General features: G+C 41.2%; 8 protein-coding genes across 9 annotated transcripts in view; 3 read left to right on the forward strand and 5 right to left on the reverse strand.

Annotated features, from left to right (window-relative positions):
* Positions 1-9,367: 9,367 nt before the first annotated feature.
* LOC131281671 (uncharacterized) lies at positions 9,368-18,330 on the reverse strand. The gene is made up of 5 exons (XM_058311019.1): positions 18,310-18,330; positions 13,281-13,348; positions 13,018-13,218; positions 12,809-12,937; positions 9,368-10,151 (listed from the first exon to the last, which is right to left on the reverse strand). The coding sequence occupies exons 1-5, from the start codon at positions 18,328-18,330 to the stop codon at positions 9,368-9,370; spliced, it is 1,203 nt and encodes a 400-aa protein (XP_058167002.1).
* A 14,574-nt stretch (positions 18,331-32,904) lies between these two features.
* LOC131292167 (RNA-binding protein spenito) lies at positions 32,905-36,738 on the reverse strand. Of its 2 annotated transcripts, none has more exons than XM_058320788.1 (2): positions 36,613-36,738; positions 32,905-35,746 (listed from the first exon to the last, which is right to left on the reverse strand). In XM_058320788.1, exon 2 carries the CDS (start codon positions 35,597-35,599, stop codon positions 33,185-33,187), a length of 2,415 nt encoding a protein of 804 aa, XP_058176771.1. In that variant the 5' UTR covers positions 35,600-35,746; positions 36,613-36,738; the 3' UTR covers positions 32,905-33,184. The 2 variants fall into 2 exon arrangements, with proteins under 2 accessions (XP_058176771.1, XP_058176770.1); XM_058320787.1 differs by lacking the exon at positions 36,613-36,738 and adding an exon at positions 36,178-36,564.
* Positions 36,739-37,016: 278 nt separating this feature from the next.
* LOC131286721 (elongation factor Tu) lies at positions 37,017-38,569 on the forward strand. Its single transcript, XM_058315715.1, has 2 exons — positions 37,017-37,408; positions 37,495-38,569. Exons 1-2 carry the CDS (start codon positions 37,060-37,062, stop codon positions 38,547-38,549), a joined length of 1,404 nt encoding a protein of 467 aa, XP_058171698.1. The 5' UTR covers positions 37,017-37,059; the 3' UTR covers positions 38,550-38,569.
* A 273-nt stretch (positions 38,570-38,842) lies between these two features.
* On the reverse strand, positions 38,843-40,101 carry LOC131286750 (S-methyl-5'-thioadenosine phosphorylase). Its single transcript, XM_058315751.1, has 2 exons — positions 39,876-40,101; positions 38,843-39,799 (listed from the first exon to the last, which is right to left on the reverse strand). The coding sequence occupies exons 1-2, from the start codon at positions 39,891-39,893 to the stop codon at positions 38,981-38,983; spliced, it is 837 nt and encodes a 278-aa protein (XP_058171734.1). The 5' UTR covers positions 39,894-40,101; the 3' UTR covers positions 38,843-38,980.
* A 338-nt stretch (positions 40,102-40,439) lies between these two features.
* On the forward strand, positions 40,440-41,574 carry LOC131286772 (transmembrane protein 18). Its single transcript, XM_058315773.1, has 4 exons — positions 40,440-40,733; positions 40,815-40,932; positions 41,028-41,176; positions 41,247-41,574. The coding sequence occupies exons 1-4, from the start codon at positions 40,671-40,673 to the stop codon at positions 41,361-41,363; spliced, it is 447 nt and encodes a 148-aa protein (XP_058171756.1). The 5' UTR covers positions 40,440-40,670; the 3' UTR covers positions 41,364-41,574.
* A 2,513-nt stretch (positions 41,575-44,087) lies between these two features.
* Positions 44,088-52,092, reverse strand: part of LOC131286731 (uncharacterized) — a 23,792-nt gene continuing 15,787 nt past the window's right edge. Inside the window, exon 14 of the mRNA XM_058315728.1 lies at positions 44,088-46,227. Within this exon, the coding sequence (XP_058171711.1) occupies positions 44,252-46,227 (1,976 nt within the window). The 3' untranslated portion in view covers positions 44,088-44,251. The remainder of the gene's footprint in view (positions 46,228-52,092) is intronic.
* LOC131286761 (protein tamozhennic) lies at positions 48,202-50,353 on the reverse strand. The gene is made up of 6 exons (XM_058315762.1): positions 49,663-50,353; positions 49,001-49,079; positions 48,811-48,931; positions 48,551-48,730; positions 48,382-48,469; positions 48,202-48,314 (listed from the first exon to the last, which is right to left on the reverse strand). Exons 1-6 carry the CDS (start codon positions 49,781-49,783, stop codon positions 48,202-48,204), a joined length of 702 nt encoding a protein of 233 aa, XP_058171745.1. The 5' UTR covers positions 49,784-50,353.
* LOC131286740 (ATP synthase subunit alpha, mitochondrial) overlaps positions 51,754-52,092 on the forward strand; it is a 2,901-nt gene continuing 2,562 nt past the window's right edge. The window contains exon 1 of the mRNA XM_058315739.1: positions 51,754-51,926. Within this exon, the coding sequence (XP_058171722.1) occupies positions 51,861-51,926 (66 nt within the window). The 5' untranslated portion in view covers positions 51,754-51,860. The remainder of the gene's footprint in view (positions 51,927-52,092) is intronic.

Here is a 52,092-nt window from a genome sequence, read left to right on the forward strand (position 1 = left end):
CATTCCGCTATCTTTCTTCTTCCTTCTCCTAGCCTCTACCTGTAATGCACACTTGATTCGATATTCTTTCGTTTTTTTACTGTCGCGATCGTGGTTAACAGTGGTAGTGATTACATTGGTGGTAGCTGTTGAAGAGAAATTTTTATTGTTTGGTTAGTGAGGATTGAACACTTATCGATATACATACCATACGAAGCGCAGACCGGTTGATCTATCGGCGATGTTGGAAAGTGTCTTGTTGATTGTCGGTTTTATTTTACGTAACGATGGATACATTTTCTCAAAATTGCACTCGCGCGAAATAAGGTGCGTAGTATAAAATCATGAAACTAGAGGTTGGAGTTGAAAAATTCGACGAAGTTTGAGCAATTTAATAATGTGTTTGATTTTTCTGTAGTGCTGTTTTTTAGATTTTAACACTCAATTGACGGTGACTGCAACATGTTTTGATCAGAAAGCACCCGCCAATAAAGTGTTAAGTGTGGAAGTATTCATGCTACGACATCCACCGGGACAATCAATGAGAAACCCACCGAAACAACTGAAAACCGGCTCAGGACATTCCATCGTCACTGTGTACCTTTTCAAATTCCACCAGCATCGACAAATCACGGTAATTATTGAAATCATGTTACAAAGATATAACTTTTTATTTGTGCCATTTATAAGATAAATACTGTGTATCATTTATTTTTAGAAGGAGCTTTCAAACGCAACCTTCACAACCATTAATATCATACCAGCATCTAAGCCATCGATTTCTGGCAAGTGAATCAGAGAACAACTCTTCTTTCATTAGTTGCATGAGTTTTGTCGTCTGCAAGGCTTGCTTTACATTGAGTTTGAGTCCCATTTTATCTTTCCCAGTGTTTCGTTTCGCCAGCCAGCAGTCGCTTCATGATGCTAAGATCGATAAGATGCAAACGATCCGCTACCACGACATCCTGGAGTTGTATGTAAAAAAATTTAAATCTTAAAGAGGTGTCATCGTTCTTTGGTGTTCTGGACAGGCACCTTGCCTGAATCCTCCATCAGTTCATTGTGTTGCTTGTGTCCCAGAAAATACAATGGTGCGAGCAACGCTGCCTTATTGACCTACGACGGTACATTTCTGGCAACTGTTACAACGAGCATGTCCTACTACACCTGTGAAAATTAAATGAAAGAAAAATTAAATACATGTGAAATTGTCTGCCGATAAGTTTTGTAGTCAACCTGTTATGAATGCTCTTGCTGAAGTGTCTGCAATAATGGCCCTTAGATGTATCGACACATGTTTCCAGTTGATGTTTACTCCATATTCCACGAGGTTGTTCATCTCCGTGACCATGAGACGTAAAGATTCCTCAACGTTCGTCGGCTTCCTCCTACAATAGAAAATAGTTCTCGTCATCACTGGTACTTTCGGCATCTCACGGATATTACATAATATTGGGCAAAACTCCATGATGCCAATTTTATGCAATGGTAATCCATCCATTGATATATGTTGCCATGAATAAGTGTAGCATTACTAAAAAACAAAAAAAAAATTAGTTATTTACACCCACAATTATAATGCTTCAAAAATGCATCCGATATGGTACCAATACTGGCCGCCACTTATTTCCAATATCTCGATCGATGGCTTACGGTTGGTTCCCAATAATGTTCTTGCACTTTTAGGTAAGCTTACTGCCTTAGCTTTTTCATAAGGTCCAAGGTCATATCCACGCTCCAGAGCGTTTCGTTGTTATCGATATTCGATTCGCCACACTTTCGCAAACATTTTAATTCTGGTTTCCGCCACATTTTCAAGAGATTTCTTGTACAAAATAGACACCAAGCTTTTACAACACACTGCACGACCGTTTGTTTCAAAATGTAAACAATTCCTCAACGGGCTGTTGCTCACACACACAAGTCTATGCTGTTGGCAACATAACGCGAGAGAAAAGGACGGAACGACAGAGCAGACCCCAGGTAACCACGAGCTGTCATCTTTGGAACATTCAATGTTTATACCATGTGCGAGAGCGAGAGCGCACGACTAAGGAAGCAATTCCACTGTGCCTCTCCCTTTCCACCGCATCACACAAATTTGTAAACAAAATCGGAAGCAACGTTGCAAGCTTCCAGCACTTCGGAAATTTTGATTTTATCAAAAGTGGTGTCCATAACTAGTGAAAATGGCATACAAAAACAACTTTCTAGGGCAGCTTAAGCGTTCAGGTAATTTGTACAAAGTGAATGGGAAAAGATTTGATCAGGAGAGCCAACATTCTTGTGGAATGGAACGTAAGTGTTTGTGCTTGTGCTGCTCAATATTTGAATCCGAAATTTAAATAAATAATTATTTATTTTAGAAGCTCCTAGTACCAGTGTGGGTCAGCTAGAGATTAATGATGATTCTTTGATCGTCTACGATCTAGTTGTCGAAGAAGACCTCAGAAGAAAAAACGCGTTCTGGAGACGATCACGGTCAAGACAAAGTCTCAAGAATCGATGGTGTACCGGATAACGTGAGCAGTGTAGATAGCTTTGGTGGAAGTACTTTGAAGTAAGGCAACACGACGATGGAGGAATGTATAAGGTTTTTGGCAGTTGTTCAAAATCTGTTTCGTTCGATTGTGAACAAGATGTTAGATATTTTACGAGAGAATCAGCTGCCGAAGAACGATTGTACTCTTTTGAAAACTAATAGGACCGTCGCGAACATTATTGCAGTGAATGGTGGTCGATATTGGCACAAATCCATCCTATGTAGTTTGTCCAAACGATTCAGGTAAGATGATTGAAATACTAGTCGAATGCGCTAACACGTATCGTGATGTTGAATTATTATTTATTTCTAGCAATGTGAAATGTCGATATCTCTAAATTTATCTATCGATGGGTTGCCACTACACAGACGTGGCCTGGACACGTTTTGGCTGATTCTTATGAACATCCATGAGCTACCACAAGTGGCTCGGTGGCAATCTTCAGCGGCTCGTCAAAGCCGCTAAGGGTCGAAGAGTTCCTAAGACATGTGTGCAGGAGCTTAACGACTTTGATTACGGAGCCATCATCAACGAAGTGCAACATGAGATAAAAGTTCGTGCAATTATAGCTGATGCAGCGGCACGAGCATTTATTAAAGGTAAGACTTTCATTATCTCTAATTGTTACTTTACTCATCTTTGTTACGTCCGTTTTCAGGTGTGACAAACTTCAATGAAAAACATGGTTGTTTAAAGTGTACTGCCGAAGGCGAATATAATTTGAATTCCCACACATTAGTTTTGAAGGGCGTTTGTTAATCTATGTGAACCTACTGGCCTAAATGTTTGGCTAGGTTTGTTTACCTCACTGAGTGGAACCAATGCCAGGGAAATAAAATACAAGCTTGCGGCCATTCAAGTAGATGAGGAGGGTCAACATCTATTTATACGTTTATCTCATTCATTAGTGGAGTAAGTTAAGAAACGACTAATCAATCGAAAGAATAATATAAACATGTTACATATATGGGCATCCAACATAAACAATAAATACAAAATATTGGTTTTTCGTTCCATAACGACATCGATTCATTTTAATTAGAATTTGACTTTAAAACAATTCTACACATAAAAGAAATATCGATTATTAGTATACATAAACACTAGAGAAACCAATAAACAAAATGGAAATCACAATAGTGTAGTTAAAAAAACCCAATAGCAAATCACTTTTCAGTTTTCAATCCACAATCATTCCATGGAATTATGAAAAGCACCATTCGGTTGGAAAAGTAGCCAAATCAATGAAACACACAATGAAAATGATGCTCCACCAAGTGATGCGCCGACATTCATCTCCACGGAATTACCCAAAGCAAGCAACCAAATGTTGATCCACAAGACGCACCTGCAAAAACATGATCAAAAAGAAAGATTTAATCGTTTGGCGGCAGCATATAATGAATCAAAGCAAAAGCAGTGCATCAGCATACAGATGCATACTGATATATTGCGGCTACTTTTACAGACTGCCCGGTTGACGACAAATGTCAGTTCACCCTGATTTTGGGTCCCCGCATCCAAAAATCTGTACTTCTCCCCCCCTTAACTCTATGATTAGAAATGAGAATGTGTGCGTTGGTCGTTTTCTTAGGGAGAGAAAAGGTGCGAATGCGTCCTATGTATATTCTATCCTTTGCAACCATGCAACACCAAACTATCGCCAAATGCTTACTGTGTCGTTATACGCGTATAGGCACGTACTTACGTACGAATAGTATTTGAGATATGTGAGTGTGTTTCTTGTTGGAGCAACCACAGCATCATGTATTTGCGCATTCTGGTCATAGCAATCACAGAGTGCAGGCGCAAGTGCATTGAGCATCAAGTGTTATGATCGTGCCATTAATACTGCTGAGGTAAGAACAAACTAATAAACGTATGAAAATGATGGAAATCTAGGTACTTTAAATCAGTAACATTCTAACTTTTTTTTACTTTTAGGAATAAAACCAAAGCTAAAGAATGCGTCGAATGGTGCATGAGCTGGATCGCATATGCAGTTAAGAATTGGATCTTTCTGGGACGGCAAGTCCACTGCAGAGGCCGGAACTCTACACTGGTAAGTCAGAAAACAGTGTGATCGCAAATATCCGAATAATAAACATCCGATGACTTAATTCTCAAAAAACAAATGTTTTGATTTCACCGCAGCATTCTGCGGGTAGAAGAAAATATCACATTCGTAGAATATACCATACACACACACACACCTACACGCGAGCTAGTCTCACCCACACCACCAAGCAAACCAATGCAAATGTGTGCGGCAATACATGGGCGATCCGTCAAATTTTGACTTGCTGGGAGGTTGCTGGGACTCTTGCTGGAAGTACATGACAGCAGCAGAAAATTTGAATTTCTGTCAACCGGGTGGTGCTTTTCGTTGTGCCAAGGAATAACTGTGGTCATCACCTGTTGAAAATGTTTGTTGATAGATATTGTCAATTAAGCTACCAATCGTCGAAGCGGAGCGTGGCTCATGTGATTTGGTGAGCCGACAACAACATACCATTTCTTGTCCCAAGCAGTTCGAGCCTCAGAAGCAGCAAACACCAACACAAGTAAGTAACAATACTAGTTATAAAAAGATTTGAACCAAATGATCCATATTCCCCTCTAATAGGTTGGACAATAATAGTTGCAACTAAATGACAAGCGAGACCGGTGGAAATACAGCGGCTGATCCCAAAGAGTGGGAGATGCAAGATCGTCAAGTGAAACTACCAACTATTTTAAATTCACCGTTTTTTTTATTTCATATCGCTATACTTTTTCACCGGGTTTGACCGTCGGTAAAAATGGCCGCCTCCATGAGTTGTCAAAACTCAAATGGCTGGGTTACAGTTCCTAATGTAGCGGTTTATTGGAAGGTGGAAAAACGTTCTAAAGATCAGACAGAATGTTCCAAAGATGCTTGTCAATTGTTAGTTGGGACAGCATTTGGATTGTCATTAGGAAGTGAGGGGTATGTCAAACGGTGGCGGAGTGGTTGCGGGGTAGCTCTCCCGTCGTGGAGGGGTTTTTTTGTATGGAACTTTCATGGGTTCGGGTCGAAACGTCAATTTGGCGCTCCTTGGGTAGTACCAGCAACAATGTCAATTTCTGTCAACCGGGCTCTGTTTTTCTGCCAAAATAGCTTGCCTTGGCATTGCTCATGTGTAAAGTACCACCGCAAGTTGTCGACAAGTTGTCGACGACAACATTGTTGTAAATTTCATTCTATACTCGTTTTTACATTAAAAATAAACAACACCCGTTGTGTTTGAATGCGAATGGTTGTTTACGCTTGGTATACTGGTTTGTTTACCATTTCTGTACTAGGTAATATTGAATTGTCAAACATTGGCGAGGTTGAAACCACAATTTTTTGGTTGAGCAAGATTTGGTTGCATTTTTTTCCGACAGATGGCGATACCATAGAATCTGCGTATTGGCAGTGAAAGTTGGCGCCAACATTGGCAATGTGTGCAAGGACTTGGTATTTTCTGCTGAAATAACTAATTTGTGAATAACTTTACAATTGCTGAACCGATTTGAACATGTGACCCCTTAAATGAAAGTTCTGTTCAAGACACACAACTTTGTCTTACAATAGATCTATTCATATTTTCTAGTTTTTGAGAAAACTAATTGTGTGGAAAAGAGATAGCATTCTACCGGGAACAAGGTTGACAAACCTCGAATACTGAAACGCAAAAAATTGCCAATTTGTTAATGACTATTGATTCTTTCAACCGATTTTCACGATTGACCCCTTAAATGAAAGGTCTTTTCAAGACGCGTATTTGTGTTGAAAGTAGATGTTACCGTACTTTCTTGTTTTTGATAAAAACCACTGCCGGGAATGTGTTCGCCCGAGGGGGCGAAAAGGTAAATCAGGTCGATTGGCAATTTAGATAAAAAAGCCAATTCTCGCATAACTTGTTAGTTCCTTGACCGATTTCCACAAATGACCCCTCAAACGAAAGGTCTTTGCAAGACGCGTAATTTTGTCTCTAGGAACATATTACATTTAATACATCTTTTCTAGTTTTTCCAGTAGTTCTCTCGAAGCCACAAACACATTAGAATGAACACCAAACATCGATTCCGTGTATTCAATACATCGTATCGGGAACAATAGTTTTACCGTTTCAATGACCGCACTGCTTGCCGCTGAAGGTCGTTTAACCGTTTGAAACAAAGAGCGCATTTCGCCGGAATTTTGGGGCCAAAAAGATAGGCGAAAATAATGAGCTAGGGGTGGGAATTCAAACATGAACCCATGAATAAAACAGCTTTGCGCGCTACAATCGCCTTGTGAATAATGGTAGAAAACCATTTGCTAAAAGAGTAAATGAGGCCCCGGGCTTCGTTTTTTCGGTCGTGGCTACACCTCTTGTGCGACGATATACCTAAACGTATGCAATTGGTGATACATTAATTCGGAGTCGCAGTCGAGGTCGCAGTCGAGTACATCACCATATTAGTGATGTAGAGCAAGAAAAGACTTCCATGAAGTATGGTGTTGTTTGAATTTACTGAGATAAAAATTGTCTAAGTTCTGTTTTTCTTACGTAAATCACTCAATGAATTCAACAAATAATAGAAATAATCGAGATGTTAGATGCGGAGGCATAATATGACGGATTGGAACTCGGATTTTTAGATCCTGATCTCAGACCGGATTTGAATCGCATGATCGAAGAAAAGCTACAGTGTTTTACTTGCCATTTCACAAATGTTACCACTAAACTCAACCTCTTGTAAAATACCGTTTGACCGAACTCTTATAACTTATTAATTCAAACCATTTTTTGTGGTTTTTGGTAAAACAAATTAATCCAATTGTTTTGTTTCAATTCTAATTTTGTTTAATCAGGGTTAATTCAACAGTTCTATAGTTAGAGAAAAATCAATTCAACAGAGACTAGTAATTTTATTTCATTTTATTTCTTTTTATTTCAAACAATGCTAATAAGTGCCCAAATAGCTTCCAATTAGTTTCGCATTAGTTGATGAATAATGTTATGATGCTCACTACGCAATATATATTTGCGGGATTACATTTACTTTATTTACTTTTATTATTATATTTATTTATTTAATTTATATGTATTTACATTTTATTTCATTAAACACGTTTTGTTGTTGATCTGAATATTGTATACATAGATTTACATGGGGGTCCGCGACAGCCGAGCGGTAGCGCCGGTTAGAAAATCGGCCCATGAGCGCCGGGGCTCACCACCTCGACGGCGTGGGTTCGAATCCCAACCGAGACCGGACCCTCCCCTGTACGAGAGGACTGACTATCCACGTACAACAGGGAATCAAGTCTCGTAAGTCCTTAACGGACAGGCATGACCAAGAGGTCGTTACGCCAAGAAGAAGAAGAAGAAGATTTACATGTTTAGAACATCAATCAAATCAAATGCTATTCCTATTGGAAGCCATTGCAATTTTAGTATGATATTAATGATAAACAGATAGTCTACAAGGATTTTAACATATCGAATGGTTTGGTTTGTCTACTATAGTTTATCTTCAAGACCGTCAGAACGGGTCTACTATATTTAGGCATTTTTCCTCCCAGTCATCGTTTTTAGATCTCGTTTTGAAAATTTTAATCCTGACTGAATTGAAATGCCTGCATTAACCCCTTCACAGTATTGCCCGCCTTGCTCAAGCAGTTTTTGTCACCCGTTTTGATTCGATTTTCGTTTTGCAGCGTTAATTAAAAGTGGGCCATTTTTACATGTTTATACATGTTTATTCATTTATGTGACAATAATCGATGTAATTGAACTAAATTTGAAACAGTATTGATCTAAATCACAAAAAAAAAAACTTAAAAAACGCTGAGATTGTGAAGGGGTTAAAGTCTAACTGTTGATAAGGAGGTCTAATAATTGAAAAAGGTTTCTTTTTTATTAAAAAGTCTTGTCCGCCCGTCGGTCATACCATTATTGTTGAAAATTGTGTTTCCTATTGGTGGACAGTTCACGAACTTTCGGCATAAAAGATAGTGATTAGTTGACGATGATGATTTGGCACAAAAGATGAAAATATGAATGAACTTTATGGGCTTGGATGTGATACACGCGTACTGTAAGGAAACACCCAACAACATTTATTATTTGTCAGTACTTCATAAACCGTTTATTTAAAAAAATAAATCACGATCATATTTTTAAAAAGGTTTACTTCTTATTTACACAGTAAAAAAGTAATGCTAGAGCGTTGTGTTGTAAGAATTGCTGAGCGCTGAATGGGTCCGCAAGGTTGACAATACCCTTTTTCCAAATGCGGCAGGACATAAACCAGACTCTGGTCTGTTAATCCACTGTTTGCAAACCTTGCGAAACGAGGCTCGTGTGTGACCGCAGCGTCCTACCATTACCACCCAAAGGACCCTCTGCTGTCGATTCCCCCGAGAGTAATTATAAAAAAGAAGAATAGTAGTAGTATTGTTACACCGCAACCGATCGTCTTGCTAGTCATAGGGTTGTTTTTTACTGCACTGTTTTCAATAAATATAACGCCTTGCAAATTATTTTCCTACTTCTCCCTTGTTGAGGGCGTTCCGTAAGGACAGTCTTGCAATTGTAAGCCGTAGCCAGATGCTGCACGGGAGCCCTTCTTGAGAGAAACCTTCAGTGAACCCTGGGTACGCAATTTCCGGTTCGTAGTCGTGAAATAAATATAATAAATAATTGCAACCTTGCTTGCTTGCCAGTCGATTCCGTCAATTTAGTGTTTGTGAGACACCTTCGGGTGCGTGTTTGAGTTTGTGCATTTGCTCGCCTGGGAAGGCGCACAATGTTTACCTAAGTTCGTACACGGGAGGTCGTCGATGCGATCTATAGATCTGGCGATGGTCGCTTTCGTACGTATTTAGCAAAGTAATCCGGCCGCCAGCACTTGCATGAGCCCGGTATCAGGAACCAATCGTAGTACAGGCGCACCTGGAAGCAACCAATCTCGTCGTGGCCATCGCAGTGCTGATTTTGTTTCGTCGTTGCCGCTGCACCAACTGGTGCTTGCTGCTGCTGCTGTTGCTGCTGTTGTTGCTGGCTCTGTCCGCTGAGAGAGCTGTCGTACACATTGTCGGTCGGGAGACCGGCCCGCTTCTGCAGGTACTGCTGGTATGCCTGGAAATCCTGAATCGATGGTGCCGTGGTGGTGGTTGGCGGTGCCGTTGTCGATTCCTCCGCGTTCGGGTAGAAGATTTCGGCCACCAGCAAGCTGACCCAGCGCGGCGACGAAAGACAGCCACCGTCCAAATAGTGACAGCGGGCCTGAAGGCACCGGGTCACCTCGACGGTTTGCGTGAAATAGCCCTCGTACGGAATCTGCACCACGTAGCGCCAGGATCCCTGGTAATTCTTCGCGAACACGGGTGTCGCATACTCGACCTTGGCCGGGCAGGGTGTTGGTGGTCCCTCGTACCGTGGGGGAGGTGGGTAGGCAGCCGCTTCCTCGCGCCTCTCGGCCACCAGCTTGCTGGTGATTGGTTCTCCCTGAATGGCGCGGTACAGGGCACAGAACACGCCACCGCCGTCACAAAACTTGCGTGGCGCTCGGGCATCCTCCTCGTGGCGATCCTCATCCACCCGCATCGCTTTGCCCATGCGGCGTCCAATGCTGTAAATAATATGGATTTAAAGATAAAATTATTTACCGCCACAACATATTGAAGATAAATACTTCTACATTGCTTCATCGATCGACACACGTTCGGCTAGGTTTGATTTGTAAGTTGGAACCTCTAAATAGACGAGTTAAAATCAAGTAGCTTCGATAATACAATGCTGTTGTCCAACTGGTTATAGCAGGCATCGACAACATCTGGGCCCATAGGAAAATTTTAGTTTATTTATTGTGGTATGACGGACACTGCCGTATTGTTAGAGCCAACATGCTCTAACAGACTTTTTTGTTCTTAGGGCATTTCCTCCCTACGGTTAGGCCTTATCCCGGGCTTTCTCGGTTGAAAATTTTAGTGTAACTTACAAAACTAATTTCAAGTCTTGACGGCTTTACAATCGACAATTTACATTTAACCTTGTAACCTTAACAAGGCGACTTTTTCATGTGCTTTTTTTCTATACTTCATATACTTTTTTCATTTACTTTTTATATTGACGTTTGGAGAATCTGGTCCGCGGTCGAACTCTTTTCTATGGTATTGTTTAGTGTAACGGTTCTTTTTAAAGATTAGAATCATCATGTATCAAATCTTATCTTAAAGTAATTTTTTTAAAAAGCAGGAATTTGAATTCCAATCCAAGTCCAATGATAATTTAAAGCAGGGGTCGGCAAAGTCCGGCCAGCCAACTGATTTTATCCGGCCCGTAAGAAAATTTTAGTGGTTCATTCAAAAAACCCATCTCAATTTTTATCGGATTTGTCAGGTTCGTTTTCTTGGCAAACATGAAGATTTCACTGAGGTGTTCCTGTTATATGTTGGGATCCAAAATCAAAATTTAGCAAAAACAAGTATGAAAATGTTTTAAAAAGTGTAACGCAAAAATTTCAAATATTTTATCGTTTACCACTTTTTATATAACTTTATTATTTAGAAAGATGAAACTCCATTGAAAAGGTTACTACTTTGAAAAAATTCAGTCATCCTTTAACCGTCACCCGTTCAACCAAATCTACATACGTAGACGTTCAACCGGACTACCCGGGTAGTCCATACATTTTGTATGGGAGACTCCGTTTTCCTGTACTTAAAACTTAATAACTTTTTATCTAGACGTCGGATCGATTTGAAATTTTCAGTGAAGATACTTGAGGGTGTTTCCCACAATATTGTGTAACTTTTATAATTTTAATAATTCATTAATTATGTTAATTTGAGGTTCCAAAAAATTTCACCCTTCCATCTATTACCCAAACCTGTGCAACTTGAACATTTTAGATAGGACTTTGCATTTTTTGTATTTCAGTATACGTATCTTTGATCATTGAATCTCAATTACTTGAAATTTTCAGAAATTTATTCAATTTTGTTTCCAAAAGTGTTATAGAAATATTAAATGTTCAAATAGGATTCTTTCATTCGAAAACACGAATTCGATAATTTAAACATTTATGCCTTACGTTTAGGTATTAAAATCTTAACCTAATATTAAATACAAGTATGCTACACATCATTTTGTTCAGAAAATTTGCGCCACAAACACGTTTATTAATCCGTTTCTAGTCGACTATGCGTGTGATTCAAAGTACAACAAAAGCTAAGTAAAAGTGAACGTTATGGAAAAACTCAATCCTTTGAATAGACAAAACCGAACAGACTAATAGAAGAATTACTAGAAACAGCATTTCTGACGAAAAAAGCATTAAATAACGGACAAAACTCTGTTCCCAGTTGAAGCATGAAGATAACATGAAACGGCTGAGAGTTTATTAATTTTTACAATATTTTATGCAATTTTCCAAAACATTTCAAGTAGTTAAGTATCTACGAGCAAATATATCAGTACTAAAATACAGAAAAAGCAAAGTTCTATGTAAAATATATGAACTACACAGACAAATTGTTATAGATATGAATGGTGAAATTTTTTGGAACCTCAAATAAACATACTGAATGAATTTTTAAAATTATACAAATTTTACAATATTTTGGGAAACACCCTCAAGTATCTTCACTGAAAATTTGAAATCGATCCGACGTCTAGATAAAAAGTTATTAAGTCTTAAGCGCAGGAAAACGGAATCTCCCATACAAAATGTATGGACTACCCGGGTAGTCCGGTTGAACGTTTGAGGGGTATCAACCGAAAAACGCAAATAAAAATTATTTAAATTCCTTAGCAATTTTTTTTCTTTAGTAAAACGATAGAAAATGAATTTTTCTAGGCATTCTAAAAATTTCATGCCGATACGTCAATCCAATCAAAAGTAAGAACAAAATAAAACTCCAAAAACTACCCGGGTAGGCGGTTGAAGGGGTGACGGTTAAGGTATCCGGCCCGCGGTTTCAGTTTCCTTTTAATCATCTGGCCCTTTAGGGAAATGTATGCCGACCCCTGATTTAAAGAATAATTTTATCGGCTACTTGCACTCCTGCTTTAAAGTGTCCCGGCCCGGTGTAACTCACAATTTCTTGGGTTTGAATTTTGATCCAATCAAATCATCGAAATGAATACAACTTCAAGATAGGACAGCGTTCAGAACCGATCAGACACTTAGACAGCTTATAGCTTAGACCAAGACATTTGGAATACCTAGACATTATGTATGCAAGATTGCATCGCTTCACATACATGTTGCACAATGTTCCTTACCCATTATCGTCGAATTGGTCCACCGGCTCGTCGGGAACGATCTGTGTCACCTTCGGTAACGTATCGTCCGCCTTCAGCACCGGTAGCGTTTTCGATAGGAATTTGAGCGTTTGGTTGCGGATCAGCTCGCTGCAAAAGGTAAGACCGTATGGACAGATAAGATGATAACGTTCTTCTCCACCTTCTTCGAATGCTTGCAGAACACTTACAATGGATACGGTTCCCCGAGCACGTTCTGCTTCATCGGGTTGCGCGGGATCTTGCCCTTATTCAGATCGCCGCACAGGTTGTTGGCGGACACGTACGGTTTCGGATTGGTGGCCTCTTTGCATTCGATGTTGATGTGCGTGTAGGGCGGCGAGCGTACCTTCGGCGGAACGGCTGACGGGGATTCTATGAAGGCATAGTATCTGTATGGAGCGACACACAAAGAATCGTTATCAAGCCTTCTGACAAATGCATCCATCCTTACCCTTCAGGGGGCTCCTCCGAGTCCAGCAGGTCGTCGCCTCTGATCAGCACCTGACATCCGAAGAGTAGCTGTGGCATGAAAGTGAATTGGAAAATCTCCGTTAATTATGTATTGATATCTCCATTGGAATTGTTGGATAGAAATTTCGGAAAAGAAAACCAGATCCCATCATCGCTAGGACATCGGATGGCCTAGTGCGGCGTTAAGAGTGCAAGTAATTGGCTCGTTGTGGGCACCATTTTACGAACTCTCCATTTCCGTGACCCAGTTGGAGTCTTCACTAGTGTCTGCCAGAGACGAAAGTTTGCAGCTCCGTGGAACTAGTAGAAGTTCGCTCATCATCAGCAAACATCGGACACGTATCGATAGGCGTTCAGTTTTTCAACCCTCTAATAAAACCGGCCTCATTTGCATCCATAAATCCAATCCAATAACATCGATGCAGATAAGTGAGTGAGAAAACGATAAAATCGACAACAAAAATCGGCACTTTATTCACACCCGCTGGTCATTCATCTGAATTCGTTCGTCGCTTTTTGGGAAATTTACGTTATCGCGAACGCAAAGTAGCATCGAAATTGATCAACCACTTTCTACCCAAGAGCAGCTGCGTGGCTCACTGCAAGATTGGGGGTGAAATTTTGCACTTTTATCTTATGCCGTTTTGCTTTGTTTCATTTTGCTCTCGCGAAAGAAAACAAAACCGAAGGAAAACACGTTGTTTGAATGGACGGGAACGATGGACAGGTTTGTTTCGAGACATATTCGATTTCTGCTTAAATGCAAAGATTTGCAGAAAAAGCTACAAATGCAAACTTTAATAAACCTTTCTCCAGCGGGGTGAAGGTTCTTTCTCTTTTCTTTTTTGCAAAGAGAAAATCGCAATACTTAAATTTGGGAAGCAAGCAATGATTCGTTTTTGATTTCATTTCTATCATCTTTAGAAGTGTAAGATCTAAAACAAAATGCAAACTAATTGTTCTAATTTCGTAGAGTATTTAAACCTAAAGTGTTGTCTTGGATAGTACCTTTAAAATTCATTTGTAAGGAAAATAGTAAAATGCAATGAAGGGTTACAAAGCAGCCTCTGGTGTGTTATTTTCTATTTTGCAACTAATTTACAGCAAATTGCTACCGATATTACTCAATTTTCGTATACGTACACTACACTAAGCTATACTAAACTTAGTATGTTTGATCTGAAACAGATCTTCCTCTTTCGTTCAAATCATTTCCCAAACCGGTGTCTCCGGTAAGTTGTGCAAATGGTTATTTCCATTGGAGCAAAAATCGTAGAAAGAAAATGCAAATCCACAAAGACTCAGCCATTCCAAATGCGCCGTTACCTGGGCGTGTAGAAAGTGGTCACTCGGTGACGGGTCGGTTTTGTGGTAGGAAAGAAGTAGTTTAATTTAATACCCCCGCGTCACCTGGACTTGGCTTAGGGATGGGGTTTTCGCCTCTCAATTTTGTCTCGATTTCATCGAATGCAACGGTGGGCAAATTCCTAGATGGCGAAGAGCCAGAAGAAGAGGCACGGCGAAATAAATCTAATTTTTCCTACTCAAATCGTGTTTCGCCCGTAACGAAGAAGCCCACAAATCGATTTGTGCTTGTAATCGGCGAGTGTCTTCCTGCGTTGATGGGGATTTTGTCCACCACTTCCCAGGGGTACACTCGTTTAGCAGCGTGATAACTAACTTGAATGGACGCAACATCGATGTTAAACCAGCTTCCAGAACCCGATCCGGGTGAAAGAGGGGTATCGTTCAATTACCGGTTACCATTAGCATTACGGATGGTAGGAAGGGCACTGTATATCAACCTTGATTTCTGTGGCCTATTTCGCAGGCTTCGGGCAAAAACCAAAGCGGGGCTCTAATCTGGCCGCTCTTGGCTACGTTCATTCTCAGCCCAGTTTGAGTTTGACGTTGGCGATGGCAAAGTTCCTAATTTGAGAGTCTCCGAGCTACGATACGTTGTTTGTGAAGGAGGCTAAAACTGTGCGGTGGGGACGGAAAATCCATTCAGATTTTCTTTCCAACCGATTGCACGCCTTCTCCCTTATTCGGACACCAGCAAGTAGCCACGAAATGGGCACAGAACGGACGCACGCTCTCGATTCCACTTCGGACCGTCCATGGCCCGTTTTTCTGCACTTGATGAAAACGCCAGCGATGGTGGCGTTGAGCGGTGGAAAAACACTTGGTAGGCACAGGAGAATCCAACTTGACGCCACGAAAGCCGAAGCAGTTGTCGATTGGCCGAGATCGAGCACGAGCTGGCTGTTAAGAGTTTCCTGAGTGTTTGCTTGGAGGAATCCTCTTCACAGCTCATGATCGATGCAATCATAATGCTGAGTGTTACTTTCGGGTGCAGGTGTCGTTAAACTAAAAAAAACAAACAGTACTTCTATGCGAAGAAACAATCTAACGTGTCATTTTTCGAGATGGATCTCATTATTCAATACAGTACGTATAACCATTTTATTAGAAAGCCATATTTTTGGAGTGCTTAGCAGAACAAAGGTGAGATTATTGTCGCACTCAAGAGAAATCATTACATTTCATAACAAACTTCGATCTTGTTTCAGTAGTTTACTCACTTAAACAATGTGCAACTAACGTTAATCACACAAACAGCTAAATTAAATGGCCTGTAATGAAATCCAGCTAGCCATAAGTAGATGAAAAATTAAAGCAATACCTTGCCGTGATTAAGTTGGAGAGGAAAAAAAGAACCGGAATAGATCTCATGCTGCTGGAATCAAAGCACCGTTGTGCGTAATCTGATTTCCCTTCCCGAAGCTTTTCCGCTGATAAGCGTGAACCGAAGAAGAAATTAGGAAGCAGAAGCTTAAGCTACGATGATCGATTAACACATTTCCCACGAACGAAGGTGAGGTATTTTCTTTTTTTTTGCAGACTCATTCTGTATTGACTTCGCTCATGGTTCAATTTAAATCATTTTGATTTTAAACTTATCTTTTTGTAAGAAGAATATTGCTAGTATGTTTTTGCGACCGGTTTGAATAATGCAAAACTTACTTCTAACGGATCAACCCCTTAATTTCGTACCTAAAAACATCTGAAAAAGCATCATGACATTGTTTCTCTATGCATTGATACGAAAGACTTCAACACCTTCGTAGAAGAAAGCATTAGGCGACGAACCTCGGCTCAAAACAATAGGTGAAATCGCACCCGGAATCTGCCGCGATCAAACTGCCGTCTATCGTTTATTTTTGTTGAATTAAATTCATTTATCAATCGTTTGCCTCAAAATGAACTAAAAAAAAAAACAATCACAACAGACGAACCAGGACAATACAGAAATACCAGGTTAATGGAAATTGGCGTTCGTTGTTCCCACCGGGTTCTAGTTGTTCCAGACACTGGTGCCACTTGACGGAAGCATTACTTCTCCCTTTGGCACCTCTGGGCCGAAGCCGTTGAGAGATTTTTGGGAATCTTCTAGGAGGAAGAATTTGACACGCCAACCGGGAACCACCAACCGCCGTTCGTTTTCGACGCGCTTGGTGGTTCAGAGGTTGGGCTGGTGATGATTGATCGACTGTCCGGTGAGTCGTTATTTTAGATTAATGGCTACCTAATTCCGCACTATAGGGCCACCCCGGGAATCATCCAGTGACGCTCGAGGGTATCGAATTTAAGTATATTTTCTGTAATTTTTCGTTTCCTCTTCCTCAACCGTGTTCGTATGGAGAGTGTGCGGTTTGGCATGGCAGTAGTTCGGCGTGCGATACGCTGGCCACGCTCCATCAGCCTAATGGGCTAGCGAAGTGTAAAGTGTAAAGAAATAAGAAGCTACGCGCGCACCTAACAGTGCTTCTTCGGGCAGACCTCTCTGACCTACAAACACATTTCAGTCGGAACCGCGGCTGAACCGGAACGCGCCATCCTCGCCAACCGGAATGGCCGGCAAGAAAAGGGGAGGGGACACAAAACGGTCAATCGGCTGCAACCGGGAATGGTTCGGACCGGCTGTGAGGGTCCGTTACAAGATATCCATAGGATTGGCGACGACGATTCGGTTTTCTTGTCCATATTTGATGGTTTGTTCTTCCATTACCGTTAGAGAACCCTAGAGAAGTGGATAAGACAATTAGTTCTTATTCACTGGGCCCAATGGGGATTCTGTAACGGTCTTTCCATGGTTTTAAGATATGATCATACGTAAATTCTCTTATTCTCTACCATTAAAATAAAACATCTTGATCTCTTTTATAATCTTCCCATCAAATGCGAGTAGTTTCAGTTTCCTGAATGTACTAACCGCTTGCTACACATTAAAAAACTATCGTTCAAAAATGACCCGATGACGCATTCATCCGCGCCGTCGGCCGGGATGACGACGATGACGATTTCACCCCATTTCGCCGTCCCTTTTCTCACCTGCCACCGCCGTCGCATCTCAAATCCCACCACCACTTGCTGCATGCTTTACCGTTCATTTTCGCACTGTTCTCAAGAATTCCAATTCCACAGCCAACCAAGACAACTTTCTCCCGAGCGGATCCCGATCGAAATGGGACACCGAGCGAGCGAGTGCTCAAAAAGGCCGAACAAAAAAGCAAAGTTGAAAACAAAAATCCCAGTCCGACATTTTCTTCCTTCTCCGCCTGAAGACGAGATCGGGGGTTCGTCGTTCGCGACGGAAAGTAGAACAGCATTTGCATAATTATTAGGTACATAACACTGAGGAGCTTCCACCCTCGCGCACACTTTGTGTGTGAGTGTTTGCATAGATAAGTATGAACTTGAGGAATAAATTCCTTTGATGACGCTGTTTTTTTGTTCGCTGCGTACACCTGATCGTGTTTTTTTTTAATAAAATCGATCATTTATTTATTGGTTCGTTATTGATGTACTAAAACAATATCTATGCATAAAGTCGTATGTCTTAATAAATTCAATGTTTCATTTATGCCCAAATTTAAAAGCATACTTTTACGACGTACACTTGGCAAGCTATTTCCGTACAAAACTAATCCACCAATCATGCTTACCAAAAACACTAAGTACTTCATTGTGATAATTCCTTTTACACACGCTTTGTGAGATGTTGGGTTTCTCTTCCGATCACTAGTGTTTTTTGTGCACAATTATTGTCCGTTTTTGTTCAACTTATGTTCAACGGCAAACACACTACCCATCAATCCGGGACACAATTTCTTCAAGAATTTCTTTCTTTAAATAACGAATCACAAGCTCAAGCACAGCACCACCGGAAGTGGCCTACTACGAAGGGCGGCTGCACCGGGATTGAAGTTGGTCCGCACTGGTTCGGGTCTGCAATGGAACTGTCGAAGGAAACGACCGCCGGATCTTCGCCAAAGCCCCTCCGAAGCGATGCTTCCTACATGGATGCGCCGCTGTATTGGTGCGAGCATTTCTTGGCTGCCCCGGTAGTTTCCGTTCCCAACTGATGATAGGCAAAGAAAAAAAGCTTCGCCATAGTCCGCTCTGCCCCAACCACCACCACTCCATCGTCCTCGCATGTTCGTTCACCCCTTTTTCCCCCGCAGGAGTGTATCGTTTTTCTCCCCCAACCCCATACGCATCGTAGCTCGCGTCCGCTTCAGGTCGGATGCCACAACAAGGGCAGCAATTTGAATTTTTCTATTTCTGTCGCCTACCCCCTCGGGATCACCCGGCCAAAGAGAGGGAGCCCTTTTTCCTCGGTTATACAACCCATCATTTGCCAACGTCAGCATCAGCGGGCTATGATGATGATTGGAAGAAAATGGAGGAAGCGAAGAACATCTCTTCGACGATATGTGTGTGCATCTACACTGCGACTCCCGCCGGCGGTAACCCGTTTCATTCCAAGGTATTTTTCTTGACTTTACCCTTTTCCTTAGGGGGTCGAATCGGAACGCCCGGCTTGGATGATGGCTGCTTTCACTGTCCTTGTGGGTTGTTCTGTGTTACATCTGGTTTTGTTTTTTTACCTGTTGAGGTTCCTCCTCCTGTTCGTTTCGTCACTCGGTTTCGAATCCTACGGTTTGGTTTGGACAGGTTTACACCTTTGAGACACTTTTAGCATTACCCTTACTTCCCACCGACATAATAACTCTGACCTAATGTATGGTCAAGGTCAAGCCTCTTGGGATGTATCATCGCTGATGAACTCTACAGCCTCTGACACGGAGCAAGCCCCCATAAAGCCTCTGCAGCGTCATAGCACCAGTTTACTTCGCTAAGAACAAGTACAATATAAATATTAAACTTAATAACGAATAACCAAGAAGATCAAAGTCTCTCCAATAAAGATGAAAAGAAATAAGTAAATTCAGTCACTCAGAATTGCTAACTAAAGTCAAATAAAAGTAAAAAGGTTTCGAAGTTTAATTGATCATAAAAACAGAAAATAAATATTCAGAAATTATATAAGAAGATTTGTCCGCTTGGCTTAATGTCATTTACTGGATAACATTAGCGTATACCGTTAGTCTTTTCAAAAATTGAAATATATTATTTTTTAGTTTTCCAATTTAATATTATACGTGAGTTCTATGTTTTTCCCTGTAAGTCAAACGACGTCTTGCATTTTAAAAGGACACAAAATACAGTAAAAAGTTATGCACATGGTGCAGCTAATTCCATTGTGTAAGAATATTTATTCGCATCTACAAATGGGTATTTTATTCCATATTTATAAATTATGTAGATTTTTATTGATCTACAAGCTGACCCAACGAACTTCGCCTCGTCCTATATTAACAATACGCTAATATTGGAATAACCATGGTTATACTTGCAAGTATTGAAACTCAAGGGGGGCTTTATAGATTCGGTGCATGAAGATGTCGACACATAACAATAACAGATCCATCTTTAAGTCGCGGCATATCCGACAAATCCAAAGAATGTTTTAAAAAAATTCCAGTTTTTCCATTTTTTTGTTCAAAAGCGATGTGAAACATCTTCGGCGATGTCATTTTTATACGTATCTCACAATCAACGGGACTTTTTATGGCTTCATCGAAATAATCTTTCTATTAAGTATAGACACTTTAGTCCTCTCCTTCAATGCCAAAAAACGCCATATCCCATCAGGCGACGTACTTGCAAACTTGTTTGATAGATTTCCCTGAACTTAAATACTCAAAATTCATAAGTGTTTAGCAAGAAAGCTCTTTCTGTCACTCAACAAAATACATTCAACGTCTATCTGAACCAAATATACGTGATCTAGGCGATCGCTTGTTGATTATCCGAGATGAAATTATTCGATGATCCGCGAATTCGGACTAATTATTTGTCTCAATTGTAATCGGTATGGGTAAGAAGGAAAAAATCCCAGAACTTCTTTAAGATTGGCCAAGCGGTTTTCTTAGTTTAAAATATACATCGTATATTTGGTTTGATTTTATGGAAAATGCAATTTTCATAAATCTTTACATTATCCGGCTTTTCCTTAGACAATATTAAAGTTGTCTTTTTTTAAACCTTCCATGAATAAAAACTAACAAATAATCAAATTACAACGTCAAGATTTGCTCAGCCGATTTTGAGTTTTAGCGTTAAAAACAAACAAACACTCATTTTTATAAGTTTCAATTTTTTTATGGAAAAAAGCATTTTTCGGGTTTTCTGGGTTTCTGGCTTTTCTTAAGGATTTTTCTAACTTGTATTGTTTTTATTGGGCTAAAAGAAACAAATCATCAGAAGACTTTGTTGGGATAAGTTCAACCACACTCGTCAGAGAAGGTTATTTTTTTTATATGGAAAAAAGCCGTTTTTACTGAATTTTCCCATTTTCCGGCTTTTCCTTGGGAATTTTCAAATTCTCTTTTTTTCTAAACCTTCCTTGGGTAAAAAGGAACAAATCATACGAAGACGTCATCAAGATTGGCCCAGCCGATTTTGAGTTTTAGCATCACGAACATACAAACATTCATTTTTATAGATATAGAGAAGAGAAGAAGAGAATAGAGATACAATTTAAATTTCTGTACTTAAAAAAAAACATTGAAAATGCTTCAGTGTTTTAGATTAGTTTTAATTATAGATATTGGTGACTTTACCTTTGTACTAAGAGCAGCTGAAACTATACACGCTGTTGGTTAGCCAAATAATTAATGCGAAAATCTATAAAAATGCAAACTTGGGTGTTGCATTTAATGGCTTGTAGTATTCTATCATAACTTGTTATTGTGCTTTTAAAAATTGTCTTATCCTTCTGCCACCCATTCTTTTCTCCATTCTTGTGTTCCATATCAACCGCGACCCGGTTAGAACATTCTGTTCTAACCTGTTGCCCAATGTTGTGCGTTGATTTATGATGTGCTTTGCTAATTATCACATCTTCTAGAGAAAAAGTAGATCATCGATGTGAATTCAGAAGAGGAACAAAAAAAATGCACACAAACACACGCGCCAGATAGTAAAGACCTCCCCACAGCCGCTACTCTTTTCCAGCTCCACTCCTTTCGTTCCTCTATACAAGGTTCGTGCGTACTTAGAGCGTGTCGAACTGTCGGAACACATATGTTTTACAGTTATATCGTGGCGTGGAACCGAACCACCATTCCCGACCGTTATCGGGTACAGCCAGTCAGGGCTGTAATTCCATTTTCCAGCCGGTCGACCCGTTTTTCTCCGCGCGACGGAAATGATTTTGAAGAGGAAAAACAAAAATCTCCATGAGATGAGCAATGAATCCGTCAATGGATGTTAATGATCGTTTCCGATCGGTCGTTTAATTGCTCGAATCATTAAACCCGGCGCGTCCTCTAGAGGCTATCCAAAGATTTTAGTTTCCCCGTAATTCAAATCCATCAGAAGAGTTTTTAAAGACTTTTGCTGAGTTCTCAGTCGTTTGTATTCCGTAATACTTAATTGCTCCAATCAGATCCAACCGTTTAGATGTTTAGCCGCATCTGGCAGTGTCTTACTGCAGTAGCCTTCCGGAGCCCAATTATTCTTTCACACAAACGTATTTAGCAAGCGGCTCTAATTGGCATGCAATTTTTCGTGCGCCTCAAAGACTCCTCGCACGCAGGAAAAACGTTTCCCAGCACACGCTCGCCATTTTTCCAGCACCGGAAAACCCTCTTCATCCGCCGAAACGGGAAATACGATACGATGATTAAGATAGATGAGTCTGCTTCATTAGCTGACTTCGGTTTGGTAACAGGTGCTTTTTTCTTTTTTCATTGGACTGGAACAGCGAGAGAAAAAGAATGAGCAAAAATGCATTCTTAAACGCTCATATGAACGTTTCGTAATTGGAATCGCAATTCGTTTATTCTTCCTGGACACGAATCGATGTGTTGTGGTGAGGAACAGGAACAGTCAAGAAGGCGAGAAAATATAAAAATCAAAGCATTAAGCTCAGCTCAGGACAGAATAGATTAATTTGTAGTTTGCTATATTTTTATTGTATCATATGTTTCTTCAACCACCAGACCCATGAATTAACAACAGCGTTGAAACAACGTTTTAATTCATTTACATGCTTTTTCGAAATGACACGATGGTAAGCCATTCGTTAAAACATCTCAGAGATCCAAAATTGACATTCTGTTTTTCACCATTTTACCAAAATTATTAGAATTTTCAAATATTTATTACTATCCTTATTGTTATCAAAATGTCTATTCCTAAAAACTTTGAAATACAGTCTGTTGAATTTATTGGTTAGATTTTGTAAGTTATAACTATTACGAGAAAAACTATTCAATTATTCATACACAACAAATTAGTTTTTATGATTTTTGAACACTGATGGAAATGTTTGAGGAACGAAACACGATACAAACGTTTGCATCCCATCATGCGTTGCCGCATGCCGTCATGTTTTTTTTCTATTTGTTTACCTAATTGATGTCGAATTGAGAATTTTGGAATTTCGAAAAATACTTCCAGAAAGAGTAGACGCCATAGTGGAAATGTCTGGGTGACTAAGAAGATATTATTAGCTGGTCAATATGTTGTCTGCGTGGGCGGCATCACCCCGGTACGGTATTCCAGTTATGTAACAAAGCTCCTAGTCCAAGTCCAAGAAGGTCCAAGTTTGTTTTTTTCCGGCGCGCATACTCCGGAGAGGGGCGTTCGTGAGATTTTTCAGCGTGCGCAATTTTTCCCTCGTTCCGCTTCACATTCCATTGCACAGCGAACGCAACGGATCGTGGTCGATGGGAAGGGGTTTTTCCCTTAACTTCCTCAGTGCTTTTCCTCGGCTCAACTAGGAGCTAGCTCGATTCGCAAAGGGGCTGAATAATCATTTTCGCCAGTGTCAATGTCCGCGGCAGCAGTAGCTGGTAAGGGCACATAAAGTTCGACTGAAAATGGGGCCACCAACACTCCGGGACCGGGGGAGTGGTGCCATGAAAAAGATAGACCGGTGAGATTCCTTGACTTACGAGTGGCACAGAAGAAAAAGGTGGAAACAAAGAAAAAATACTTAAGATCCCCGACACCCTAAAAGTATGGGGTTGATCTTATCTGGATCATCCGTCCCGTAGATTGAGGTTAAAACATTCAACTACTCCTCTACTACTAACCTCGATCGACATTACGGCTGCGCGGAAACATGAGGCCGTAGGAATCCATTCCCTATTCACGAGACGCGGAGGTCGAGGAAGGCATAATGGCTCATTGGGCCATTTTTGGCGGACGAGTTTAAGAGCACCGGCAAGATGTATTTCGTACTCGGTCGCCCCGAAAAGTGTTGGACGGAGAAGAAAGCTATTTCAGAACAGACTTCCGTCAATCCCGCACCAATGATGACACTGCTCTCTATTCCCCGGCCAAGCGAAGCAACTGCAATTTCCTACGCCCGCTACGACTAATATGCACCTACCTTTTCCCAACGTACAGTTAGTTAGTCCACCTCTTCCAGTCGTACCCTTTCAGAGTTTGGTAAACAATGGCCTCTGCTGACACAGTGCTTCGTCACGCGCCTATCTCGTGGCACAATGGGGATAGTGTCTGCTCCAGACAGTGTTTACCAGCAGTCAATCACATATATTGTTAACAAAAGAACACATTACTGTGAGGCCATGCGAGCACGATTTGGAGTAGTCGTTTGGTTCGTTCGTATTTAAACGACTTAAACGCTACAACTTTTTTCGAAATACATTAAAGTTGAAAACATCAAGAACACAAAAAACATAAAAAGTCAAAAGATTATAAACAAATATATTACAAAGCAACCATTGATAGATTAGAAAAAATAAAATAGATTGAGTGAAAAAGTAGAGTCATATTAATTAATTTACAGTTTAAAATAATCAGAGTACCAAATTACAAAACGTAAAATTCTAAATATGGACGCAAATTAAAAAATAGTGAATATTAAAGTAAACGAGTTACTAGTCGCAACGGAGACTGGAATACTGAACAGGGATTGGATACCAAACAATGAACGAGCATGTAGAATAGTGATTTAAATTGAACAAATTAGGAAGGAGTTTTTAGTGACCTGTCTCTCATGCCGAATCATTGGCATAAAAGGCCCCATAAGCCAAGCGATATGTAGAGATCCTCGATTAAGTTAAGCCATATGAATCAGTCTTTTTAACATTAATTTTCAAACGTAAGATAAAATTTTGAAAATCCACCTTACATTTCAAGCACTGCACTTTAAAATAAATCTATTAAAATACCTAATTTTAACTAGTTCAAATTGCTAGCCAAGAATGCATGGTAGTCTGTGCTATTCTAGATGTTACAAATCGGTCACTCGGTTGGCTGGCGGACCGAATTCCGTTAGCCACATCGTGGTAGCCGAATGGTAACGCATAACACGCACGCTTGAGCGAGCCATAATGGAAGCAACAGCAAGCATGCTGGGATCTTGCCCGTATGCTACTGTATTGCGCTGACTACTATTGCACTTCTAACGGAAAATACTTGTCGGGTGTAGTGATTCTGCAGTCCATTTCTAGTTGCAATTTTACTAGAGTGCTTACGGTACTCTTTCTAACGTTATGCTACAGGAACGTTCCCCATTGCTGGTTCTATGCATTTTAATGTGGTAACTTTATTTTTGTCAAAATTGGTTATAGAAATAAAAGCGAATGCTAATGCAAAAGCTAAAAGTGTAAGATACCACGGGAAGGTACCGATCCTATTAATCTTAATGTTTTCTACGACAAGTACTCTCCAAGTAACTTGTCCAATAACAAGTACTCTCCAAGTAACAAATTTGGTTGACAATTGCCGGGAAGTAATGTTAGTCTATGCAGTCGGATCAATATCAATCAATGCGTGTACACTATCAGCGAACAAAAATCACTAATCGACTTTTTACATTCCTTAACGAGCTTTGGGATTCGAGTAAACCTGTAGTTTTTTTGTTTTCATTTACTTGTTAATAATGTTAAATTAAGTGATGCACGGTTTTGTCAAACAATTACAAAATATTTTATGCACACGACTTGCATTCAATGTTCACCCCGCAATCAATTAAATTTGATACAATGTTTGTAGCGATTGCTTGCTGAACTCAACATTCGGAATAAAAAAGTAGTAGTAAATGCAGTAATATAAAACAGTAAATTTTATCTTAATAGCTATTTACAGACATTATATATTTGGCAATAGGAAAACATCAATAATATTTTTAAACATAGAAACTTGTTATGTTTCACTTTTCTGTTTCGTATCGATGGATACTTTTATGATACGTTGAAAATGTACATTATAAAATAGCTTATACAGTTTGTGTCACCGTTTGCATCCCCATGGGGAGAGAGAAAACAGTCTATTCGCAAACATAAATATTCAATTTAGGAAGTAACCTGAGACGATCATTCTGTAAAGAGTAAATTCATCCCAAAAATAGGTTAAACGGAATGGGAAAAGATTAACTAACCCAGCCAAATAATTCGGCTACAGCGCGCTATTGAAGTCCATCCCATTCGCGTAGATTTTCTCCAAACTTTCAAGAAAAAACCTGCCTTTTCCATTCTTAAATCATCCAACCCTCAAAATAGTTACCTCTGACCATCACCAAAACTACGCAAACACTCCACTCCTTATTTGGGTTAGACATTCTTCTGCATACATTGACACCTGTCGGTGGCCCACAAATCGACTGAAGTGCGCAGATAAGAATATGCCGAAATGTGAGTAACGTGATGCCGACTGCGAAGAAGAGAGGAAGGAGCACTAACCTCTAACTTTCTACCGCCGAATATGGGCGCACATGGCGCACAGAATAGAAAGTTTCTCTGCATGAAGAAATCTTAATGCTGTATGCTGAGCTGACGATGAACTTGCGATCAGGAGAAGGTAAACTACAAGAAAAAAACAAACGGGGTGAAGGACGATCATCTCAGATCGCTGTTCTTAGAAGAAGCTGTAGAAAACGAATGACAAAAAATACTGTGTTGAACCTAAGTTTTCAACAACTTGGTCTAACAATGTTTCTTTGTCGCCCTTGCACAAGTTGTTTATCAACAACAATATATTTTAAATCTTATAGTTATTTTAATCATACCTGTTTCTTTACCTATATTTTTTTTTTGTTTTATCTGCAATACGGAAATATTTGGTTAAGTTTAATAGTCGTAAAATTAAATGATTACTCAAACCGCTATCAATTGATTACAGTTTTATTTGAAAGCTGGAATTATTTTCCCAAAACTACGACAGCCTTGTTACACCTGAAATTCAAAGATTAACGTCAACACTTAACAAGTTGTAGTAGTGTTTACATGTTCGATAAAAGTAGTATTTTAGGTGGCAAAATTAACGCAAAGAGCTCCAAAATAGCATGTGGCAGTGGTGAACCTTGTGAACTAGATTGAAAAAATATGACTATTTCAGATTCGAGCGCCATTAATATCTGAATATCTTCTTCTTTCCTACCTTTAATTCCAGTATTCTTAGTTTTCTGAACGTGAGAGAAATCTTTCATCGAAAATGAAGAAACCGGTTTCGAACGAAAGAATACAACACGAGCACCATGGGATAAGGAAATTCTACTCAATTTCGTTAACTTCGGGGAAACATTTTTTGGTTAGAATCTTTCAAGCAAAATGCAATTAAATTAGTATATTTTAGCGTCGTTTAATGATGATGAAAAACAAGTTTTTTTTTATTTTACTAATTGACAGTTTAATTATTTCGGTTCATAATTACAACCACAATTCATGGTATTGTTCCATTTCATCCTCAGTGGTGTTATTTGGTTAACACATTATCAATGATGCAGTCGTCAATGTTGTCGACTTGCCATTACTATAATGACAGTTATGAACTAAAAGGATCGTTATACACTTTTAAGTTCAGTACAAAACCGTAACAGTTTCAATTTTTTGTAAGATATTATAGCTGATTTAACCTCCGGACTTTATAAAAACTCAGGCGGGACGAGGTTACGCTCAAATGTGTTATCGAAAAAACGCAACAATCGGCAAATTGAGAATAAATTTATGCCCAATCTAATCCATTCCCGGTAGGAATTTTTACCTGAAGAATAAAGATCTATCTTGGGGGTCCGCGACAGCCGAGCGGTAGCGCCGGTTAGAAAATCGGCCCATGAGCGCCGGGGCTCACCACCTCGACGGCGTGGGTTCGAATCCCAACCGAGACCGGACCCTCCCCTGTACGAGAGGACTGACTATCCACGTACAACAGGGAAACAAGTCTCGTAAGCCCTTAACGGGCAGGCATGACCAAGAGGTCGTTACGCCAAGAAGAAGAAGAAGAAGATAAAGATCTAATAGGATCACTGTCAGATGCACCACTTTGGTGAAAATTATGGTCCAGGAGTGAAATTTGACATTTTGGCAAAAATGAATTTTCTTTAATTGTATCGACGGCAAATAAAAAGCCGTTGCGGTCGTCTAGTTTCAAATCAAAACACGTGGTGGTAGCATACTGACCGCTAGAGAGCGCTGAAGCGGAAAATTTGACATTGTATGTGGGCTCACTGGCGTCATCTGGTGGTCGGTGATTTACGATTTTGAAAGAATGACCTTGAAGAACCGTTTCGACCGGTTCGGGGACCAATCAGAAGACGGGGCCGGGTCGTGGCTTCCGAAGGATGAGGAGGGGGCTTCCACGATCAGCTTTTTTCAAAAAGTAGAAGAGTTGGAAAGATCTTGCTCGGAACAAAGTTGTTTGTTTTGAAAAGACCATTCTTTTGAGGGTTCATTTGTCAAAATCAAAACAAATCAAGTAATTTTTTGATAATTCTTAAAAATACTCAAAATTTAAGACAAATATTACTTCCGATTGTTTTAGGCAGTGTGGTTGCTTACATTTCAATGTGGGTGGACTTATTGAAGGGTTGCAGCATTATGGAGTGAAAAAGGGCAACTTCGTAGATTTTAAAGATTTTCTCGAAAAATCACTCACAATCACTTCCAAATTTGGTATTTAACTAGAATAAATCGATTTTTATTTGAAAACAGTGTGATAATTGATCTCCTTTCTAGTGGGCCCAAACTCATGCAATAACCCTATTGTTTTAAATTGATTGAAGAGGTTCCGCGCAGCTGAACACACCAAATATACACTTATGCAGTTACCTGTCAATTCAAATTCTTCCATGCAGTACTAGAGCGCAGTTGTCACTTTTATCTGTTTCTTTCCTTTTCGCACGAAACGAATCAAAACAATGCCACCTTATAATGTAAACATCACAAGTCCAACGCACTCCAACTAAACATGTGCACGTTATACGATAAGCGTACCGAGTTCGTTGCTTAGGTCGATTTCGAAAGATAGAAAAAAAAAACAAATAGACACTGCCACTTCACTGAGCATACAACTGGAATGAAACATGTCCCCCGTTGGGAGTTCACAATGCAATTCAAAACATAAACTATCTCTTCCATTAGACACCATCAACATCCACTTCACCACGAAAACGATTGGAAAACCCCTCACTCCTCTGCCACTTTAAAAGCAAAAACGAATCGATGGAAGTTAAGGCGTGGGAACATACGCCCGTCAGCAAAAGGTAACGTTTGTAAAACCAATTTGAATTGCAATTTTTACAACAAACGCTACATTCTACTTTAGGTACGCAATCCTCGACAGGAAAGTGTAAAGTGTTTTTTCGATAATCTGTGCTAACAAAAGAGCACATATACACACACACATGCCTATCACTTTTCGCAATGGCAGAGGTACACTGCTTCAAAAATGATGGCTAGTTTGGGTTGGGATGCATAACATATCCTAAAAACCTTCCAGTCGGTGTTGCTCTAACGTTTGTAAATTATCTGGTAGCTAACTACCTGTAAACACACGCATACGTAATTCCCAGCGAATTCCACCAACACACCACTAAACACGATTCAAACTCTCCAAAAGATCCTATGAAGCTCACAGCACATCTTGGACAATGTATCGTTCGATACACATTTTCTTCCTTCCTTGGGGAACACCACAAGCACAAATATATAGTTTTTTTAACGGTCGATGAACTATTAACATCGACAAAGCCTCGAGTATTATGCCTGACTGAATAATAGCGTTGGTCCGTTAGAAGTAATCAGTAAGTATATGAAATTACAATGTCTGTATGCATAGAATGCAGTAATCAATCAATTACTTCAATAGAATCTGTTTAAACAAATAATCCACGGTACGAGTCTCCGTAATTATTATATTGAACGAAAATCATACAGGCGACAATTTAACACGGCTTTGGTCATAAATAAAGACTAATTAAGTATGTTATTTATCTTTCCCACTCATTTCAAAATCTGACATAAAAACTGTTGAAGAGCTTCAATATTCAGCTCCATTATTTTTTGCATTTAGGTAAAAGCTTTTGATATTCTGAGGCAACGGGCAAGCAAAACAATTGACTAGAAGAATAAATAACTTTCCCTACTCCACCAATATTAAAACTAGGGCACATTCACGGAGCACTGCACCATTGGTGGAATCGAATGTTCGTATCACAATTCTAAACAAAACAAGATAACTTATCACAACAGCACCTTTCAAACTGAACAGCTTAATTAAAACACTCAAAAACGCAACTTTACCACAATACTGCACGTGGGACAAATAGAAATAATTGTGAGCTCCGGTTAATAATTAATCATGGAAGAACTTTACGCTACGGAACGCTAAATTTACATCAGAATATTGGACAAAATTGAACTCGCGAACTTCACTTACGGTACAAATTTAAAAAGATGACAAAAGCAACGGCAACCTAAACTCGACACTCCAAACAAAACGATAATTGCACAAAACTTTATGCATAATAAACAATTTTAAAGATTTTTTCATATTTCACTGTTCGTGGGGGGCACATTGTTAAAAAATAGATAGCATAAAACAACGATTTCGGATGTATTGAATGTTAAAGATCCCACTGAAAGATATTTGTTCGTGAATAATTTCTGCTGCCACAACTCACATAAACTTCCAGCCGATTTAGACACAGTTTAATCTCAGGACAAAGGAGTCGTTTATGCACAAAAAAGAAATTGCGTAGTTCCCGAATCCAAAACTAATGAACCACTTAACAAACGACTCTAGTCAACAAAACAGGGGCAACTAACTGGTGCTAACGTATAAAAACACCGTCCAGACCGAACTAAAGCACAACTGCACACCGCAAAACATCATAACGCTTTCCGCACAAGCTCACCTCACCAAGTAAACGTATTAGATATTTCTATCTGCCACAAAAGTATCCAACTGAAAGGAATCACGTTGTGAACTAAACCCACACATCGATTAAATCACGACGAACCACACTGCGAAAATGTTTGCCTGGCTTTAACAAATCAAAGGACATGCTTGCTGCTATACGAAATGCATACAATTAGAACATTCGACTGGGCTCACTAAACTACGCAACTCTTTGCCACCAATCGCACATGTTTGATCTTATTTTCTATATTACTATATGTTTACTTTTATTTTCGGTTTATTTCTATGCAGTTACACAACACAATCTAATCGATTGAAATATTAATCTCGCTTGCTATGTTTCTAGCCTTATTTCCATTGCGTGCACACGATCATTTGCCTTCTTTCTACTGATTAAACACTGTTGCATCTTATTTGGATAAATTATTCTTCTCTTATAGTTTGCGTTATTTATTAGTACCATCAATTCGCGACGTATTCTCATATGGATGCATCTTTGTTGCATGTGTAGCAATTGTTGAAACATGTCTTAATGATTTGCAAATAATCACTGATCGTGAGAAGATGAAGAGATAACCACGATTGTTTGCACATAGAGTTACTTTGAATCCATAGATCATAAACACCGTGTTGTTTTCTGTGATGAAGTTCTGGGTAAATTCTTCGATAGAACTGACAAGTTTTCTCTTATTTCGTTTTAGCGCTGCAGATACAATATTGATTTTGATGCTATAAATGTATCCACATGTGTTTCATATATCGTCATAAAAATATTAAATCATTAATTTAAGAACGTTACAGCAGCTTTTCAATTCAATTTCTTTATGGTATGTATTTGCCGTACTTGGTTACGTTTTCCAGTAGTCAGTAGCAGAAAAGTCTATTTATAAATTTTAGAACTTGTAAACATTACGGCATATCAATTGGCCCACCATACACGGTCAAAGTTATTGGTACATTTTCCTCAAGCGATTCGCACACTTCCGCTGAGATATAACTTGTGACTTTTTTATTTAAAAAAAAACTAACTGGTTACAGAATATAATAGTCGAACAGTATACATCATTCAAAATCTGCTTAAAAAGGAATACTGCCCCCTTTGAACTTCCAATGACACATTGACAGAGCTCTGCTAATATTACACACACACACAAGAGCACAAACGCACATACACAATCACGAACGATAGTTGCACCAGCAAATCCTTTTCATGTTTCATGTGTGTTGTTTTTTGTTCTCTCTCTTCTTGATGCACAAGCTAATCGGGCTGCCCGCGAAGGACACACGCACAATACAATGTTGTCATAAAAACACTACAAGAGAACGCCCTAAGTGGATGAAGAAGGAAAAACAATACAGCAGCCAGGGAGAAATGTACTACTAACATTGGTCCTCGTCCTCAAATTCGTTTTACTTTCCGTTAGAATGCGCCATCGCCCTTCTAAACAACCGTTCGTTTTGTTATTACATTTCGTCACAGGCCGGAGGCAAACGGGTACTAGAACTTTCTAGCCTGACGGGTTGTTTTGAAGGACGGTACATTGCACGCCGTGGTTGTATGCTGTGTTTATATGAGGATGATTTTGCCGGTACAGGTCGACGAAGCAGCAGTTGATGTTATTCCTACGCCATCGGCTCGTTCGCGGTGATGATGGTGTAATATGACGATTATGACTGGATGAATGTGTACTTACGGCTCTCGTTATGTGTAGACGGTTTCATTCGAGTTTGTTTCTCGATAGTCAAGCGGGAATCGGCTCAGTTGTGTATGTGGTACTTTCTAATCTTTTGTTATACAAAGATCTTTTCTAACTGGCAGACCGTCAATAAAAGAACAAAATGATCAAAAAAAATTATCTACGTCATAGTCAGCGTAGCACCGAAAACAAAACACCTTCACGACGAGGACGACCTTACGAAGCCTACCCTAAAAATATAAGAAAATGTTAGTAAACTGGAAACAGGAAATAATATCTGGTTTTTTGCTTACCTACAACACTTTACCAAACAAAGCTTGGGTCCAATATGGTGTCCAGATTTTTTTTTTTTTGCAGTGCTCGGGAAAGCGGCTTTTTTCTGCCTACTTGTTTTCGGGTAGAGCGCATTGTCACCTTAATCCATATACACACTCAATACAAGTACACACACCAAAGTTGATGTGTACCCTTCTTCGGAAGAATTGCTTACTTTAACGTACTATAATAAAAACGGCGATGTCCTAGTCAACATGCCGGTCACCTCTGGTAGGTCCTAGTATACGCTGCCATCATCGTCACTGCCCTACACTGTCCCGGTATTTTAGGCAGTGCCACCGCGCACCACCACGATCACCAAGTGGTCCTCCTTCAGTCCTTCCTCGGTGAGATTGTGGCAGGTGCGCTTCAACAGCTCAGTGGAAAACTCACACGGCGGGAACGAATAAAGAACACCGGTGGCCTCGGTGTCCTTGTTAAGCAGCGAGATGACACCGGCCGCCTCCTTTTGCTTCAAGTAGGTGACGAGATTGCGCAGTGGTCGCGTCTGAACGCTCGCATCATCCGAAGACGACACACCGGTAGTTGAGCTGGGGAGTCCGAGGAAGATGGCGTGCGAGGAGGACGATGAGATGCGCTTCTGTACGTCCTCCAGCTTGGGCTGGTCAAGACGCAAACGTTGCGTGATACGCAAATGATGCTTTCCGTCCTCGTCCTTCATCAACCCGTCCACAATGTCCGCGTCGCCATCGGTGAGATGGAATTTGGCGGGGAAGAGCGAACTCTTCAGAATGAGGGCACCCTGCCAGACGGTCGTGGACTTCCGAGCCACTTCCGGTAGTGTGCGGGCGCTAGTCAGGACGCCGTTGCGACGCGAAGATGAGTCGGAATCGGAATCCGCGGGACTGCGGCGTCTGGGTGATCGGGATCGGGATCGATCGATGCCACCGCCTGGTTCACGCGATCCCGAGCGTCGTCGCTGATCATACTCGCCGCCACCCTCTCCTGGTGGACGACGCCATTCTTCTTCCCCTCCTGGACCATGATGCGGTGGTCCGCCCGCACCACCTGTCGGGCGATGTCCTTCATGGTGGAAGCCACCGCGGAAACTGCCTCCGCTGCCACCACCGCGTCCACGGTATCCACCGCTTCCACCGCCGCCACCACCACCGCCACTACCACGCCCGCCACGGAACGAACGAGCCCCGTAGCCTCCGTATGCAGGTGGAACATCATCGTACGGGGCCGCTCCGCCGCCCCCGCCAGCCTCCGGGTACTCGTACTCGGGCACCCGACGATACTCACCACCACCCTCCTCGAACGGACGCTTCTGGAACGGTGGCGCCGTACCGTTGTCCGCAAAATCAATGCGGATGCGCCGATCGGGCGCTCCCAGCGGGAAGCCACGCATTTCCTTCACTGCGGCCGTCGCCGCATCAATCGAGTCGTACAAAATGTACGCCTGCGTGTCGCCCTTTGCGTACTCGATCTTTTTGATCGCGCTGAACCGATCGAACTCGCGCTCGAGCTGCGTCACCGACGTCCAGGCACCGAGGCCGCCAACCCAGATGCGCGTCGTCGGCGTTGCCTTACCGTAGCCGATCTTGCACTGGAACTTGCCAATGTACTGCCCCGACAACTCCACTTTTGCCCGGTGTGCCATGTCGAGCGTCTGGTAGCGTACAAAGGCGAATGCATTGCCCGTTCCCGGTGGCGGCCTCTTAATGTCGATATCCTCTACCAACCCATACTTGCCAAAGATGCGGCGCAGCTCCTCGTCGGAAATGTTTATCTCCAAGTTGCCGGCGAAAAGCGTGCGCGTCGCCAACGGGTCGTCCTCAGGCTGGATATGGTGGAGATAGTTCGGGAATTTGTCCTTCTTGTTTTCTGGTTTTTCGAAGGGAGCCCGGGGTGCCCGCGGTAAATACGGACGGGGCATGTAATGATGATGCGGTGGTCCACCACCACCGCCCGGATGCATATGCGGTGGACCGTGATGATGTAGCGGTGGGCCACGTGGCATGTAATCGTGATGCATCGGTGGACGAAAATCGGGATGGTGCATGCGGCCACCTGGTGGCGGCCCGTAGCCATCGTAAGGATGATGCTCCGGCGGGCGTCTACGATCGGGCGGTGGTACTCCCGGTGAGCGCGCATAATAATGCCGATCATATTCGGGCGGCGTAGCCGAGCGAGGACGGCGGTACGAATCGGACTTGGTCGACTCGTAGACAGGTTCCACCAGAGCTACCTTATCGTGCAGAATGATACGCGACTTGGCGTGCTTTGCCTCTCGTGCATCCTCCGACGTACGGAAGCACACGTAAGCAACCCGCTCGTCCAAATCATGCGACACGCGAATGCTGAAGTCGCCAAACTTTTTGTACTCGCGATAGAGCGTCTCTTTGATGAACTCGTCCGATGCCTTCGGGTGCAGCGCACTAACGCAAAGCACCTTGTACGAGTACCGGTCGCCGCCAGCACTTCCGATGTCAGCCCGGCTTCGCGAGGAGGCGTACTCGTCGCGGTGCGGAGAAGCATAGCGAGCCCGGGGGCTGGGGGAACGGGCCACACGTCGTCGCATTCTGTCTGGGGTCACTCGCTCGTCGGAGCTATCGTCGTATCGTCCAATACTGCCGCGTCGCTTTGATCTAGGTGGAGATTCGCGCGATGCGCTACGTTTCATGTTATGAATCTTCACAGTAATACGATCTCGCTCACTGGACCGAATGCTACTCATGAGCCGTCGCGTCGAAGATTACTTTTGCCAGTTTGATGATTTTATTTTTCTCTTGCTTACCGGGGGGACGTGACGAGCGCGCGCAACACAGAACAAAACGAGTAGGTAACGCGCCAAGGAGCTAATTACTGATATTTACGCTGTCACCTAAAACAAAACATAAAAACATTTCCAATCAGTGATATTGACACACACATGATATTACAATACTGCTTGTGTATAAAACTAAGTTTTTTAAATTGGCTCAAATGCATCCTTGTTGACTTTCAAATATACACCACGGTCGGACGGTCGGCACCTCCACGGTGGACCGACCAGCAAGTGAACACACTACTGCGCATGCTTTGGTGTTGAAACGCTTGATAGTGTGCGTTTACGATGCGCGAAATTCACCACACAGAACAATCGAGGTAAAACTGAATTTCCCTTCTCACCACTCTCGCGCACATCAGGCACCACAAACTACCTCTCCTCATTCCAGTCTTTGACAAATCCTCGGCATTACAAAATGGCGTCGCTTTTTTACTTGGCATGCTTGGTTAAATATTTTTTCTTCTTTTAAATCATGCCGTACTCACCGTTTCGGGATCGTTTTCCCAACTTCAGCACTGACAGTTTTTCTTTAAAAAAAACAAAACTACTAGCAATCGTCCAAAATTGAAACAACTCTCTACATCTGAGCTGAGATACTTTTCTTCGGCACACACATACACATCACCTCATCAGGAGCCATTGTGCTTCATTTAATTACGACTTTTCCAAATTTTCCATTTCTATTACTCCACCATGATTGAGTATGATTGCAATTTATCTTTCCACACTAAATTCAAACAGTTCCACAAAAACTAGAACGAAAAAATCGCCATTGCATACTGCTCACATTTTTTACTTTTTTTGCAAACCAAAATGAAATGCAAATTGATGGGTCACATCTGTACACTGTCCACCAATACACACTCTCTATCAGGGCGAACGAAAACCATTCGAAGAACTAGTAATTTGTTTGTACTCACTCCACGTTATCTTTTTCCACTAGGATTCGTCCACAAAGTTCCAAATAGTTTGCTTCTTTTCCTCCGCACTGCACACAGCAAAATGGCGCTTGCCCTTTGAAATCTGCTTCCGAGCTGCACGACGGTAGAAAAGGGAATGAAAGCGTAGATGTGCCGACTGTCAGCCCGAAGTGGTTCGTTCGTGAAAATTTCTGACGTTACCTGTTGTGGCAACGCGTCTATGCTCGTAGCGGATGCCTTTGCTAGGTACAACAACGTCTCAAACTGCTCTCTAGTGTTAGCATTTACTCAGCAATGCTATCCCGCACGTTCTTCTCGATTCATGTGAACTGTACTTACCCGGCATTGACAAAATCAAAACAGTGATCCTTTTTTCCTTTTAGTGATTCCGATGGCCTGGAAAATCGAAAATAATTTTTGAAATACCTATTTTCCTGCTTTGGTTACATGATGGTTTTCTGTAAAATGTCATTTCTTTTTGGAAAAATCGTCAGTCGATACAGAGTGACTCATTTAGTAAAAAACTACGTTACTGTCTGGACCGATGCATATCCAAGAGTTGCATCACATGCTTGCTGGGATAAATACAATTACGTAGGGTTGCTCCCACAAAGAACGTTGAGTTCGGTACAAGAAACGAAAAAAGACGAACATTGTAATGTTGGGACCATCGGGCACGTGGATCATGGTAAAACTACACTCACGGCCGCAATTACCAAGGTGCTATCGCAGGATGGCACAACCAGCTACGTTTCGTATGATCAAATCGACCGCGCACCAGAGGAAAAGGCCAGAGGTTAGTAGAATTGTTTGTTAAGTAAACCCGGGTTTTGGTGAAGTTATCTTTGTTAATATTTTGCTGTTTAAATCACAATTGTTCAGGAATAACAATAAATGCAGCCCACATCGGTTACAAAACGGAAAAACGACACTATGCACACACTGACTGTCCGGGGCATGCTGATTACGTCAAAAACATGATATCCGGAGCGTCCCAGATGGATGGTGCCATACTAGTCGTGGCAGCCACCGATGGTCAGATGCCGCAAACCCGGGAACACTTACTGTTAGCGCGCCAGGTCGGCGTTAGCAAAATAGTAGTGTTCATCAACAAAGCCGACCAGGTCGACGATGAAGTGCTGGAGTTGGTGGAAATTGAACTGCGTGAACTGTTGTCCGACTTCGGCTTCGATGGAGTGGAAAGTCCCATCGTTGTAGGCTCGGCACTGCTTGCTTTGCAAGGTGACCAGTCGGCACTTGGTGAACCTTCAATTCGGAAACTGCTGGACGCAATCGATTCGTACATTCCGACACCGACGAGAGACCTGACGTCTCCGTTTTTGCTTCCGATCGACAATGCGTTTACCGTACCCGGTCGGGGCACGGTCGTAGTCGGAACATTGGCCCGAGGGATAATGAAGAAAAATGAGGAAGCCGAACTGCTTGGTTTCGACGAGGAAATTCGCACCACCATCGGAGGTATGCAGGTGTTCAAAAAAGACGTCGGCGAAGCAAAGGCCGGTGACAATATTGGGGCACTGCTCCGGGGTGTAAAGCTACAGTCTGTCCAACGAGGGATGCTCCTTTGTGCCGCTGGAAGTGAGAGAGTTTCGAATCACTTTGAAGCATCGATGTATTTGCTGGCTAAAAACGAGGGTGGCCGTTCCAAACCGCTTACCTCCAAGTACATTCAGCAGCTGTTCAGCAAAACTTGGAATGTACCCTGTCGAGTAGATCTTGTAGGACAGGACATGCTGATGCCCGGTGACCACGGTGCTATTAAATTAACATTGCTCAGGAAAATGGTCATGTCTTGCGCTCAGTCATTTACGGTAAGAGAGAACGGCAAAACGGTGGCAACTGGTTTAATTACCAAAGTGCTTAGCCCTGTAAACTTACCACAAAAGAAGCTAATCAAGCTGGAGCTCGAAAATTGATTACAATAAAGAAAAGGAGTTACCGACCAATATATGCGTGTACAAATGGTTTATTATTTGAAATCTTCACAAGAATAAATGCTTCCCACCATTTGAAGTAAGATATTTTAATGTTTGGTGCTCAAAATAGGGTCATATTGCTTCTGAAAAGTAGTAGCACAGTTTGCTCATTAGAGTACTCGTAAACACGCCGGTCTACACACATGGCAAGGAAAGAATACAATTGACTAGGCAGATGATTGTTTTGTTCCTCACCCTATCCAGCTACATGAAATTTGCTTTTTTTGTACCACTCCTTAACACTGAGATACGTGCGTTTGCGTTAGTCTACCGGTATTGTTCAGTCCTCGCTATTCAATGTCTACAGCGTTATAGAGGTGACTGACAAGATTGCTTGAATCTCGTTTGCATTTTGTTTCTCATGCTTTCGTTTAGTTGGAATGTGGTAGCATTATACTAGTGTTGACCGTCTTCGCTAGCTCCTCGATTGTCTCTGTCCAATCCAGTGCGGCTATCTTCGGTATAGCATTGGTAATCAATTCCGTTACTTTGGTAACGTTCTTCTTGAACGTTGCCATAACATCCTTCACGTTTACATCTTCGCCCGCTTCTCTCCAGCAGTCGTAATCGGTTGCCATGGCAATAGCAGCATAGCAGAGGCCCGCTTCCTTTGCCAGCACCACTTCCGGAACAAGCGTCATGTTCACCAGATCGGAACCCCACTGGCGAAAAAGGTTGCTTTCGCCTTTGCTCGAAAATCGTGGCCCTTCAATTGTCACAACAGTTCCTTTCGGGTGCACTGCAAGCCCGATGCCGTTGGCCGTTTCGATAAGCACGTCGCGCGTACGATTACAGAACGCCGGTTCCATCGGTATATGGCAGACTCCTACCAGCAGTTCATTGCCATCGTAGAACGTCTGTACCCGTTTCGTGGTACGATCGATAAAATTATCCGGAATAATGATATCACCCGGATGAATTTCTTCCTTCAAAGATCCCGTAGCCGTTGACACAATCACATGCGTGCAGCCCAGGGTCTTCAGGGCCCAAATGTTAGCCCGGTAGTTAACATTGGATGGCATGATGGAATGGTTCCTTCCGTGCCGTGCTAGCAGAACGCAGTCAACCCCGGCTATTTTGCCCTCAATCAGCACATCCGAGGGAATACCGAAGTGTGTGTTAACCACGCGTTCTGTACGGTTTTCTATTATTTGACTGTCGTCAAGTCCTGATCCACCGATGATTCCGATCTGAGGGAAGCATATTACAAATCAACCATTAAAGAAAAATTACCGGCTGCTTCATTTCCACTGGCCATTTCTTTACCTTTACTTTAGAACCCATTCTATTTGTAGTAGAATAACTAGATAACCTTCAGAAAAAAGCACTCTTCCTGGTCAGTTGCAATAAAGTTAACCTTCCCTTCAATCTCGCGCCTGATGGTACAAGTTTATTCTAATCTTATCAGCGTACTACGCGCAGTTGTAGATTGATTCTCGAGTGTGAAAAATCTTTTCGTTCACAGAAACTAGAATGTTACTCGCTTCTTTTACTTCCCTCTCTTTTTTACAACAAAAAAGCCGGCCATTGACTATTGAAGCATGACAGTTCGGTTAAATAATGCATGGAGAAATCTAGGTTGCTGCACACATTTTATTGCTACCAATTTAGATTCCCAATGGGGAGCTGTTTCATGTTTTTCCATAAATACACATAAAACACAGTGAAATAGATGGAAACCCTCATCCTTCCATTTCTAACTGTAGGAAATAAACTTTAAATATCTTTACTTTTTGTTATTCTGAAAACCAGATGTCAACATAAGGGTGAAGGTTAACCTGATCAGGATGTTCGTTGTTTAATCATCTTCGCCTCCCTGTGTGCTAGAAAGAATGAGAAGTAGGAACGTAAACAGGTAGAATTTCAACTACAATTAATACTTTCCTTCTTATGTTTTACTGTTTCTGCTCTCAAGGCCACCAGAAGGGAATTGTGATAATTTTTCGATATTCGTGTTTATTATAAATCCTCTCGGTGAAACTAGAAAAAGTGCAATATTTATTCTTGCGATACCTGTTAGTCTAGCTGATTCGTCACAGAAACATAACATAGTTTTCAGACATGGTTGAACCAAATTGGATAGAAATCAACGAAATTAAAGGATTCGTAACATTTCTAGCAAGTGTAAGTAAGCCCGAACATTGGACTCGGTTGGTTCGAGGATAAACAATTTTGGGGAATATTTTCTTTGTTCTTACACTGCAGATCGATTGGTACGATCCATGGTTGATTGGACTGATAGCCTTCCATGTGTGCATCACCTCAACGGCATTGCTGACGAGAAACTGTGGCAACTTTCAGGTGTTTTTATTTTTTGTACTGTGTAAGCATACCCGGTTTCTATCGTCATCGGTCAGTTCGATTCGATTAATTGCCATATGTACGTTTTTCACATTTATTTCTCCGCCATCGGTAAAGTACTGCTGGTGTACTTCTCCGAAAGCATCAACGAGTACGCGGCGATCAATTGGAGGATTTTCTCAAAGCAGCAGTACTTCGACGATAAAGGACTTTTTATATCCGTTGTATTTTCCGTGCCAATTTTACTAAACTGCATGCTGATGGTAGTGAGTATTACTGTCAGGTTTAAACTATTACTACCTTCATATTACATCGATACCATCGTTGTCCTTCCAGGGAAGCTGGCTATATCAATCGACACAGCTGATGACCCGCCTAAAAACAGCCCAACTCAAGCAACAAATCCGACAGTCCAACAGCAGATTACGGTTAACCGACGAGAAAGACGAGTGAAACCCGTCGTATTTTCCAGTGGTTTCGGTTTAATTGAAAACAAAACGTTGAAAAACATACCCATTTTTAACAAATGCTGTGGGACGATTGGAGATAGTGAATCTTGGTTTTACGCTTGAAAGCATCGAAGATCGTAAACGCAAATAAGGTACGCTTAAAGATCATTTCTTTTATCCCAGGGCACATTTATATGCTCTATGTTAAAATTAAAAAAATTGCTGCCAATCAAATAGGAACTTTCTTTACAATCTTTGTGTTTCAGGTTTAAAAAAAAACAAAGTTTCAAATTTAATTACAATCATTACTTCCACAAATATAAATGGATGCTTGAGAAGCTTGCACGATCCCATAGGGACATAGAAAACCGGTCTCGCACACACATTTCGAATAGCTCAGCGTGGTGCGGATGGACAACACTATTTTGGTGGTAGAGAAACTATTGAACATATTTGTTGGGTGCAACACATAAACGATTATGTAAAAAACAAAAACAGAACTAGATCGAGCAAGCCCGCAGACGTATCCTAGTCAAATAGAATGGGTGAGTAAAGCTTTGTTTGATAGCACGATATTGAGTATTAGAAGATTATAAGCTTCGAGTTATAATTCCAATTCGATGACAAAAATTCAAACTGTGCCACGTTATTGCGTTGGTACTACTCGGATTACCTTTTCATAATACACAAAGCTTGTACACCAGGAGCATATTCCGCCCGCGCTGACAACTTGATAGCTAAAGATAACAGACTTCTTGTATCCATCACACGTCGTGTAGCTCTTTCGTTTCACGGCATTAAACCAGCGATATTTCCAACAATAATCATGAGGAAATTGGTAAAATAACTCATTCGTGTTTAGTGATATGTACATAGCGCATAGCAGCAAACACCTGCGAGGAAAGAACTAAAAACCACAGAATAAAGAGAATTATTATTTTAAATAGGTTGTTTCATAAGTGTTTTTTGAATGCGCTGAATGCGAAAATTATTATTTTGTTTAAATAACAACAACCGGGGATGTATCAACAGCAAACAAAGAAATGGATCATTTTGTTTTATTAAAATCTATAATAAGCGAAACAGTTTCACCCTTCTTTCTAATCCGAAATTCATAATTCAACTTCAGATTATCCTTCCTTCAGATATTCCTTTTATGCATTCTTGGAGAGCACAAAGTTTTAATTATACGATCTTTTAGAGTTACTTTTAGCGACTTGGTTGGTATTAGTTTAAGTTGCGATCTGGTTTGTAGGATTTTCCTTCACAGTTTTTGTCCATAGTCGCTTGATAGTTAAGAAATTTGCTACAAAATGTAGAAATAGAATATTATATAATATCTATTTGCATTGTTTCACTTTTTCCCGTACCCTTGTTGTTTCGGCTCTGGGTATCTTCGTCGTCCATATGCGATTCTCGTTCTACCAGTAAATATTAATCCAATTTTCATCCTGTGTTTTATAACATCGACGACAAACTAAAAAATAGTTTTCTAATTAAATATAGTAGTGTATAACAATCGTTTGGATGTACAATCAATATATTATTTTTGCTTGTTGTTTGATTTGAATCAAATCGCCAATTACTTCAGCTATTCTAGCCGTTTTATTCATGGTTCCCTGCTTCTGCTCGTATCTGACTAGTATCTGCTTTCCGGGTCGGACTCCAAATTAACTCGACCTAACAAGAGCGCAGTAATCGTTTGTCCTACTATCATTTCGATCTTTCCCGTCTCCCGTTAAAGAAGTAATAACTATTTTAATATAATTTGGTTGTATTTTTCAATGTCAAAAAACAATACGATGCGTGTACCGCGGTACCATTCGCCCATTTTTTTATTCTTCCATCCGTTTACACCGATGGCCTCGAAACCCGCAGAACAAACCCATTTAGGAAGTTATGAAATTGCAAAACACGATTGTCGATCCCAACTTTCTTTTAATGTCTGTTTTTATCAAAGTGATTGGTTTTCTTACAACATCCATCTTCCAAAAATCGGTACTCATAGTCGCTTTTCCCCGGTACTCATCTTCCCTGGAAATGGAGTCAGGTGAATCTTTGAGCAACGATCCGCTTTTGTGTTATATATATATATATTTTTTTTTTAAAGCTCCTCTCACTTTCTCGTTCTACTATCTTCCGAAATATGGTTTGACCAATCGACCCGTTTTATGTTTTTTTTTTTAATTTTATTTTAACGTTTTAAGATGATGTATGAACTATATTTGTATGTATATTATTGACCAAAATCCAAATGATTTCCAATCGCGCATCAATAGCTCGGCGAGCAGTTCTTGATCCACCAAACACCGCTTATGGTAACTGTCCTTTGCTTTATTTTGTTTTTCTACTTCATTGAAGCTAGGAAAATGTGGTGGAAAAGTAACCCAATACTACTGCGGTGAAAGTAAAACGATTTTTTTCTGCAGACTAAGGTGTAGAGTTTTGAATAATAACAATTTGTATCTAATTCTTTAAGTTAGTTTAAACAAGTTATTAAATTATTGGACCTTCCTTTTTCGGCCAAGTGCACAAGTCAACAACGCAAGTGAAGTAAAATAATCATGTAATATGGCCATCAAGGCAAAGAGGGTCGCCATAAAGACGAAGGATTAAGAAGTAAACATTCCAAGAATAGTTAGAAACATGGGAGATCGAAACACAGGTTAACATACATAAAAACTCTCTCTCTCTCTCTCTCTCTCTCTCTCTCTCTCTCTTTCTCTCTCGCTCTCTCTTTCTCTCTCTAAATCAATGGCAACCTTATCTAGTTCCACCATAACGGAAGGTCTGTTTTCCCCTTCCCCCACCCTCTCTCGCTGCCTCTGCTTGCTTTCCTATCCATTGTGGAATTCCCATTCTTACCGTGAACGCGCAAACACATACACCCATTTAAACACAGGTTGCCGTTCCATTGCTAGCGTTGGCTCCGTCGAGCCGGAAGTCGCGGCTCTTCGAGCACATATCACAGATGCGTTTGCCATCCGGGTTAAGAAAGGTACAGAAATTGCAATTCCATTCGCTGCTTAACGTCGCCCCGGTGGTCGGTATTGACGTCGGCGAGGGATTGATGATCGTGACCGCACCGGTGTCGAAGGTGGCCGTTTTCTTCTTCTGTCCCAGGGTCGTCGTTGTAGTCGTGGCCGTTGACATTGATGATGCCGACGGTGTTGCCTGATGAGGGTGATGATGATTGACCAAAATTCCTGTGGTGGTGGTATTATTATTGCTTTCTTTGGGTGGTACGGATGTCGATGATCCGGGGGGACCAGCTGCTAGGGCGGTCGTTTGCTTTTTGGTGACCGAATTTCTTCTGCTGCTTGTCGACCCGGTCGCAACAGCTTGCGGATGCTGATCCAATCCGAGCAGATCTTCCCCGGAGTGTTGTCGGGATGAGATGGATGTTTTGGCCATTTTTTGCACTAAAGAACCACCACTACCTGCCGGTCCTCCGCCGGCCGAAGACTGTCGCTCGTGTTTCCGCTCTGGTTTAATTGTCGCGTTTGAAGCGGTACTCCCCGATTGGCGCACAATTCCGTCCACCTTATCTGCAGCCTTCGCTTTCATTGCCTTAAGCTTCTCGTTCTGACCGCGACGCAGGGTGCTGCCGCCACTGGTCGATTCTCTTCGGCTACCCCCGTTAGGGTCATTCTCCGGAACCTTAGCACGGGGTCGTCGAAGGGCAGCCATATCCTCTTCCTCTACTCCCTGTCGTTCGACACCAAGCTCGTCGGTGAAAAAGTCGCCCCGCTCGCCTAAATCCTTCGAGTAGCCCTGCTTTTGAAGATTTTCGTAGACGAAATTCCATGAATCGTAGCACCCAATGCCGTCCTGATTCTTGCGACGATTCACACTGCTCGGTTCATGCTGCAACTGCTGTTGCTGTTGCTCGTCCTCGTAGCTATCAAAGTCCGACTGGCGAGAATTGCGCGATGTCTGATGGTGCAAGTGGTGGTGATGATGATGATGATGATGACCGCTGTACTCCTTCTGGTTGTTTCGCTCGACCAATGCTTCCGGAAGCATGTCACTCTCGTAGTCAATCAGTAACTCCGCGTTTTTGTGGTACCGATCAAGCTTTTTGCCACCACCGCCGACCGATTTCTGCTCGCTGCCATATCGTAAACCGGTTCCTGAAGACGACTGCGGTACGTCGTAGTCATTGTAGATTTTTTTCTTACTACTCAAAATTGACGCTCCCGGTTGGGGTGCGCTCGGATAGGCCGTTTGGGTGGCCATCGACGACGAACTAGTATCATAGCTCGATGAGCCAAGATGTTGCTTAGTACCAGACGGCACCTTCGATGGATCCGGCATGTAGTAAGATGGGTGCATTTGTTCATGGTAGGCAGAAAACAGAGGGTGTCCCACGAACGAACCTCCATTCAAAGCCGCATGTCGGTAGCAACCACCGCCTTCCATAAGGTTGCCGTTCTGCTTCATTTCCGCACCGCCAACTCCGTTCATCATGCCATACATCGCGTCGGCCACCGACCCCGCCGCCATCGTCGGGAAATTCGACATCGGATTATAGCGACCATTGGTGCCTGGAACGTTATTATAAGGGTGGAGATTGTTAACGAAAACTCCACCACCACCGGGTCCACCGCCTCGTCCTCCACCTCCTCCTCCAACAGCACACATTTCATTAAGAGTTTCCTCGTATGGTGCTACCGGTGCAAAGTGACCGCCGTACATCGTATTTGGCGTAAAATGGTACGGTTGGTCGATCGAATGTCTTTGCATGCACCCTACGTTCATGCCGTACATTGGGGTTGCAGCAGCAGCAGCAGATGCGGTAGAAGCGGAACTTGCATCCTGATAGTGATCGAGCGACTTCGAATGAGGCATTGTTCCGAGGTTAGGCGCTACTGACGTACCGTGGCCACCTGAGCTCGTCGATTGGAAACTACTGGGATGAAGGTGATGATGATGGTGGTGATGCGGGACATGTTGCGATTGATGTTGAGAATGATACAGTCCACCGTATGCATTTGTTGGCACTTGTTGGTGCTGCTGTTGTTGATGATGATGTAGTTGTTGTTGCTGTTGCTGCTGGTGCTGGTGCTGTTGTTGTTGTTGTTGTTGTTGTTGTTGTTGTTGTTGTTGTTGTTGTTGCTGTTGCTGCTGCTGCTGCTGCTGCTGTTGCTGATGATGTTGATGCTGCTGACTATGAATACTACAGGGTGCGGCAACAGCACTATTATACAGCTGACTACTACCAACTGCAACACCATTTCCACCACCACCACCACCACCACCACCACCACAGTAAGGCGCGGGTGGCGGCGGTGGTGGTACCTGTTGCTGCAGTAGGCTTTGCATATGGAACTGATACGAATTGCATGAACCGCAGGCGCTACTACTAGCAGGCGCTAAAGGAGGCGCACTATGACTGTTATTATTTATATTATTGCCGTACAACGTCGTGTCTGGTTTGGGAAGAGAAGATTAGAACGAAAGAGAGTAAAACAATAGAGTGAGGCCCATATCGGTCGCGAAACGAAAAACAACCCGATTCTGGAATATCCCAATTGTTAGAAGATCAGCACAACAATAAAGAATCATAAACACACGGGATCGTACTCTGTAACACGTGTTTGTTTTAGAATGCAGATTTAGGGAGTTGGAGGGTGGAAGGATGGTCGGTATTGTTTGACAGACCCACGGCCATATGAACCAGCAGGACATATCGGCAACAAGATACACTTCAGGATGGGAAAAATACATACAGGATGGATTATGCAAGAGGATATTTATTCGTATGTTGAAAATTTTTATCACGTCTATTGGATTTCTGATCAAGTCATGTGCTCATAGATGCTCACAAAAGTCGCTAGAATCTTGTCAGTAATAACGAAACATGCAAGTGTGTAAAAGAAGTAGAAATGATACAACTCAACAATAGAATCATCACTTATGTGAATTGGAATCGAAACATTTCTCTAACGTAAAGAGATATTCCTGGTTTAGCCATGACGCCTATCATTCTTACTTTCCTATCCCTACTTTAAATAACGACCATAAATAACGAGTATATTATTGCAGATTTAATCCAATATTAGCGAGACAATAATTTCGAATTTCAGAATTGATAACGATGCTACATTTGATTGGATTCGATAACACTTAACTATTGTAAAAGTGACTGATTGTTTTCCATGAAATTCCATGTACATATTAAATAAAAATATACTAAATACTATCTCAGTAAAGCAGATTACAATCAAACCTTTGTTTAGTCATTTCGTAAGAGATAAAGGTTTCAGTGTACGAAATCTAGCTGCACGAATTTGATATTTCTAAAATATTTCCTATTGTCACCTAATGATTCTACTAGCTTATACATTTTTCAACTGGTTAATTTGATATATTATCGTGGATTACACAAGCAAATTGACCATCATTCGGTTCTAGACCAAAAACTATACAAAAATGTAAAAAAATAGTGTGACAATTATTTGAGCCATTTTCTCAGGGGCTGAAGGGGTTAAGCACTGACTGTGAAGGGGTTAAGTACTGTTTCGCAAAGACACGAAATTGCAAGTAATGGAATGTGTTTCAAGCTCTACCTCAGTGGAATTGTCGACGATGTTTATGAAGCTTTGAAAAACTCGATTTATACCCGTATGCATCCGACTTATAAATGAATCCACCATAAATATGAATAAAGTAATGAAAAAACGTAAATATTTAAGCATAAGGCAGCAAGCGTACGATTAACTCGTTCGGGTATTTATGAATTAGGATAAAGGAGTACAAAAATATAAACATGCCTTCACTATCATGCGAATGTATAATTGATGTTAGTGGTTCAGAAACTACAAGTGAAGAAAGAAATATTAATGTACGACGGTACGCTGAAATATACCTTTCAATTTAGCTTGGTGGAGTTTATTGTGATGTTTTTCCTGTATTAGTTGCGCCATCTGCTTAACAGTTTGCATAACATCAGCTAAAATGAAAGATGAAGAGCATTAAAAAACACAAAATATCTTTCAACGAAACCAAACTTTAGTTACCGGCATGAAAGCTCCGGAAGTTATAAATATCAATCCAGTCAACCGATAATCGCAATGCCGTAAATTCGTTATAGATCCGTTTCATCATCTGTGGAAAGTGAAAAGATAGTGCAATCGTGTATACAGATCTGCATTATTTAAACATCACATGTAATAACCATTTAGTTACCTGGCATTCAACGTACGCCGTGATAGCATCGCGCGCAACATTCATCACCTGATCCGGACAAATGGGTCCTTCGAGAACGAGGGTTCGATTTGTCATCAGCTGGTAGCCCATGGCTTGGAACAGTTTCTCCGCGTTCAACAGGTTAGAAGCAATTTCGTGTTGATAGAAGCCGGAATACATCTGTTTCGAGAGCCCCATATAAGGACGAAGGATATGAAAAAGTTGTTCCGAAGAAACATATTATGATGACATTGTCTTACTTTTATCACTTTATATTCTTTCCGCCATGGTTTCACAAACAGATTGTTTGCGTACTGGCTGACGGCCTCGAATCCGATCGATGCTTTGTAGGCGGTAAACCCATCCAAACAGGCTACGGAACTAAAACGACGTAGAAAAATATGTTTCAAAAAGGTTGAACTAAGTATGAGAACCCTTTCCAAAATTTACCTGTCAAAGACATATTTCGTGTCATTTAGAAAGAATTTCTCTTTTGGAGACACCTTGCCAAGACGATTTTCTATCAATTCTGAAATAGAAGCAGAGTAGTAGTTTTGCAGTAACATACATGGTTCTATAACCACTACAATGTGTCGCACAGTTGATTGAATGCTAATAATGAGGTAAAAAGGAATGAATCACATACAATTTTTTTATATGCCGAGCTGCATTTCGAGAGAGTGGACACAGTAGATAACTCATCTAATCTCGTACCTTCAACCATTAGTTCTTAAAGAAAATTTAACTAAAGCGGTTTGACTTATAATTTGAATTCCGGTGGTTAATTCTGCCTCACCCACTTTTAATCAATTAATTCAAAACAAATTTAATGTTCCTAGTCCTGGTAATACTATCGAACAAACAATTTTCCTCCAGTAAGTGAGATGTATTAACAGCACTTACAACGATTTATAATGAGACTTTTTTCAAATTAATAATTATCCGTCGTAAGCCGTGTTAGTATGTCCATCGTAGCTACATTATAAATACGGGTTTCGCGTAGCCAAAGGGTTTAAAGTAAGGTATGTTACAAAACAGGTTTCCTTAAATATTCCCGCATCAGAGAAGACTGTGCGGCACTGAGTCATCGTTATAGTGCACCACGTTCTTACCTTCTAGGTCACGCCGCAGTTGAATTTTTTGCATCGATTCTTCCGACTCGAGGTATTTCCAGTGATTCTCTAGTATCTGTTCCCAGAGCTCATCGTGTATTTTATTCGTAGTATAAGCCATCCTCCGTGTTGGTGGAGCTCGTGCAAATGCCAAACGAAGAATACTGGGCTCTGTTCTCTTGCTGTTTTATCGGCTTAGCAAAGTAGGAAGCAGTGGAAGGTTCCCTTTAGGTTATATTCTGCTGCACTTCCCTATAGTACGATCAGGTCGAACAGCTTACATCAAATTACATTGTTTCGTTCCAGCTATCTGAGTTTGATTTTTGTCACTAATTCGCTTCGTGCCACTTCCGTAACGAAAACGGTCGGGTTTTCTATTCTGCTCTCCAAGGTGTCTGTGGTTTTATAAATCAGGACAAACTAAAAATTGATCCACCTTGCCAAACTGCGGCACAACGACACACACCTCGATATAAATATAGTCAACGGGCAGCAGTAGCGCACACGAGAACCACACAAAAAAAATGCCGAATTTCTATTAAAAGATCTGCATAGCTAGCTCCGTTCGTCATTATCCTTCAGCAGGCATTTGCGCTTACTTTCCTCGGGAAAGATGATGTGTCAGGTGCTTTGTTGTTGTTTCTGCTGATGACTAGATTCACCAGATTGCTTTGGCCATTTTCACTGATGCATCAATTTCTTAGATTGCACATTTTACACCGTACATCTAATCTGATAAGCGAACCAGCTGAGCCGCTGTTGAATTTTTCGCCCACTGTAAAACAGATAGCACAAATCTATATTCAACTGTAGGATTGGGCCAAGAGCAAGAAAACTAGCAATAAGAAACGACTGGTCACTTCCGTCAACAGTACAGGTTTCGGTGGTATTGAATGACTTTAATATTATCATGGCACATAATAATACAAACGACGCAAAATTTCCAGCTTTATCTTTATATCACAATGATATCAAATGAAAGATTGCTTTCCTTCACCAGTTGTCCGGAACTATGTTTTCCTCCCTGATAGACAGCTATTTCCGAAAAACCCGTTTTGAAATCCACACAATCGATGGAGTTTCTAGGCTGACCAACATTTAACGGGTTAGGATGCTATGGCTACACCGTCAAAAATGTACAATCACCGATTTAATAGCGCACTGCACAATTTTCAAATCCCGATGTTATGTTCGCTGTTGCAAGGAATATTTCTTCAGTTTTTTTTTCATTCTGTCACTTTTTTTCTCTTTGGCTGTCAATGGACTCAAGAACAACATAACAAACACTGAAAATTTTGCTATAATTTCAACGAAACAATATTCACATCATGAAACAATAAGAGACTTTGGAAAAAGGCTAGATATTATAGATACGTCGTCGTACTCAGCAGAAGCCGATTCCTAATTAAAGACACAATAATAGCAATAACATAAAATCATTTGGTTAAAAAAATTGGTCAAAAATTATTTCAATTTCTCGTACAAGTCGGTGTGTACGAGACGATAGTATTTGTGAGATAATATATAATGGAAATCTAACAAAAATTAAAGCAGCTTCTCAATATTGGACACCTTTCCAAAGAATAAATTAATCTGTTTATGGTATTTCCTATGTTAAACTGCTATTTCAAATAAAGTGTGCGTTTTTCAGGCGTTCGCGAAGAGGAAAAACGTATGTCACATCCAAATATGCGTTCGACTGGAGGTACCGAACATCCGGCATTCTGACATTTGACAGTGAATCATTTAAAATTGAACTAAATCGAGGAACTGAGTGCACAGTTGAAAAGTTGTCAAACCATTTAGTCAGTCGGTTTTGAAATTATTTTGCTAAGTTCGCTAAAACACTATGTTTGGGACTTTCTATTTGAGGCATTTGTTAAATGATATGAATAAACAGAATTTATTTTTTTGAGAGAGATGTGTTTAAAAGACTTCACCGAATAAATAGACTTGTCAAACTTATATTTTTGTAAGGAATTGCCTTGATGGAACGGTTTGAAGAACTGTTCCCAACCAAACTGAACCCATGGGTTCGCTCGGTGTTGCAAACCCTCGTCATTATTCGTACGATACTCCTCCGACCCTTACTAAGCGCAGTCCGTGCGAAGAAGTGAAGGAACGATTATCCAACGACATCCGTGGTACTTTAGGCCCGCAAGAATCATTTAACACCCAGCAGCTGCAAACAAAATAAGATGTCGATGATTTCTGCCCGTTTGGCGGCTTCGGTGGCCCGCAGCCTGCCCAGAACCGCTAGCCAGGTGAGCAAAATTATTCACCAAAAATTTCCACAGCAGAATTTGCCGACCGACCTCCCCCATCTTTGCCCGAATACGAGCCGCACGGCAAATTGTCCTTATCGATTGGCGAGTGTTTGAAAAATGGTGACATAACTAGGCGGCTTGACTTTTTGGGGCGATTTCTTCC

The sequence above is a fragment of the Anopheles ziemanni genome, chromosome 2 (genome assembly GCF_943734765.1).
Source record: "Anopheles ziemanni chromosome 2, idAnoZiCoDA_A2_x.2, whole genome shotgun sequence".
In the NCBI taxonomy this organism is placed as follows: domain Eukaryota; kingdom Metazoa; phylum Arthropoda; class Insecta; order Diptera; family Culicidae; genus Anopheles; species Anopheles ziemanni.

What these genes read in the sequence shown, in the direction of transcription:
- LOC131286772 (XM_058315773.1), top strand. Translation starts at nt 40,671, where the DNA reads ATGGTTGAACCAAATTGGATAGAAATCAACGAAATTAAAGGATTCGTA. An exon ending in TCGTAACATTTCTAGCAAGT is followed by an intron (nt 40,734 to 40,814) that starts GTAAGTAAGCCC and finishes CTTACACTGCAG; the next exon opens with ATCGATTGGTACGATCCATG. An exon ending in TAAACTGCATGCTGATGGTA is followed by an intron (nt 41,177 to 41,246) that starts GTGAGTATTACT and finishes TTGTCCTTCCAG; the next exon opens with GGAAGCTGGCTATATCAATC.
- LOC131281671 (XM_058311019.1), bottom strand. Translation starts at nt 18,330, where the DNA reads ATGAAGTACTTAGTGTTTTTG. An exon ending in TGAAGTACTTAGTGTTTTTG is followed by an intron (nt 13,349 to 18,309) that starts GTAAGCATGATT and finishes TTCATGCCACAG; the next exon opens with CTACTCTTCGGATGTCAGGT. An exon ending in TCGGAGGAGCCCCCTGAAGG is followed by an intron (nt 13,219 to 13,280) that starts GTAAGGATGGAT and finishes CGCTCCATACAG; the next exon opens with ATACTATGCCTTCATAGAAT.
- LOC131292167 (XM_058320788.1), bottom strand. Translation starts at nt 35,599, where the DNA reads ATGAGTAGCATTCGGTCCAGTGAGCGAGATCGTATTACTGTGAAGATT.
- LOC131286721 (XM_058315715.1), top strand. Translation starts at nt 37,060, where the DNA reads ATGATGGTTTTCTGTAAAATGTCATTTCTTTTTGGAAAAATCGTCAGT. An exon ending in ACCAGAGGAAAAGGCCAGAG is followed by an intron (nt 37,409 to 37,494) that starts GTTAGTAGAATT and finishes ACAATTGTTCAG; the next exon opens with GAATAACAATAAATGCAGCC.
- LOC131286761 (XM_058315762.1), bottom strand. Translation starts at nt 49,783, where the DNA reads ATGGCTTATACTACGAATAAAATACACGATGAGCTCTGGGAACAGATA. An exon ending in ACTGCGGCGTGACCTAGAAG is followed by an intron (nt 49,080 to 49,662) that starts GTAAGAACGTGG and finishes CTTCTATTTCAG; the next exon opens with AATTGATAGAAAATCGTCTT. An exon ending in AAGAATATAAAGTGATAAAA is followed by an intron (nt 48,731 to 48,810) that starts GTAAGACAATGT and finishes CTCTCGAAACAG; the next exon opens with ATGTATTCCGGCTTCTATCA.